General features: G+C 44.3%; 4 protein-coding genes and 1 long non-coding RNA gene across 6 annotated transcripts; all 5 read left to right on the plus strand.

The window, feature by feature from the left end:
- The first annotated feature begins 13586 nt into the window (after nucleotides 1-13586).
- LOC124683581 (pentatricopeptide repeat-containing protein At1g08070, chloroplastic-like) lies at nucleotides 13587-15926 on the plus strand. Its single transcript, XM_047218070.1, has one exon. The coding sequence runs from the start codon at nucleotides 13587-13589 to the stop codon at nucleotides 15492-15494; it is 1908 nt and encodes a 635-aa protein (XP_047074026.1). The 3' UTR covers nucleotides 15495-15926.
- A 5374-nt stretch (nucleotides 15927-21300) lies between these two features.
- Nucleotides 21301-21912, plus strand: LOC124693083. The gene is made up of 3 exons (XR_006999854.1): nucleotides 21301-21445; nucleotides 21687-21744; nucleotides 21856-21912. It is a non-coding gene; the product is annotated as an uncharacterized LOC124693083 (long non-coding RNA).
- Nucleotides 21913-22175: 263 nt separating this feature from the next.
- On the plus strand, nucleotides 22176-26631 carry LOC124693059 (wall-associated receptor kinase 5-like). 2 transcript variants are annotated; one of them, XM_047226511.1, is made up of 4 exons: nucleotides 22178-23614; nucleotides 23700-24173; nucleotides 24973-25119; nucleotides 25193-26631. In XM_047226511.1, exons 1-4 carry the CDS (start codon nucleotides 22729-22731, stop codon nucleotides 26446-26448), a joined length of 2763 nt encoding a protein of 920 aa, XP_047082467.1. In that variant the 5' UTR covers nucleotides 22178-22728; the 3' UTR covers nucleotides 26449-26631. The 2 variants fall into 2 exon arrangements, with proteins under 2 accessions (XP_047082475.1, XP_047082467.1); XM_047226519.1 differs by lacking the exon at nucleotides 24973-25119 and having other exon boundaries at nucleotides 22176-23614.
- A 235-nt stretch (nucleotides 26632-26866) lies between these two features.
- LOC124693073 (LEAF RUST 10 DISEASE-RESISTANCE LOCUS RECEPTOR-LIKE PROTEIN KINASE-like 2.4) lies at nucleotides 26867-30504 on the plus strand. Its single transcript, XM_047226528.1, has 2 exons — nucleotides 26867-27053; nucleotides 28338-30504. The coding sequence occupies exons 1-2, from the start codon at nucleotides 27043-27045 to the stop codon at nucleotides 30346-30348; spliced, it is 2022 nt and encodes a 673-aa protein (XP_047082484.1). The 5' UTR covers nucleotides 26867-27042; the 3' UTR covers nucleotides 30349-30504.
- Nucleotides 30505-65701: 35197 nt separating this feature from the next.
- On the plus strand, nucleotides 65702-69345 carry LOC124693091. Its single transcript, XM_047226545.1, has 4 exons — nucleotides 65702-65898; nucleotides 66034-66081; nucleotides 68063-68217; nucleotides 69019-69345. The coding sequence occupies exons 1-4, from the start codon at nucleotides 65838-65840 to the stop codon at nucleotides 69034-69036; spliced, it is 282 nt and encodes a 93-aa protein (XP_047082501.1). The 5' UTR covers nucleotides 65702-65837; the 3' UTR covers nucleotides 69037-69345.
- The last annotated feature ends 2503 nt before the right edge of the window (nucleotides 69346-71848 follow it).

A 71848-nucleotide genomic window follows, 5' to 3' on the forward strand; every position in this document is an offset into this window, starting at 1 on the left:
ATAATGTGTAAGTAGTGGTCTCTGTGTTGTTGACTTACGTCGCCTGGCAAGAATGCATCATCACGTGTAAGACATCTCAAGTCGTCATTAGATAATAAAGAATCACCGATGTCGACGAACTTAGTATTTTTAGGCGCAAACATGATTGATTCAATAATAACAAAATCTTCACTGGTGCAGACGTAGTCTGCCATGATATATAAGTTCGGTAAAAATAATCAAGCATAAGGGAAATGAGGACAACCAGAGCGGAACTAAGTACCTTCGGGTATAATATGTGCGTTTGCTTTCTTGGGCTTATTATGCCATGAATGCACCTCCTTTGACTGTGTAAAAGCCTGTGAAGTCTCTTCCAAAAACATCGTGTTTGGCTCTTTGATGGTACCTTGTTCTGGAACAATGATGACATCCATATCTATATTGTTCATGACCTATAAAAGTGGAACATTTTTATGTGCAAAATTTATGGAACAAAATAAAACTTAAAACATTGGCATATGGAAACATGCGTAGAAAATAAAGACAATCGCCTTATTCGGTTGTTTAATAGTCGATGGGTTTTCTATCTCTTCTACCAACATCACATCCATGCCTATGGCAGCGTGTTCTATCGGAGTATCGACAATATATGTTTTGGCCCCGGCCATGATCTACAAAGGTCAAACATATTATCAAATAAAAACTCTACCTATCGAAATATGAAAAAATGCATTTAAACACATTTATTTCATTGCACCTCTTCTGAATGTGTCAAATTCGGTGAGCTTTTGTTTCCGTCAAGCATCATCCCGTCGGGGTTTATTGTATCCATATGTTTATGTGATCTAAAAAAATATAACAGAGTTAGAAAATAGAAATAGCTGAAATAAATGACAAGTATACATGTAAAAATCTCTTGAAAAGAAGTAATAACCCTCTCACTCTCTCTATCCTATTCCCTCCCCATCCTCTCTTCTTCCTGCACGCCGGAGCGGCGCTCTCCTACCCAAATCCTCAGTCTGCCCGGTCGTCCTCTGCCTCCGCGCCACCATGCCTGAGCCCGCCCGCCCACCCGCCCGGCCGTCCTCCTCTTACTCTCTTCCTCTCTTTCCCTCAACCCCGCCGACCCAATCCTCGGGACCCTCGCCAGCGCACCCCCTGCACGTCGGAGCCCGCACGGCCGTCTCTCGCCTCGCGTGCGCGGCGCCTCCACACCAGACCCAGCGCGGCCCCTGCACGCCGGAGCCCGCGCGGCCGTCTCCTGCCTCGCGTGCGCGGCGCCTGCACACCGGTGGCAGCGCGGCCATCCTCGTCCTCAAATGCGCGGTGCCTGCACGCCGGAGCCTGCGCTGAACCCCGGACCACGGTATTCCTCTGCCTCCGCGCCACCACGCCTGAGCCCGCCCGCCCACCCGCCCGGCCGTCCTCCTCTTCCTCTCTTTCCCTCAACACCGCCGACCCAATCCTCGGGCCCCTCGCCAGCGCACCCCCTGCACAACGGAGCCAGAGCGACGCCTGCATGCCGGAGCCCCTGCGGCCGTCCTCCGCCTCGCCTGCGCGGCGCCTGCACACCGGTGGCAGTGCGGCCATCCTCGTCCTCAAATGCGCGGCGCCTGCACACCGGAGCCTGTGCTGAACCCCGGCCACCCTGGTATCGTGGTGCCAGACGCGCCCGCTCCCCATCGCTGCCGCAGTTCCCCCGTGTGGCATTATGCCGCAGCGGCAACTGTCGGTAACCTGGCCGAGAGGAAGGCCTAGGTGCGTGGCGTTGACGGACGAATTCGAGGGCGCGGCGTTGACGGACGAATTCGAGGGCGCGACGTTGATGGTAGAGGGATTTGGCGGCGCACCTCTCGTCCATGCTTGCCGATGAGGATTCGTGGTACCGATGATACGTCTCCGACGTATCGATAATTTCTTATGTTCCATGCTACATTATTGATGATATCTACATGTTTTATACACATTATATGTCGTATTTATGCATTTTCCGGCACTAACCTATTAACGAGATGCCGAAGAGCCAGTTGCTATTTTTGGTTTCAGAAATCCTACAAAGGAAATATTCTCGGAATTGGACGAAATCAACGCCCAGGGTCCTATTTTTGCACGAAGCTTCCAGAAGACCGAGGGGGGAAGGAAGTGGGGCCACGAGGCGCTGCCACACTAGGGCGGCGCGGCCCATGCCTTGGCCGCGCTGCCCTAGCGTGTGGGGCCCTCGTGTGCCCCCCCGCGTTGCCCTTCCGCCTACTTAAAGCCTTCGTCGCGAAACCCTCTGTACCGAGAGCCACGATACGGAAAACCTTACTGAGGCGCCGCCGCCGCCAATCCCATCTCGGGGAATTCAGGAGATCGCCTCCGGCACCCTGCCGGAGAGGGGAATCATCTCCCGGAGGACTCTTCACCGCCATGATCGCCTCCGGAGTGATGAGTGAGTAGTTCACCCCTGGACTATGGGTCCATAGCAGTAGCTAGATGGTCGTCTTCTCCTTATGTGCTTCATTGTCGGATCTTGTGAGCTGCCTAACATGATCAAGATCATCTATCCGTAATTCTATATGTTGTGTTTGTCGGGATCCGATGGATAGAGAATACTATGTTATGGTGATTATCAATCTATTACCTATGTGTTGTTTATGATCTTGCATGCTCTCCGTTATTAGTAGAGGCTCTGGCCAAGTTTTTGCTCTTAACTCCAAGAGGGAGTATTTATGCTCGATAGTGGGTTCATGCCTCCATCAAATCTGGGACAGTGACAGAAAGTTCTAAGGTTGTGGATGTGCTGTTGCCACTAGGGATAAAACATTGATGCTATGTCCAAGGATGTAGTTGTTGATTACATTACGCACCATACTTAATGCAATTGTCTGTTGTTTGCAACTTAATACCGGAAGGGGTTCGGATGATAACCTGAAGGTGGACTTTTAAGGCATAGATGCATGCTGGATAGCGGTCTATGTACTTTATCGTAATGCCCAATTAAATCTCACTATATTTATCATATCATGTATGTGCATTGTCATGCCCTCTCTATTTGTGAATTGCCCGACTGTAATTTGTTCACCCAACATGCTATTTATCTTATGGGAGAGACACCTCTAGTGAACTGTGGACCCCGGTCCTATTCTTTACATCGCATACAATCTACTGCAATTATTTTTTACTGTTTTCTGCAAACAATCATCTTCCACACAATACGGTTAATCCTTTGTTACAGCAAGCCGGTGAGATTGACAACCTCACCGTTTCGTTGGGGCAAAGTACTTTGGTTGTGTTGTGCAGGTTCCACGTTGGCGCCGGAATCCCTGGTGTTGCGCCGCACTACATCCCGCCGCCATCAACCTTCAACGTGCTTCTTGGCTCCTCCTGGTTCGATAAACCTTGGTTTCTTTCGAGGGAAAACTTGCTACTCGTCTGCATCACACCTTCCTCTTGGGGTTCCCAACGGACGTGTGTCAACCGCACGCATCAAGCTAATTTTTCCGGCGCCGTTGCCGGGGAGATCAAGACACGCTGCAAGGGGAGTCTCCACAATCCAATCTCTTTACTTTGTTTTTGTCTTGCTTTATTTTATTTACTTTCTTGTTTGCTGCATTATATCAAAACACAAAAAAATTAGTTGCTAGCTTTACTTTATTTACTGTCTTGCTCTCTATATCAAAAACACAAAAAAATTAGTTACTTGCATTTACTTTATTTTTCCTTTTGTTTATTTCATCATGTTTCCCCCTAATTACACTCTAAAAGACATACCGGTAGGACGTGGGTCTATCATTGGAAGAGATAATATAGAAGATTTTTTCACTCATGTTAGTAAAATTGAAGATTTTGAAGATAGACACTTGGTAGAACTTGCTCCTACTTATGAAATTGCTGCCGCTTCTTTAGTTCGCATGTTGGAAACTAAATTTGTTAATCTCAATCCTATAATCCAACACATGTTTCTCACACTTGGTGATATGGAAGAAGGGGAAAAGAAAGATTTTGTTTTAGAAACCCTTCTCAAAGAATTTGGTGGTGTAGCAAGAGAGGCTAGAAAGGTCTTTATTAAATACAATATGCTTGGTTCTTATACCAATTTTGTTAGTATCCTTGAAAAGATGGACATGGAGAGAGTAAGGTACACTAATAATGTTAATGATGGTGTGGAGATTAAGACAACAATAACTTGTAAGCTCCTAGGAATGAGCGATGCTCTAGAAAAGAATTATGATTGGATTGTTCCTGAAAATTTGTTTGATAAGAATAGTAAGCCTAAGAGTAATGAAAAGGGAGCCTCTGAAACTCACATAGATAAGATAAAATGCATAGTTGAGAAAACTCCCAACACCTATGTTGATGCTTCATCTCTTGATAACACTTGATTCACACTTTCTGCGCCTAGCTGAAAGGCGTTAAAGAAAAGCGCTTATGGGAGACAACCCATGTTTTTTTTACTACAGTACTTTGTTTTATATTTGAGTCTTGGAATTTGTTTACTACTGTAGCAACCTCTCCTTATCATGTTTTTGTGCCAAGTAAAGTCTCTATGGTAAAGTTGATGCTAGATTTGGATTGCTGCACAGAAACAGCATTGCTGTCTGTCACGAATTCGCGCAGAAGTCTCTGCAAAAAAATCAAAAAATCTGCAAATTTACGTGCGTGATCCTCAGATATGTACGCAACTTTCATTAGTTTTGAGTTTTTCCGTTTGAGCAAGTTAAGTGCCCCTTCCAGGTTCGTCTTTACGGACTGTTCTGTTTTTGACAGATTCTGCCTTTTATTTCGCATTGCCTCTTTTGCTATGTTGGATTAATTTCTTTGATCCATTAATGTCCAGTAGCTTTGTGCAATGTCCAGAAGTGTTAAAAATGATTGTGTCACCTCTGAACATGTGAATTTTTGATTGTGCACTAACCCTCTAATGAGTTTGCTTGAAGTTTGGTGTGAAGGAAGTTTTCAAGGGTCAAGAGAGGAGTATGATATACTATGATCAAGAGGAGTGAAAGCTCTAAGCTTGGGGATGCCCCGGTGGTTCAGCCCTGCATATTTTAAGAAGACTCAAGCGTCTAAGCTTGGGGATGCCCAAGGCATCCCCTTCTTCATCGACAACATCATCAGGTTCCTCCCCGAAACTATATTTTTATTCAGTCACATCTTATGTACTTTGCTTGGAGCGTCTATTTGTTTTTGTTTTTGTTTTTGTTTGAATAAAATGGATCCTAGCATTCATTGTGTGGGAGAGAGACACGCTCCGCTGTTGCATATGGACAAATATGTCCTTAGGCTTTACTCATAGTATTCATGGCGAAGGTTGAATCTTCTTCGTTAAATTGTTATATGGTTGGAATCGGGAAATGCTACATGTAGTAATTCTAAAATGTCTTGAATAATTTGATACTTGGCAATTGTTGTGCTCATGTTTAAGCTCTTGCATCATATACTTTGCACCTATTAATGAAGAAATACATAGAGCTTGCTAAAATTTGGTTTGCATGTTTGGTCTCTCTAAAGTCTAGATAATTTCTAGTATTGAGTTTTGAACAACAAGGAAGGCGGTGTAGAGTCTTATAATGTTTACAATATGTCTTTTATGTGAGTTTTGCTGCACTGGTTCATCCTTGTGTTTGTTTCAAATAACTTTGCTAGCCTAAACCTTGTATCGAGAGGGAATACTTCTCATGCATCCAAAATCCTTGAGCCAACCACTATGTCATTTGTGTCCACCATACCTACCTACTACATGGTATTTCTCCGCCATTCCAAAGTAAATTGCTTGAGTGCTACCTTTAAATAATTCAAAATTTATCACCTCTTATTTGTGTCAATGTTTTATAGCTCATGAGGAAGTATGTGGTGTTTATCTTTCGATCTTGTCATTTACTTCGGACAGACTTTCACCAATGGACTAGTGGCTCATCCACTTATCCAATAACTTTGCAAAAAGAGCTGGCAATGGGGTTCCCAGCCCCAATTAATTAACCTACATTAATAATTCTCTTCACATGTTTTGCTCTGATTCATCAGTAAGCAACTTAATTTTGCAAATAGACACTCCTCCATGGTATGTGATTGTTGGAAGGCACCCGAGGATTCGGTTAGCCATGGCTTGAGAAAGCAAAGGTTGGGAGGAGTGTCATCCATAAATAAAGAAAAACTAAACTAAAGTACATGTGTAAACAAAAGAGAAGAGGGATGATCTACCTTGCTGGTAGAGATAACGTCCTTCATGGGAGCCGCTCTTGAAAGTCCGCTTGATAAGGTAGTTAGAGTACCCACTACCATTCGTTGAAAACAGCAAACACCTCTCAAAATTTTACTTTTATGCTCTCTTTATGTTTTCAAAACCAAAGCTCTAGCACAAATATAGCAATCAATGCTTCCCTCTGCGAAGGGCCTTTCTTTTACTTTTATGTTGAGTCAGTTCACCTATTTCTCTCCACCTCAAGAAGCAAACACTTGTGTGAACTGTGCATTGATTCCTACATACTTGCATATTGCACTTGTTATATTACTCTATGTTGACAATTATCCATGAGATATACATGTTACAAGTTGAAAGCAACCGCTGAAACTTAATCTTCCTTTGTGTTGCTTCAATACCTTTACTTTGATTTATTGCTTTATGAGTTAACTCTTATGCAAGACTTATTGATGCTTGTCTTGAAGTACTATTCATGAAAAGTCTTTGCTTTATGATTCATTTGTTTACTCATGTCATTACCATTGTTTTGATCGCTGCATTCATTACATATGCTTACAATAGTATGATCAAGGTTATGATGGCATGTCACTCCAGAAATTATCTTTGTTATCGTTTACCTGCTCGGGACGAGCAGGAACTAAGCTTGGGGATGCTGATACGTCTCCGACGTATCAATAATTTCTTATGTTCCATGCCACATTATTGATGATATCTACATGTTTTATACACATTATATGTCGTATTTATGCATTTTCCGGCACTAACCTATTAACGAGATGCCGAAGAGCCGATTCGTTGTTTTCTCGCTGTTTTTGGTTTCGAAATCCTACAAAGGAAATATTCTCGGAATTGGACGAAATCAACGCCCAGGGTCTTATTTTTGCACGAAGCTTCCAGAAGACCGAGGGGATACGAAGTGGGGCCACGAGGCGACGCCACACTAGGGCAGCGCGGCCCAGGCCCTGGCCGCGCGGCCCTAGCGTGTGGGTCCCTCGTGTGGCCCCCGAGTTGCCCTTCCGCCTACTTAAAGCCTTCGTCGCGAAACCCTCCGTACCGAGAGCCACGATACGGAAAACCCACTGAGGCGCCGCCGCCGCCAATCCCATCTCGGGAATTCGGGAGATCGCCTCCGGCACCCTGCCGGAGAGGGGAATCATCTCCCGGAGGACTCTTCACCGCCATGATCGCCTCCGGAGTGATGAGTGAGTAGTTCACCCCTGGACTATGAGTCCATAGCAGTAGCTAGATGGTCGTCTTCTCCTTATGTGCTTCATTGTCGGATCTTGTGAGCTGCCTAACATGATGAAGATCATCTATCTGTAATTCTATATGTTGTGTTTGTCGGGATCCGATGGATAGAGAATACTATGTTATGGTGATTATCAATCTATTACCTATGTGTTGTTTATGATCTTGCATGCTCTCCGTTATTAGTAGAGGCTCTGGCCAAGTTTTTGCTCTTAACTCCAAGAGGGAGTATTTATGCTCGATAGTGGGTTCATGCCTCCATTAAATCTGTGACAGTGACAGAAAGTTCTAAGGTTGTGGATGTGCTGTTGCCACTAGGGATAAAACATTGATGCTATATCCAAGGATGTAGTTGTTGATTACATTACGCACCATACTTAATGCAATTGTCTGTTGTTTGCAACTTAATACCGGAAGGGGTTCGGATGATAACCTGAAGGTGGACTTTTTAGGCATAGATGCATGCTGGATAGCGGTCTATGTACTTTGTCGTAATGCCCAATTAAATCTCACTATATTTATCATATCATGTATGTGCATTGTCATGCCCTCTCTATTTGTCAATTGCCCGACTGTAATTTGTTCACCCAACATGCTATTTATCTTATGGGAGAGACACCTCTAGTAAACTGTGGACCCCGGTCCTATTCTTTACATCGCATACAATCTACTGCAATTGTTTTTTACTGTTTTCTGCAAACAATCATCTTCCACACAATACGGTTAATCCTTTGTTACAGCAAGCCGGTGAGATTGACAACCTCACTCGTTTCGTTGGGGCAAAGTACTTTGGTTGTGTTGTGCAGGTTCCACGTTGGCGCCGGAATCCCTGGTGTTGCGCCGCACTACATCCCGCCGCCATCAACCTTCAACGTGCTTCTTGGCTCCTCCTGGTTCGATAAACCTTGGTTTCTTTCTGAGGGAAAACTTGCTACTGTCTGCATCACACCTTCCTCTTGGGGTTCCCAACGGACGTGTGTCAACTGCACGCATCAACCGACGCCGGTGAAGGTTGATCAACGAGGAGAGTAATAGGTAATCTCTTTTGTTTTATATTGGTACATATGATCGATATTTGGTAGGTTTTGTAGCACAGAATATTTCCTGTTTATTTTGGTGTAGGATCATGTCTTTTAAGGTGATTGATCCTGAGTACTTCCTGTTTATTTTGGTAGTCTATAATGTATTTGTAGCTTCCATCTTTATTAAACTTTATAAAATAGAATAAAATCTCAAATTTGTTGAGACACCGATGTCTGCATATGTGGAGAACATTCAGATCAATCACCTGAATAAAGCAGATCGATCGGTCACCGTGGGACGGTTGCACCCTGGTAGACTTTGTCATGCCTTTTTAGATTTATTTAATTAGATTTTCTTAAAGTTCACCGCATCATGTATGTATGAGTATATGGTGTGATATTCAGATTTTTGGTTGTACATCATGCCAATACACAGGTCGAACATAAAAATTGAAACTAGTTTTATTGCAAGGAAGAAATGCATCTCTTATCTTACGCAAAAGGAAGCAAAGCAATGCACGAATTGATCTAGAGCGGCTTAGCTTTATAGGCGTTTGTTCATTAAATTTGAGATCTGATTGGCAGATCCAAATCTCTTCAAACGTGGAAGGTTGAGATATCATACTACAGTTACGTTATAAAATTTCCTTGCAAATCTTCTTGCAATAAAATCGTTTCTGCCAGCGTGCAAAACCGTAGGAGGCTACCCTTGATCTGTGGCTAATTGATTGACCATAGATTGACCAAGTCTGGAGCACGAGCACAATTGATGTTACCTTATTTTGATGTTACCATAATTTTTTGATGATACCAGAGATATCTTATACAGTACCATACTTAATCTGTGCATGGAGATATTTGGGATGTGACTTGATCGAACGAAGCTGAGATAGGGATAATAGATTAGAGTGTCCGAACTGTTTTAATGACGACCACCAAAATACGTTGAGTGTCAAACGACCAACTCCCATTTAATAGTAAAGATGCATGATATATACATCATCCATTTGTTTACTGCGCACGGTGACTACAGAGGCACATACGAGTGCTCAAACTAGGTCTCGATCCGTGATCTGCGAAAACAGCCTGCGACATGGTTTCGATCCGTATTCTTCATCTCCCTAAACTAGTTGATACCATACTCCTGGTAGCGTGGAGAGCATGGCATCAGCAGATTGAAGCCACCCATGACAAACCCCCTTCCCTCGACAGAGGGCTCGCCACAATTTTTGTGTGGTCACTTGAAGATCATCAAGAACGTTCAAAGTGCAGCATACCTGATTTTTTCTGTACATCCGAAAAGATCCAAACTATTCCATGAGCTCAAAAGAAGTACAAAGCACCCCAAACATAATAAAAATTGCATCGAGGTCCTTAGACCACCTAGAGATCGCTACTGCCGCCAGACCGAGCCGCCGGGCTGCCGCCGCGCCGCTGTCACTGCTCCCTTACCGGAGCCGGCCTAACGTTGTTGATGACAATCGGAAAGTTTTCGTGCACGTGCCCTAAGGACCAACCCCTGTCATCACCAATGAACCCTAGAATTGATCCAAATCTTCTAACACCAAACATATAACAACAGCTGTAGACTGGACAACGTCCACCACTCAAGTGAAGCGGCGACTAGACGAATCCCCGCCCTCCTTAACGCCACCGGCGAGATCGCCGCCGACGAGGTGGATGAGGAGGCGGGTATACCTTATTTTTGTCCCGCACAACATTGACATAGCCACCATAACGACGATGTCGGTTGACAAAATTCTAACTTTCAGGTTTATACTATAGTACCGGAGTTTGAAAATTCTTGATGATCTTCAAGAATTATTTTTGTCCCGCACAGCGTTGCCATAGCCACCATAACGATGACGGTTGACCAAAAAACATATTTTGCGAACGAGTTCGGAGTTTTAGAACAGTGGACCAAATGAGTTGCCAAATGTTCGATTTTTAAAGTGACAATGTATGACAACCGGCAGGATTTCATGTTGACACGTGGCAACTCATGGTTGGGTCTGTACCCTGCCACGTCATATTGAATTCCTAATTTTTTAGGTGATCTTGCTGAGACTAATACAATTTTATTGTGTACACAATGAAAATTGCTAGACTGGTCTTTTAAGTGATGTAACACTTGCATGATTCAAACATGTAGTGAGAAATATGTTAGGTAAATGCACAAACTAAAGAAACACGTGTGAATTTTGTGCCACAATGGTCAGACGGATTGGTTGTCGCAATGGTCAGATAGTACTCCCTCCTTGCTATAATAGTGGGCATTGATTTCGGCGAAAGTCAAACTTCACTAACTTCAACTAAGTTTATTGTTTAAATTATGTATATCTATAGTACCTAATTTATACCATGGTAAAATATACTACTTTATGATGAATCTGATGGTATTGATTTGAGATTTTAAATGTTAATTTTTTGATATAAACTATCAAAATTTATACACTTTAACTTTAAAAAAAATCTTATAAACACTATGCTTTTGGCATAGAGAAAGTACGAGTCTTCAGGTGAGATTTTTTTTGACCGTTCAAGTGAGATTGGACATTGGAAAGGCGACTGATCTGAATTTCAAAGTGAGATTGGACACTCGAAAGGTGTCCGCCCCTGCTAATTGTATACTGTCCTATGATTACAAATTTAGAATCCAAAAAACTTTTGGAAATCCTTCGATTCGAAGAGCTTTCGACCGGCCGTATAATTAGAAATTTAGAATCCTCCAAAATGGTTTAATTTTTTTTGAGCTGTGGTTTAAATAACTTTTGATTTCAAGAAGGAAAACGCTCCTATTCCCCCGGACGATGGATTGTGTTGCTTCCTCCGGATCGCCTGCACGCCACGCGTCCTTCCTGGTGGCAAAACATCAGCGATGGAGTGAGACCCACCGGAGCTTCTTCCTCCACCAACCGTCTCTCTCTCCCGCATCCTTCCCCACTCGCCCCTGCGCACGCATCGCCTGATCCCGGCGGGGAGCTCGGACCGGCTCCCAACCACGCGCCGCATCCGCCGTCCAACCAGGCGTTGCTGGCCCATACCTCGACATCTCCTTTTGCCAAGCTCCGCCTCTACGAGCTCGAGCTCGTCATCCTCTCCTAAAGCGACGCAGGCGAAGGAGTTGACATGCCCGATTCCGCGACGCCGACCGCAGGCGCTTGCTGGAGCTGCGAGGAATGGGAGCCGATGCTGCGAGTGGCGTCGGCCCTTACTACATAGGGCGTCGGCATCTGCTACATGTGGCAGTGGCGGTTGCTACTCAGGACGCCGGCATCGGCGTCTGCTACATGTGGCGGTGGCGGTTGCTACGCAGCGCGCCGGTGTCCGCTACAATAGGCGGCGGCGGTTGCTACGCAGCGCGCCGGCATCCGCTACAATAGGCGGCGGCGGCTGCTACAGAGGGCGCCGGTGTCCGCTAGCGCTGCTACAGAGGCCGGCGATTCGCTACAAGCGGCGCTGGCAATTGCTGCAAAAGCCGGCGGCGGTTGCTACAAACTGGGCGGCGTCATGCTGCAAGGATGCCGGCGAGACCGGCGGCGGTTGCTACAAACAGGGCGGCGGCGCCATGATGCAAGGGCACCGGCGAACCTGGCGGCGAAGCTACAAGTCCAGGACGGCTGTGCAGCATGCGAGCGGCCGTGGTGCTGCCGGCACGGACGGCGGTTTTGCCAGCGCCGGCGGCCGTTCTGACGACGCGGGCTGCGGTTCTGCTGGCGCCGGCGGGATGCAAGCAAGAGTCGACATTGCCGGCATCCTGACTTCGTTCGTGCGGTTCGTGCGGGTTCAGGAGAGGAGATGAAGTTTTCTTATGTGTTTTTCCTTTTTTTCGTGCGGGAATGTTGACCCTCATCTGATGATTGTAATCATGCGCATCGAACAGCGCAGAAATCCTCCGGATGGAGCGACCGACCCGTGCCCTTCCAAAAGCGAGCGATAGAGTGGGTCCCACCACGATCTTATCTTAACTCGTCTCTTCCATCGATAGGAATGGAGGCTACACCACACCCAGGCAGCGCCGCCGCCCACGCCCCATGGATGCGCCTCCGCTCCCGGCGCCGCCCACCTCGCGCCCGGCGGCCATCCGCCGCGGCCATCCCGGGCCCTCCTCCTCTCCCGCGCCGCCCGGAGCTCCATCCATGGCGGCCTCCCTCCTCCTCTCCTCCCGCGCCGGCAGCCGCCGCCGCCGCCCGAGTCCCTCCGCCGCCCACGGCTCTCCGCCTACCGAGCAGAGTGCCGCTCGACAGCGACCTCATGGCCGTCCTCCAAGCCACCGGCATCGCGGCCTCATCGACGTCCTCCGGGCCGCCGCCATGGAGGTGCTCCAAGCTGCGCGCCGCCGGTGTTGGCCGCGGCCCCACGCAGCGCTGCCGAACCTCCTCCATAGCGCGCCACTACTCCTCCTCCACTGCATCCCGAAAGACGGCGTTGTCCTGCACCTCCATCTGCATCCCGGCGACCGGCGGTGTCCCGCGCCTCGACTTGCATCCCCGCCGCACCTGATGTGATAGTGATGGTGTTTTTGCCCCTGTCGTGATGGTGTTTTTGTTACAATAGCTAGAAAACTTTGACTATAGTATACATTTTTTGCTATCAAGTTTGCGGCGAGATTTTCCGGCGTGCTCACCAGAGATGTCCGTTTTGCTACAATAATAAACCTTTTTTTATATGGTTTGCTACAATAGAAAAATAAATTTGCTACAATATTTGTGGTTTCTTGCTACCATAGCATATATTTTTTGCTACCAATTCTCCGGCGAGGTTTCCGGCGACGTCTCCGACGACATCTCCGGTGATGTCTCGAACTTTGCTACAATACCCGATTTTTTTTGCTACAATAGTACAACATTTTTGCTACATCGTCTCCGGCGAGGTCTCCGGCGAGTCTCCGACGAGATCTGTGTGTATTTTGGGTGAACCGTGTTTTGCTACAATTGTGTTGATTTTGCTACAAACGAACCGTTTTTTGCTACTTTGGTACATTACGGTAGCAAAAGTGGGACTGAGGTATACTGTGACACGTGTCATGATCTAGACGGTCCAATCAAGCTAATCCAACAGCTGTCTACCGGGAGATTAGAAATCTAATCCCCCGGGGACGCTCAGCGTGACACTTCCTAATCGCACCGGGCCTCCGCCTCCGCGGTCAGGCGATGCTTCCCTCCATCCTTTCAAAATCAAGAAACGTGCCGTCACACCGCCGGCGTCGCCGTCTCCGTCGTCTTCTCTCCTCTTCCCTCGGCAGAGCTACAGCTGTCGCACCCGCCACCACCATTACAGCATCACCACCTCCAAGCTCCAACTCGCACCTCGCTTCTTCTCCTCATTCCTACAACCAATACGCCTCTATCCTCCAATCCTGCGTCGCCGCTGGTTCCCTGCGCACCGGCAGGCAGCTCCACGGAAGGCTACTCGTCTCGGGCCTCGGCTCCGACACTGTCTTAGCCACCAAGCTGGTTGATCTGTACGCAGCCCGTGGCCATGTCGAGCACGCGCGCCGCCTGTTCGACGGAATGCCCAAGCGGAATGTGTTCCTCTGGAACGTGCTGATCAGGGCCTATGCACGAGAGGGGCCCCGAGAGGCTGCAGTGCAGCTTTACCGCGGGATGGCAGAGCATGGTGTGGAGCCAGATAACTTCACGTACCCGCTGGTGCTCAAGGCGTGCGCCGCACTCCTCGACCTGAAAACCGGGAGGGAGGTGCACGAGCGTGTCTCGGGCACGCGGTGGGGCGAGGATGTATTTGTTTGTGCCGGTCTTGTGGACATGTATGCCAAGTGTGGGTGCGTGGACGATGCTCGAGCCGTGTTTGATGGGATTGCGATGAGAGATGCTGTGGTGTGGAATTCCATGATTGCTGCTTATGGGCAGAATGGGCGGCCCATGGAGGCGCTTTTATTGTGCCGCGACATGGCTACAAATGGTGTAAGGCCGACGATTGCCACTCTGGTGAGTACAATATCAGCAGCAGCTGATGCGGCTGCTCTACCTAGAGGGAGAGAGCTGCATGGGTTTGGTTGGAGGAGGGGCTTTGGGCAGCAGGATAAGCTGAAGACTTCCCTTGTGGATATGTATGCCAAGAGCGGGTGGGTTCAGGTGGCCCGCGTTCTCTTTGATCAACTCACGAAGAGGGAACTTGTTTCCTGGAATGCCATGATATGTGGATACGGGATGCATGGCCATGCTGACGAAGCGCTCAAACTTTTTAACAAAATGAGGGTCGAGGCTCTAGTGACTCCTGACAACATCACTTTTGTTGGGGTTTTATCAGCCTGCAACCATGGAGGTATGGTAAAAGAAGCAAAATATTTTTTTAGTTTGATGGTGGATGTGTACTCCATCAAACCGACAGTGCAGCATTTCACTTGCCTTGTGGATGTTCTTGGCCATGCTGGTAGGTTTGAAGAAGCGTATGATCTCATAAAGGGCATGTCTATGGAACCAGATTCAGGGATATGGGGTGCACTTCTCAATGGTTGTAAGATTCACAAGAATGTTGAACTAGGTGAACTAGCCCTGCAGAAGTTGATTGAGCTTGAGCCTGAAGATGCTGGTAATTACGTGCTTCTATCAAATATCTATGCTCAGTCTGGGAAATGGGAAAAGGCTGCAATGGTTAGGAAGCTAATGACCAACCGAGGCCTGAAAAAGATCGTTGCTTGCAGTTGGATTGAGTTGAAAGGGAAAACACATGGATTTCTTGTTGGTGATGCATCTCATCCTCGATCAGATGAAATTTATGTAGAATTGGAGAGATTGGAAGGTCTCATGAGCGATGCTGGATATGTGCCTGACACCATGCCAGTTTTCCACGATGTGGGAGATGATGAAAAGAGGAACATGGTGAGGGGCCATAGCGAGAGACTGGCCATTGCATTTGGGCTTATTAGTACGCCTCCTGGGACAAAGCTTCTTGTGACTAAGAATCTTCGAGTTTGTGAGGACTGTCATGCTGTCATCAAGCTGATTTCGCAGATTGTGCAGCGTGAAATCATCATAAGAGATGTTAACCGCTACCATCATTTTGCAAATGGTGAATGCTCTTGTAAAGATTACTGGTGACCCATGATGACTAAACTAGTTGAATTTGGCAGCATGTGGCCGTAGTGCCAGTCTTGTACTCTTCTAGTTGTATGACAGAAGATAGTCCTGTCCAAAACAGTTTACTGCAATGCTGTTCTACCATACAAACTAAGATTCTGACTAGGCGAGCTGGAAGCTAAAAAATGCAAAGGTGATGAATTTGATATGGAGCCTCTCATGCATGTAAAATCATTCAGAAAAATAAATTACCATGTTGAATGTGGGATATCTGGTTCTCCACTGGTCTTGGTTTACTTGAATCCCTGTCAGGAGTGGTGTAGACAAAAACCATCGAGTATGAGGTGCAAAACGGCTCTCCTCTCTCCATCCCCATCGTACTTCGTCCGTCAATCCTCAATGGTGTTGAATCCTCCTTTAGTTCATGATGGAGGGCCTCCTCTGTTGGGATTTGTCGCCGTGGTTCGCCCTTGCGAGCGAGGTGCGTCGACGTTTTGGTTCCACAGTTCACTTCATGCCCTCTTCTTTATCCAAGGCGTTCTTTCTGGTGGGCTTATCCCGTTCATCATTCTTTCTCTCGGTGGCATAGGTGGATCTAGCACTCAATGCTGTCTTGGTGGTGATTTTTTGGGGGTTTTCAAGTTCTTAAGCTTTGTGACAAGAGATTTCGGTTCTCTGTTGCCTCAGGTAAAGTGAGCCACTTTGTTTATGATCTTTGGGATATAATTTTTCCAGATTTTCTATGTCAGTTTCATCTCTTTCGTGGTGATCCACTGGTACCAATCTTTTCTCATTTTGATGCTCCTGAAGGTGGTTGGTTATCTCCTTCAAAGGTTTCAAAAGTGATGTATCTCCGAAGTCTCATGTCCAAGGTCCTATGGTTATTCGTACTAATATGGAGGTTTTACCTAAAAGTGCTATTCATGATCTCGGGTCTTCTGGTGAATTGGCGAAATGTGGTTTTCATGTTGATAAAACAAACATTCAGATTAGCTGCCTGCATCAAGGTCCAAGGCATAGGCTTCTCCAGCACCTGTGGTCTCATCTTCAACGGCACCCCAGAGTTCTTCACATTCTAGAGATTTTCATGCAACGACAAGCTCTCATTTGAATTTTTGAAGTCTTATCTTTTCTGTCTCAACGGTTGACCCGAGTTCTCAATTGCATGGGCTTTATATTCGGGGAACTAATTTTCTGGCGACCTTTCTTGCATGCATATTAAGTCTCGAGAGTTATTTGTGCATATATATGATTCTGAGACAGGCTAAATATCCGGATTTCGAAGTTCAACTGGTTCCTGCCAGGGCCGATGTACATTGAGTGGGGACCTGACAACCGGCTGGGGAGGAACATGGTGTGGTTGGAGATCCTCCTCCCTCTCATGTCACATTGGTCCTGGTGAATTCTCCAGTCCCCTATCATTTCAGAGCTACTAGTGTACTACTTCGGCTAGCAACAGACATATTACCTGGGCTCTCATATTTTGGATTGGGAGATCTATCCTTTTGTGGCTGGCCTGCTTGGTTTCCCTACTGCTGTTATCAGCAATTATCTTTCTTATATTATCCCACGTGTACTAGGAGAGCATTATTCTATGTTCAGTTTAGTCAGGCACGATGATCGATGAAGGGCCAAATATGAGTGTCGGTTTTTGAGAAGGAACCCTGGGTTTTGTTTCTAGTTTTTCCTCTTGATTAAGAAACTGAACATTATGGCATTAAGGCTGTATCTTGTTTCAGGAAATTGTTAATTTGGCATCGTCCTGGTGTTAAGAAGTCTAGGGCCCTTGTTAGATTTTTTATCAACAAAATTCTGCTGGTCCCACATAGTTTGGTTTTTAAAAGATTTGCTGACATTGGTGGCCCAGGAAGATCCTGGTCTGTCCCTGTGCATATCTTGAACGGTAGGAACCCCACTCCTGGTCTGGCTGGCAATGAAAATCCAATGCGTCCTATGGGGGCATCACCTCACTCTGATCAGCCCCCCCTTTCTGGGCGAGATTATGGTGAACACCTGCTTTTGCACACTAGCTAGCTGCTATTTAATAATATTGGTCATGAGTTGCTACATGGTGTTAATTGTAACGCGGAGTTATCATTTCTCCTTTGTTTTTCTCTTCAGTTTTCCTAGTGCTTTTGCAGCTATGCAGAGCCATTTCCTTTGAAATACAATCGAAATTAAATCAAGTGAGCACAAATTTGAGCAACAGTGCAATGAAAATTGTGTAGTACTCCCTCTGTCCCATAATATAAGATGTCACTACAACGTACTAACTCCTTGGTTGTAATAACATCTTATATTACGGGATGGAGGGATTAGTTCCCATTACCTCCTTTTCGTGTGTTCACAAACCATGGAGCTACCGCACCACATCTCTGGTGCTTAGAATGATGATATATATTACTGTAGTGATAAATGTTGATGTAAATTAGCAGGAAACTGATATGACTAGGTCTAGACTCTAATGTTTAATTACATCAATGCTTTAAGTCAGAACTCACAACCGATATGAGCTTTCACATAGTAATATTGTATATCGAACAGAAAGAAGTTGAACTGAATCATTGTAATAACCTGACTTTCATACATAAGAATACCATACATCGGTGTTCTATAGCGATCAATGTTGATACGAATTAGCAGGAACCGTCAAGAATCTCTTAGTGGTTCAATTAATGGTTTCTTTTAGTCAGGACCCACTGCCGATATTAGCTTTGATTTTCTGCAGTGTGTTTGTCAAATTTATTTTATTAGCATTTTTTTTATCTCTATGTTATAAGTTTCTGTAGTCTAGTACTAGGTACAATTGGTACAATTACTCCGACACTTTATTGAATTTTTTTATGTGAGATATTGTTGATGCGCATCTTAATGTTTTCATTATTGGGGAAGTTTGTGAAGAATTGTCCATCATGGAAGTCCGTAGTTTTATTAGCTTAACCTTTTAAATTCATGGTTAATAGAAAGACCAATATACAAAGAATGTGATGCTTTCACATAGTATTTCAAATAGAAAGAAGTAGAACATAATCATTTGTAATAACCTGACATTCATACAGAAGGAGGATCATACATCTGTGTTGCAAATAACAGTACAGCATATTCACATCACTCTTATTCATATCGCATATAAGAAGACCATAGTAACATGACTTGGGGATATCCAGGGCCCCTCCAAGCAGCACCTCTTACTTAATACCATGACTAAGAAACGCTGGTGCTCTTAAGACGTGGGATACATGGTTGTGCTCTTCTGGAGTCCCCAAGACATGTGCTTACACTTGATAAAGTCAGAAGCCACCGTATCCACATCCTTATCCATGTCATCTTTCTTGATAACATTGGCATGGTTATCCTGAAACTTTTGGTTGGCTTGGCGAGGTATTGTTCCTGTTGCTGCTTCTTTCTTCATCGCACTAGCATCGTTGTCCTGAAATTTGGCATGGTTTTGGTGGGCTTGGAAATAGAACAGACGAGTGTGAGACATTGCTCTGTAGCTTCTTGCTTGAAGGTATGAGGAAATGATGAAAGGGTAAGAATTGTGTTGCAGCTCTGATGTTTTCTTCTCCTCTTTTATAGGCCAATAAAGATACTTATCTGAACGGCAAGTGGGCATCATATTCTCCACTTTTTACAATTTTGGGTTTTGGACTAATCTTTCGTGTTTTCTTTCTTGTCCGCTTTTTCAGTCAAATTTGTAAGGCGTTGAGTGACTACATCGTTATCTTTTAAGTAATTTGGCTAGCTAGGGTTCTATCCTAACATGGACATAAGGTTAGTTCCTTCGTCACATTTTCTCTTCCTATTAGTAGCAAGCATTGAGTAGTATTTTCTCTTCCGTTGATAAAGATAAGCAATATGATCTAGTTTTTGTTACTGCGCTAATTTCACTGTAACTTGAGTTGATTTCATCCTAATCTACAGGAACTCTGATAGAGTGATAGTTGTGCTGCACCATTATGTAATATATTCAGTCCACGGTTCTACCATGTTCTTGTGCCTGCTTCAAATCCTTTTTTTCTAGATGTGCACATGACACCAGAATCATGTTCTAGTGTATAGATGCTGCAATTATTACATTTATAAACATGTACGATGTTTCCTTTTGGAAAAAAGCTACCATCATTGTTTTCATGTGATTCTCAATGTATATCTTTCAGTTTCTCGAAAAGAACTGGATGCCTTTCCTGTTGCTCAGTCAACTTTTCAAGAGCCTGAATAATATCCTGCAACCACAAAGGGGCCTAACCGCTGCTTCCTGTTTAGTGAAGTGGATTTTCTGCACAATCAAATGAAAAAGCATGTGAAAGCTTCTGCCTGGTGGAGTGGTGGTGTTCTGCGGGTCAAGCCGGGCGCTTATTTTTTGACGAAGTTCGGCACGATATAGATTGGTAGCAGAAAGCAATCATATGTAGATATGCTCCTTGGAAGATGCTTCATTCATCCTATGGGCAGCATTATCTGCGGAACGTTTATCACATGGACATCTTGATACTTTTATATATCGTTTATACGACGGAAAACGTAGCAGCTTAGATTCTAGAAAGCGTGAGTGCTTGGTTGTCATAGTTGTATGATGCCTGGCTGAATCGCCAAACTTCACACATATCTTGTGCTGGTGGTATTATCATCTTACAGAATTCCAGGGCTAGATTATATAGCGCACAGCAGTTTGTTTTCTTTTTGGTTGTATGTATGTTTTCCTGACACGCATGATATGTTTTATGAGTTTTGTTACATGCAAGTTGCCAGATTTCTTTTTCTTGGGTGAAGGCATTATTCTGTGATGACTATGATCTGTATGGAGCAACTGTGATGTGTGTGCCCTATTATTGGATATACTGACATAAAATGTTCATCCTCTCGAGGCTGACTGGGAGCGCCTATTGTTCGCTTTAAGCGGAGCGTATCTCGCCTCCGCATACGGTTGTTCGAACGATCGGCTTAGATGGGCTCGGCCCGTTTAAGCGATTTGCTTTCGCGTGTACTGAACCGGTCGTGAGTTCCAGTGTATCTGCCCCTCGTGAGTTCAACTTTTCTTTTTATTCCGTTCAGTTTAGATTTTAAAATATGTACAAAGCTGAAAACTGAACAAATTCAAAACCGAAAAAATTTAAAAGCAAAAAAATTAAATCGAACAAAATTCAAATTTGAACAAATTTTTTATTTGAACAAATTTCATATTTGAACGAATTAGGATTTGAACAAAATTTCGAAATCTCAACAAAATTCAAAAACCAAACAATTTGAAATAAAAAAAATTAAAATCGAACAAAATTCAAATTTCAACAGATTTTAAATTTGAACAAATTCCAAATTTGAACAAATTCCAAATTTAAACAAATTCCAAATTTGAACAAATTCCAGATTAGAACAATTTTATAATATGAACATTTTTTAGATCAGAACAAAAAAATTGAACAAATTTTGAAATCAGCAAAACCAACAAAAACCAGCAAAAACCGACAAAAGAAACCAACAAATGCTGAAAAAAAAACCTGGAGAAACCCACAAAAACCGGACAGACTAGATGCTAATGGGCCAGCCCACCCTGTCCGCCGCTTCAGGCGGGAGCGAATCGCTCCCGCACTGAGCGGGGAATAGGAATTGCCAGGCTGGGGAGACTGGCCAGGAGAACTGGAGAGCGTAGATTGCAGACAAGATGGACCGAGCATCACAAAATGCTAAACGGCCCATGGTCATCATTCGCTCGGCCCAAAATGAACTATCTGATAGAGTACAGTGATGGGGGGCCCAAAATGGCCTCGGCGGCCGGCGCCTCCGTCCGCCGTCTCCCTGCCCTCACCGCCGCGCCCGTCTAGCCACCTCCATCGCCGTCCAGCCCTGGCAGACCTAGCATTCATTCGCCGCCCACCTCCACGGCGCGAGAGACAGGATCGAGCGAGAGCGCCATGACACCGCTAGGTGCGCAGCAGCTCGCCGCATCCTTCAGCTCACCGCACGGTGTACAGGTGCTCGTTTCCTGCTATTGTTCTACAGTACTTGGTTCTGTATCTGTAGTTTATCATAGAATTTCTACGTTCTGCACTTAGTTGCAGGCTTGCAGCAGCTTAACCAAACAACATATAAAATTGGGGGTGGAGTTCAATTGCTGTCAGCTAACTGAACTATTACTCTCACTCCGTACTTGATTTTTATCTGTATGTTTGCTATTAATTCTTACTAGATGTTGGTAATTCCTTTCCGGTGCAGATCGAACGTTTGGAAACTCACAAAATCCACATCGAAATATGTTCTGTGATTTATCTAGGTGTCGATTGACTTGCAACGTCTCCGTGGATCATGACAACATGACCGTTCTATGCAAAATGTCCTACAAACTAAAGAGGCATTTAGTAAACTTTTTTTTTCCTTTTTGCAGCACACACCATTGGAAGCCCAAAAAACCACAAAATGCAATATTACAGAGCTCAGCCAGCTTGCATCTGGTTCTCAGTGCTCCCTTTGATGGGTTGAAATCACCTGGACCAGAATGTGTTGACTGACTTGTGAGGTCTCCTAAGTCATCATGACCAACAAGAAAAGTAGCATTGCATTTTAATGTGGAAGTTGCGATCTCACTTCCACACCGCGTCAAGTGTAATCATGAATATGCAGCAGCAAGGCAATCTGAGATTCAGAGGTGTCGAAGCAATCTCTCTCAGGCATCTACAGGTGATGAATCTACTTTTCCCCAAGAAACCTTAACAACCATCTGTACCATCATTAATTATGGTGCCTTATCAGCACTTTTGCTTATGATACCGCGCTAAGAAACTACTATTGGAGAAGGCCTTAGAAATTCATTATCTGTTAGTCTTTTACATTACATGATTCTGTATCTGTAGCTTCTCTCCAGCTGTCAGAATTATTATCTTTTACTTTGTGATGCCCTCCGCTGCGGCACGACGACGGTCATGGTCATCTCCTTTCACATTGCATCAAATGCACCGTGGTCAACACTCATGGTCTTCTCGAGTACACCATGGTCAAGGTCATCTCCTTGACATCGCACCAAATGCAGCACTGCCACATCCACAGGACCATGTCCTTTCACATGGAATCAAATACGCGTCATAGCCACTCAGGTCCCGTTCCAGTTTTTTTCGGGTCAACTGTAAGTCTCTCTAGCCATAAATATATGCATTAGGGAGGCAGCCATGAAATTAAGTGTTACCTAGAATAGAAGGCATGCACTGCTGCCTGGCCTCAACTTCTATAGTGCAAGGTTGTAGTGTAGAACCGTCGATCGATCATGGGCATCTTGGTATTGGTTATCTCTGTGTTGGTACTCGGGTCACTAGGAAAGCTAACAGCTCTGTCATTCCTAGTTGTCACAAGCCAGCAGACTCCCAAGGGAAACTGGGCGCAACCATCACGTCTTGGTTTCACGCTTGATGGCTGCCCAACGAGCTGCGGCACTGTGATCTTCACCTATCCCTTTGGCATCGGGTCCAGATGCTCCCGCGGGCCTGACTTCAACCTCACCTGCAACGACGCCACTCAGCCCCCCAGGCTCTTCTTGCGCGACGGCATCACCGAGGTGACTGACTTTGGCGATCCTGTTTGGAACTCAAACTTTATATGGACCTCCTTCTCTCATACGATCCCCATGAAACCTGGTGTCAATGTCTACAACTTGTCTCTGAAACCGCCTGGGAGGTCCTTCCATCTTTATTCTGTTGATCTAAACATCACCGGCTGTGACCTGGAGGTGTACTCTGTTGAAGAGAACGCCATCCGGTCGATCTGCGCAACTGTGTGCCCAGATCCAGAAATCACAGAGATGGTAGCTATGCACAACTGTGATGGCTTTGGATGTTGTCGTGTACAAGTGGAAAACTATGCCAGCACTCATAAGTTCAAACTTGTCCACAACATAAAAAACACGAGCACAGGCTCCAACCAGACCTCTCAGTTGTGGGATAAAATCAGCATAACTACTGATGGCTTAAAGCTCTCATGGGATATAGGGAATCAATCTGCCTGTGTTGCCTGTATCAGTGACCATGCTGAGTGTGGCTACAACTACGCTGCAGATGACCCCTACATGACATCAAGAAGTGGCTACAACTGTTTCTGCAACGATGGATATACAGGCAACCCCTACATTCCACATGGCTGCTCCAACAATGACAAAGGTAACATTTTTTTTCCTAATTGAGTGGCGAAGCATTTTGGGCATTGGTAGTTTGGTACATGCTAACCTTTTACTGATCAATTTAGGGTATAATCCGATTCTGAGCAGGGCTGATTGCAACCGTTGGTGTGGTAACATTAGTGTGCAATTCCCATTTGGCTTCGAAGAGGGCTGCTTTGCCAGGGAAGAGTTTCACTTCAACTGCACAAATAGAACATCATCCGCTTTCTTGTTGCATGAGGATTTGGAGATAATCGGCATGGATGTTAATGAAGGGACCTTTAATGTCACCGTTGCGGACCAACGATTGGGGGATCCCATGTCTGATGGACCAGAACGAAGCGGTCTTTTTTCTGCATCGGGGTTATTTCTCTCTGTCAAATGGGTTGCTGCTCATCTAAGTTGCGCAGAGGCCCAACGGAATAGGTCGGGATATGCTTGTGTGAGTATCAACAGCAAGTGTGTGGAAGTAAGCGCTGATGAGAGGTTCTATGCTGGTTACCGTTGCAAATGCTCAGATGGCTTCCAAGGAAATCCATACATCCAAAGTGGTTGTCAAGGTACTCCCTACCTCTAGGATCACAAATGATACACCCCGTTCCACTGGAGAAAATTGTACTGCTAGCTATTTCTTATAACTCTCTAAAACAAAGTTTTGCCTATGCATTTAAAGGCATGTATTATTACAGTAACTGCATGTTACTATTAGCCAGTGATTACTTCTATGTTTATCAATGTTTTAAATAGCCGGCTATAGGCTATAGCCGCGGCCTCCCAAAACAGCTATAGCCCGGCTATAGCCGGCTATTGAAGGACTTTGGCACGTTTAGCCGGGCTATAGCAGTTAGACGCATCATGCGGGAAAGGCTATAGCCGGCTATTTTAAACAGAGATGTTTATCATTCATTTATGTTTCGCGTAATTGGCTGATGTGCTGTTTTACGTTAACTGGATGGTTTACTTTGGTCCATGTTAGTCCTATGACTCATGATATAAGAAGTTCTAAAAAATGTGCAATCCAAAAAAAACTCAGGTTTCATGATCAATGCACAGTAGATTTTTTTACCAACATGCACAATATCAGTTGCTCTTATAGGTAGTCGTGACATATATTTTCATAACATACAATTATTTCTATTCGAAACAAAATATTTATCAACTTGGACAATATCTAACTGATATTATAGATTGTCATGAAATATATTTTCATTGTGTATAATTATTTCTATTTGAACAATATATTTTTCTAAAATGTATATCAAAGTGTTAATATGAAGACCATGGCGGCGGCCTAAAAAATCCGAATCAGTGGAAGTTCATATTTTTCAACGCACCTTATCAAGACTTTGTTATTCTCAGATATTAATGAATGCCTTCAACCGAACAAATGTAAAGGGTTCTGCCATAATACCAAAGGAAGCTTCAGGTGTACTAGTTGTCCTAGCAAGACTAAGTATGATCCATTGAAAATGCAGTGTACTAAGCTAAATCAGCCTCTACTCTTAGGTAATACTAAATCGTTGTTACATTTATGATAGACACGATAGAACATAGAACTTAAAGATCTTAACGTCTGCAGGTATTATTATTGGGTTGTCCTCTGGTTTTGGTGTTCTACTTCTGAGCTTCAGTGCAGTACTTCTCACGCGTAGGTGGAAAAAGAATGTTCAGAAGCAACTACGGAAGAATTATTTCCGGAAGAACAAAGGTCTTCTCCTACAAAAGTTGGTGTCCTCTGATGAGACTGCAAATGACAAAACAACGATTTTCTCATTAGAAGAGCTTGAGAAGGCAACAAACAGCTTTGATCCTACACGTGTCATTGGCCGTGGGGGCCATGGCTTGGTTTACAAAGGCATGTTATCAGATCAACGTGTGGCTGCAATAAAAAAGTCTAAGGTCATAGAGGAGTGTGAGATCAGTCAATTCATCAATGAGGTCGCGGTCCTCACTCAGATAAATCACAGAAACATTGTGAAGCTCTTTGGATGTTGTCTCGAAACGGAGGTTCCATTGCTGGTGTATGATTATGTATCCAGTGGCTCACTTTCTGAAGTTCTCCATGCAGATCCAAATAATGGTGTTTCTTTGTCTTGGGGTGATTATTTAAGGATTGCCTTGGAAACAGCTGGTGCTCTGTCTTATCTCCACTCTTCAGCTTCAATATCTATCTTCCATCGGGATGTGAAGTCCTCAAATATACTCTTGGATGTGAACTACACAGCTAAAGTTTCAGATTTTGGCGCATCAAGATTGGTTCCTATTCATCAAACACACATTGTCACGAATGTGCAGGGTACATTTGGATACTTAGATCCAGAGTATTTCCACACTAGACAGCTAAACGAGAAGAGCGATGTGTACAGTTTTGGTGTGGTACTAGTGGAGTTGCTTCTTAGGCTGAAGCCCGTTTTTACAAGTGAATCAGGCACAATCCAGAACTTGTCAAATTATTTTCTCCAGGAGCTCAAGGAGGGGAGAATCACAAGTATTGTTGATTCTCAGGTCCTTGAGGAGGCAACTGAGGAAGAGATCAACGGTGTTTCCTCTCTTGCAGAGCTTTGTTTAAGACTGCATGGTGAAGAAAGACCCACCATGAAACAGGTGGAGATGGAATTGCAAAATCTGCTAACAAAACGGGTGAACTCATGTCAAGCTGATCCAAGTAATGAAGAGAAGATGCAACAAATTCCACTAACTCGAAGAAGAGCTAGAACTACTCGCCAATCTTCTGCAGCGGAATTGGGAGAGAGAGTTGACATGCGTTCAGGAGACAGCCAACGATGTTATAGCTTGGAGGGAGAGTTCATGTCATCTGCTAGCTTACCACGTTAGACGAGTCTGTTGAGATCACGTAATAGGTCAATTTATGGCTAGATAATTTAGGGCATAATGATTGTGTAACTTTCCAAGGTTGGAATTATGCCCGTTTATGTATGTAACCTGAATTTTATTACTTTGAGATGTGGAGTGAATCACTGGCATGTGTATGGTGTTAATGAGACTAGGGTCTTTGGATGAGAAGTTCCTACAGCTAAGTACAAAAATGCTAATTTATAATATTCATAGTCATACCTCCAGCATCGTGATTATTCATTCCTTATGTTCTTTAAATTGTCGTTGAACTACAACTGTTGTTTCTTGATCCTCCCATAATATGTTGCTCTTCTGTTTGATCAGTAATTTTTTTTAACTTTCTCCGCTTTCAGGTAAAGAACTTTATAGATATGTGGAACAAAGATGATGACTTCCGCAGTTGAAGCAGACAAGTTTAGCACTCTGAAAATCATTCAGAGAAAAATAAATTACCATGTTCATTGTGCGGCATCTGGTTCTCCACTGGTCTTGCTTTACTTTAATCCCTGTCAGGAGAGGTGTAGACAAACTCAACCTGGGGCTTCATGGCTTCATGCTTTGAGCAAAGATTTCATGCGGATCAGGTACAGTTCTAGTTCCTGTGTTGGCAAGATTTTATCGGGAGGGCTAAGTTTTGTGCCCTGATACCAATTGAAATTATGCTACTGGCATTGGCATTGCTTTCACTGAAACTACTGGTCTACACTACTATAGAAAAAATGGAAATAATGATGAAAATAACAATGAAAAGTTGATACAATTGCGCTCCTACAAAGTAAAGTAGCCGTTCACTTTAACTGTTTGTCTTATTTGATCTATTGTTTTCCATGTCTTCTCTCAATAGTGGAAAACTACCCGTCCTACTGGCTATAGAATCACACGAAATGTCCTTTATCAAGTCTGAAATTCCTTGGCCTTTTTTGTTCATGTTGTCATGGGCTGCGAATGGAAATCCTTTCACAATAGCACAATGAACGAGGCTAGTTACGTACAATGAGAATGGAACTTCAATTAGCATCCGTTTGTCCTGGCTTGTCAGCAGTGGTTTATCTCCATATGAAAAATCAAATCTAGCTTTGGTATGTGTTGCTCCTTCTGCATTCGTCCTTGAGGAGATCTTAGTCCTGCTGGTATTTCTGGGAATACGTAGATTTAGGTGTGATTTGCACATGTAAATGGCTTAACAATGCTTTTGCCAGATCAATGGTGTTATATAAAAGGGTGGAATCAGAAGTAGTCATTGAGTGCTATAATCTTATCTTTGATTTGTTTACCTTCTGTTGAATAGTAAGTTGGTTTTCTCATTTTTATTTCTTCTATGCATCTTGCCACATTTATTTGATCATGGAAGAGCTCAAAACTGAGAGTATGTTTCATCAAGGTATAGTTGCAGAACCTGTTTGCTGAACTTAAACGAATGGAACCGAAAATCTCCTAGGATTTAAGCTTTCATTCTTACTTGGTATCTGCAGAACAAGGGCTGGAACCACCATATATACAGCTCTTTTTTTTTCTCTTGACAACTTTATAGATATAGTATTAGTGGATCAAGATGGACACTAATAAAATGCCGTGTAGATTGGGATTGGTAGTGGAATAGTACTAGCAGATATGACTTCCGCTAGCTAGTCAGCCGTCTCTTCTGACCATGCTGCTGTAGAGACAGGCTGGATTTGTGTGGCGTCACAATCAGCACACTGTGCAGCTTGCTCCACATTTCCACAATGCAACATGCATTTCTTCTTCCCGGTGCCTGTCCTAGTCTTCGTGTAATGGGAAGACTTCGTCTTGGCTCCATGCTACTACAGTTAACGTCAATATATTTTCTTTGAAAAACCCTTGAATTGATAATCTGTACTGCATTACAGTCTTGAAGCAAGATTCATCAGCTCTGACATGGATGTCATCCTCTACAGTTGCAGTCCCATGGCTTTGCCTCGCCGGCGCCTCCTCCTCCTCGCTGTCATCGTTGTCGCAATCGTCTTCCTCCCACAGGTGTTCTCCCAGCTTCCCAACATATGTGGGACAAAGGCCAATGGCAGGTATGCCTGCCCCGATTGCTCTACCTCTGCTGCAGCCACCTCAAATCGCAGCGCCGGCTTCGAAGCCAACCTCCTCGAGCTCCAGGCCTCTCTCCAAAACATGGCCCCTGCCGACGCCAGCTTCCTGAACGCCACATTCGCCACCGCTGACGGCGACATGGCGGACACGGTTTATGGCCTTGCCATGTGCTTCGCCGATGCCGAGCAGTCCGACTGCTCCGCCTGCCTTGCTGGCGCGGCAGCTGAGCTGGCCGGGACCCGGTGTGCAGGCCACAAGGACATGGTCCTCTGGTACTCGCACTGCCTCGTGCGCTACAACGACACCGCCTTCTTTGGCACTGCAGACACGTCGCCGGCGCAGCGGTTTGACGTGCCCAACCCCAACAACTTCTCCAACCCGGTGAGCCTGGGTGTGGCACGGCAGAGGTTGGCCTCTCGGATGCTCCCCGCGGCGGCGGCCTCGGGGGTTCGGTTTACCTTCGACAGCGAGGAGGTCACCGCAAACACGACGCTGTATGGGCTGGCGCAATGCTCGAGGGACCTCCTGGCCGAGGAGTGCAGCCGGTGCTTGGCGTCGCACACGGCCTGGTTGGCTGGATGCTGCGCCGATATGGATGGTGTCCGTCTCAATGGACCCAGCTGCTACCTGCGCTATGAATTCATGGGCTTCATCCCGAGCATGCCACCGTCCATGACGCCACTACTACCTCTAGCTCCAGCTTCTGTGCCAGGTACTCCCTCTGGAAGGAAGAACGCCAGGATATACATACTAGTTGGTACCCTGAGCGCATTAGCGCTGCTGTCCTTCTTTCTTGGAGCACTCCTGTGCTACAAGAAGAAACGGTATTTCTCACTTCCTCCCATGCCCTGGAAGAGGGACACGCCAAAGATTGAATCTTTCCTGCAGCGGCAACATCCGAGGAGATACAGCTACTCGCAAGTGAAACAGATGACGAAATCTTTCGCGCACAGGCTCGGCCAAGGCGGAAATGGCGTGGTCTACAAAGGCAGCCTCCCGGATGGCCATGAGATTGCTGTGAAGATGCTCAAGGACAACAAAGACGTCGATGGTGAGGATTTCATGACCGAGGTCGCCAGCATCAGCCAAACCTCCCATGTCAACGTCGTCACGCTGCTGGGATTCTGCTTGCAAGGGAGATCGAAAAGGGGCCTCATCTACGAGTTCATGCCTAACGGCTCCCTCGAAAGGTACAGTTTTGGGCAAGCCACTGGGCACTCGCTCGGCTGGGAGACCCTTTTTGACATTGCTGTTGGCATCGCGAGAGGCTTCGAGTATCTGCACCGAGGTTGCAACGCGCACATTGTGCATTTCGACATCAAGCCTCACAATATCCTCCTGGACCGGGACTTCCGGCCTAAGATCTCCGATTTTGGACTTGCCAAGTTGTGCTCCCAGAAAGAGAGCACTATCGCAGTGTCCATCGTTGGAGCCCGGGGAACGATCGGGTACATCGCGCCCGAGGTGTTTTCGAGGGGAGTAGGGGCAGTCACTAGCAAGTCCGATGTCTACAGCTATGGCATGATGGTCCTTGAGATGTCTGGGGCTAGGAGAAGCATGGACGCTGACGAGGTTCCTGGTTCAGAGACCAGCAACAGCAGCAAGTATTTCCCCCAGTGTTTGTATGAAGGTCTAGATCAGTTCTGCACAAGGGCCTGTGAGATCGATAGCGAGGCTACCGAGCTGGTGAGGAAGATGGTGGTGGTTGGGCTGTGGTGTGTGCAAATCTCCCCCTCGGGTCGGCCTTCCATGAGCAGAGTGGTCGAGATGCTGGAGAAGAGCACTGAAGAGCTTCAGCTACCACCACATGGACCTTGAACACGCAGACGCTTTGTGTATCATTGTGAAGGAATAATGCAGTTAATTGTACAACTCATTGATCGATGGATGCTTCGTTCAGGTTACTGAACTCTTTGAAACTAAAGTGAATGGTTTCATTCGGTGATGTATGCACTAGCATTTCTTGTTGTGCCCTTACTCTGAATTCACATCTCAAGTCTTGAAATTATTGTGTACAGGACAAGCCCAACGGCCATTTACATTTTTCTATCCGCAAATAACCACAACAAAAAATATATGCGCTCAAATAATATTAAATTCGAGGGAAATAAGCTTTTGCATAGTTCAATTTTCCTTTAACCATTCTTTGACATTAAAGATGCAAGTCCACCTACTATTAGAACGATGTCTTTGATAATGAGTAGTTCCAAGTCTTTTGGCTCTCTCATTCCTCCTTATCTCTCTAGCAGGCTTTCTCAATTGCTTAGCCAGTCCTCGCCTGAGCTGTGCGTCTTCAGGTACTAGTTCATATACTCATTGTCATCATCATCTGGCAGTTGGACAGGTGGTGCATATTCAAAGTGTTCAATTGTCTGCTGCTCTGCAACTTTAGAGTTTACAAGTGCTAGCTGCAGTGCAGCTTCTCTTTCAGCAACATGCTGCTGCACTGCATCTTCAGAATCAACATTCGGCACTGCATCTTCAGAATCAACATTCGGCACTGCATCTTCAGAATCAACAACATGCTGCTGCATTGCTTCGTCAGGGTCAACAACACTCTTCCTCCTCACTTCAAGCTTACTAGGTGCTGCAAATGCAGGGACTTTTTTTAAAACGGGGACAAAAGCTTTGCCCCATTCGATTAATTAAGTATAGTGTTTTACAAAACCGTCAAGTTTTATTACACGAATTACTCTTCTAGCATCATTTCGCCCAAATGTTTCGCATCCGCTAGCATGCAAAGATGCGCCTCTTTCTTAATCTTATCGAACACTATATGTGTGGGAGCTTGCTTGTCGTGGAAGACCCTAGCATTGCGTTTGGAGTAGAGCCTCCCGACATCATGCTCCACCAATCTGAGATGCCAAAACCCACCCAAAGCCTTGTGTTGATGGCCGGAATACCCAACCAATCCTTGATGAGGTTCCAAAGACGAGTGGTGAAACCAAGGAATGAAGAGATGATCCACGGATTCCGCACGAGTGGTGAAACCGGTCCGCCATCTAAATCATATTTTGGTTTGCAATCCAAGCGAAGAACTTGACTTTCGAAGACGCCCATGGTTTCAAACCGATTTATTCATGGATGAGTGAATTGATCCCAAGAATTGCACCTCGTAAGTCATTTTGGTTTAATATTGGCCATTCGTTGTGAGTCTCCACGTGATGTCATCCTCAATATCTTGGCGTAGTTGAACATTGGCAATTAGGGACCAAAGCTCAACAAATTGGGAGAGGTGGTCTAAGGTAAAAAGGACGTGCAAGTAAATTTTCCCCACCCATGGGCCTTCGTACATCACTCGTGAGACCTTCCAATTGTTCCTTTTGGATGTGGCATAGATGAGCGGGGCTATGTTATTGGGCTTGCTTCCCTCAAGCTACGGGGCTTGCCAAAATGGGGTCTTCCTCCCATTGCCAAGGCTGATTACCTCTATGGCTGGAATAAGTTTTTGGAACTTATACTTGAACGAATCCAGCATGCTTTTCATTATCTGCCCCCAGATGGTTTTTTTAATGAAAATTCTCTTATTGGATTATCTCCTCACCATTTCATACTTCCCGGTTGATGTGGGCATTACCCTTCGGGTAACTAATATTGCGCTACCTCCTACAGGCCAACCAGGGGCCCATGAAGATCATCCACCAACCAAGGTGGGCCGCTATGTCGGTTCGCATGAAGGATTCTTGAAGGGCAAGGCAAGGAGACGAAGAATCAATGAAAGTTAGATATAGCACCCTTTATAATCTAGTCGTACCCGGACAGATCTCTCGAGACCCGGCTCCCAATATAAGGGCCAGGAGAGGGGCTGCCGAGGGACACACGATCAATCTAGCCTTAACCACCGTAAAGTCAAGACTTAGGTCATACACAAATCTAGCTTCCCGTCGAGTTCTTAGTCAAAGCCTTCAGCTACCCCGTTGTAACCTGATATTCTCAATAATCAAGACCAGACAAGCAGAAAGTAAGGGTTTTACCTCGTCGAGGGCCCCGAACCTGGGTAAATCTCTCTCCTCGTTTGTTTGGTATCCGATGTCTCCTGTTAGCTTGCAGGATTCCGTCAACCCTAAGCCCCTCAAGGTGGGCATTGCCGAGGAGTACCCTCGACAATTGGCGCCGTCTGTGGGAACCCTGCCGGCACAAGGCACGTCATCGGCAGTTCCGGTCACATCAGCAGCGTTTGTGTTGACTTCACCAACACCTTCAAGTCCAAGAAACTCTGTTCGCTGCGGATCCTTCGAATACGCAACGTATGTTGAGGCCTCGCATCCGATCTCTTCAGAATTACGCGGCGATATGGATACAACCTTCGGAGGAGTTCACTTCATCATCGACTCCAAGGATTTCTCCGACTTCCCAGTTCAAACACGTCAAGCCTAAGGACTTCGGCTCCGGAAATCATCGGTACACTAGCAACTTCAGTAGGATCATACAGAAACAGCGGCGAAAGCAAAAGTCGCTTTGGTAGCAGAGAGGAGCAAAGAAAGAGGCGAAGGAATCTACGCCATGAGGAAGAAGAACGAGCCGCAAGACGCCCTCGACAGTGCGAAAAGGGCTGCTGCAATACGCAATCCAGCAAAAACCGTCTCCGAACGCCTTATCTATCGGCTACGGAACAGCTCGACGCACCATGTTATATGCACTCTTATATCGACCCAAAGGATGGCGTCGAGAAGGCCACTCATTTACTCAGAGATTGTCGGCAGTTCATCGACATCCAGCAGTTCTGTGACGAGTTAAGAGCCAAGTCAGAAGCAAGAGCTTGTTCGGCAGAAAAAAGAACGGTAACCTACAGCTACCCGAAACAGTATACACCGGGCGAAGATATCTACGTACCAACCGAAGTTTACCCTGCATCTCGAGGTCAAGTAAACATGATCCATAAGACCAGCTTTTCGAAGAGAGAAGCCAAAAAAATTTCACGAGAAATAAAGATCGCAGAGGTAGCTATGGCAGAGGTACCCGAGTATATCGATTGGTCCGACCAGAGCATCCTGTTTAGCAAAGCAGACCACCCGATAGCCGTTCCTAGGGCCGGCCACGCTGCCCTAGTTCTTGAAGCACAGATCGGAGGATATAATATGAGCAAAGTGTTCATGGATGGATGAAGTGGTTTAAATCTCTTGTTTGCAAGCACGATGAAAGCAATGGGATTATCTGCCGATATGCTAAAAGAATCTGATACTGCCTTCCATGGAATCATCCCAACCCGGCTGACATAGGCATCCCCAATGGGCCTGCCGAAGATGGTACCTGGGGTTTGCTTAAGGCCCACGACTCGATGAATAAGAAGATACGGAAGCCCAAGTTGTAATCAAGGAAAGCTAGAGTTGTATTAGGAATACTACTTGTAATCTTGCGGGACGGGTTGGAAACCCTCCCGGACTCTGTAAACTTGTATGTTACGAATCCCTTGGCTCCGCCTCCTATATAAGGGGGAGTCGAGGGACAAAGAAAGGGATCGATTCATTGTTCATGCAACCCTAGTTTTCATAATCGTCGAGTACTTTTCGGCTGAAACCTTCGAGATCTACTTGCCCTCTACTTCCAACTAAACCCTAGTCTACAATACGTAGGCATTGATAAGTTAATCCCTTGTCAATTGGCGCCGTCTGTGGGAATTAGAGGTGTCAAGGAGCTGATCTCGATGGCACGTTCAAGATCGTCAACTTCATCAACTTCGAGCAACACAATGGACAGAGGTAAACAGATCGAAACTGGTCTAGTCGATTTTGTACCTCACCCGCCCTCCCGTTTGGATGCATATGCGTATCTGGAGGAGCACATGGAGATGACGTTCGGAAGGTTCCACTTTCGCGTCGAGAAAGAAGGAGCGTATCGTCTCGAAATTCCGATCTCGTCGGGATTATCGGCGATCGATCCCGATTTTTCGAGCTCGACATCATCAATCGAGTCAGGCGACGAGGAGACTTCATCGCCACGCTTCATCAGCACCAGGGAAAGTGAAAAACTCGCCAAGATTTTCAGCGACATGTCCTTCGAGTCGTCTGCGGACTCCAATATAAGCAGCGATTCTGACAGTGTCGACAGTTTCGACTTCATCGACAAATCCACCACTATCGGAAAGGTATTCACCAGTCTATACGACGGTATCACCAATCTCGACAAAATTCAAAAAATAAAGCATCATCAGATCTATGCAATCGGAGAAACAAGCCGACCTCAAGAGGCGACGTCAGAAAACTTCGACGAGGCGGGAAATCCGTTTGTCGACCCTGCAGATCTCACGCGGGGTCTAGGAACAAAATATATCGGCACAAGGACGCGGGAGATGGTGCAATATCCGCAGGAAGTATGGGATCGAGTCGACAGAGCTATCAATGGTATAGAGCCGATGACTGTAGCAGCGACAGCTGAGGAGCTACAAGCATATCAATATAGGCTCGCGCGAACCAGGCGAGAACTCGAGAAACAGAAAATCTCCTTAGATAAGAGGCAAGAAGCAGCATCAGCATCAAGTAGGCGCAGAGCGGAGCTAAGTCGCCAATCAGGTACTTCAGGAAGCAGTCACAGAGAAGCTCGAAACAGGGCAAGATCTCGACTAAACAATATACCTGAAGCTGAGAGAGAGAATCTAGTTCAAAACCTCGACATGTCCTTTCTGTCGATAGACACGAGAGGGAACATTATCCCTAGGACGCCAGAAGCTGGCTATATGGCGACACAAGCCTACATCCTCGCATCCAAACCACCTGCCGGAGATCCAAGAGAAGCACTGTACAACATGTCTATGGCAGGAGTAGGAGTCATGGGAGCGGCGTTCGTAAACTCACCTCCCGAAGGATTAGCAAGACAAAATAGTCCACGACCTACTGCAGCAGTACCAGGTCCCGAGAGAACCAGCGGAGCAAGAGACACAGAAATTCAAGCAAGGGTAGACAGAGCACGACAAAATAGAAGGGAACATCGGTAGTCTCCAGACATAGCCGAAGAAGATATGTGTGGGTTACCATGCTTCACAAGGAGGGTCCGAAAAACTCGGGTGCCTTCAGGGTTTAAGTTACCCGATAATTTCAAAAAATTCGATGGCCTGCAAGATCCCGAGGATTGGCTAGTCGATTATCTTGAGACAGTGAAACTGATAGGCGGAACCAGGGCAACAGCTATGCAAAGCATTCAAGTGCACCTAAGTGGAGCTGCGCGATCTTGGATAAAAAAGCTTCCTTCGGGTTCCATTGACAGTTGGGATGACTTTGAGGATATATTCGGCAAGAACTTCCGCTCCACTTGCAAGAAACCCGCATCGCTAGAGGAGCTGAGGTCATGTCGACAAAAGCATGATGAGTCAATGAGAAAGTACATCCAAAGATGGAACATCATCAAAAACTCAGCAGAAAACATATCTGACGAAAGAGCAATAGATGCATTCGTGGCAGGAATTCGACGGGGAGATTTCATTGAGGATTTGGGGAGAACCAACCCAAAGACAGTATCCGCGCTAATTGAGATAGCAAACAGGTGGGCAGATGGAGAGGATGCTGTCCACAATAAGCGACATAGGTCGCCAGAGGAAGACCGCAATCGCAATTTTCAAAATAGACGACGTTTCTCTCGACAGTTCTCGAGTTATGATGCTCCTGGCCAAATCTCGGCCGGCTTTCGAGGAAATAGTGGAGGAAGCAACAGAGACGACTACCAAAGAAGTAATGATTAGCGTGGCGACAATAGAGATGATCCCCGAAATAACAGACAAAATAGTGGACCAAGGTTTCAGAGACCTTTTGTGTCTCCCGAGGATATGATGAACGGGCCATGTCAGATGCATTTTTATGTCGACAATAATGGGAAGAGACATTCAGGACACCTGCAGAAGGATTGCCGAAATTTTCAGGCAATGCTAAGGTTTGCAGGGCAAGCCAATGCGCAGGCGATAAATAGAAATCCTCAAGGGCCTAGGAGCGAGATCCACTTGCCACCTCCTCCCGCGATTACGGAAGAAAACCGACATCAACTCAGAATAGCAGCAGCACCACAACCACCTCCATACATTGATCCTAACTCCAACGGATCGGTCTCGATGATTCAGAAGGGTAGGCCATCCAACAGAGCTCAGAAAGTGATTTCGCGGCAAGTGTTCATGGCAGAAAAGATGCCTCCACCAACGATTGAGTACCTAAATTGGTCAGGACAGGACATTGGCTTCACAATTGCGGATCATCCGCAGCAAGTTCCTCGACCAGGGCAGTCAGCACTTATCTTACCAGCAGTTATCGCAGGATTCGATGTTTCTCGAGTATTCATAGATGGAGGCAGCAGTCTAAACCTTATGTACGCAGATACGCTAAGGAAGATCAACATATCCCTAGCAAACCTGAAACCAACTGATACACGTTTTCATGGTATTACACCAGAAAAGCCAAGTTATCCGTTGGGGAAGATCAATCTCGACGTTCAGTTTGGGACCCGAGAAAACTACAGGATAGAAAGACTGGAGTTCGAAGTCGTGGATTTCCCGTCGCAGTATCACGCCTTGTTGGGACGACCAGCATATGCCAGGTTTATGGCGGTACCACATGATGTGTGTGGTTGACACGTCCGTTGGGAACCCCAAGAGGAAGGTGTGATGCGCACAGCGGCAAGTTTCCCTCAGTAAGAAACCAAGGTTTAATCGAACCAGTAGGAGTCAAGAAGCACGTTGAAGGTTGATGGCGGCGGGATGTAGTGCGGCGCAACACCGGAGATTCCGGCGCCAACGTGGAACCTGCACAACACAACCAAAGTACTTTGCCCCAACGAAACAGTGAGGTTGTCAATCTCACCGGCTTGCTGTAACAAAGGATTAACCGTATTGTGTGGAAGATGATTGTTTGCGAGAAAACGAGTAGAACAAGTATTGCAGTAGATTGTATTTCGGTATAGAGAATTGGACCGGGGTCCACAGTTCACTAGAGGTGTCTCTCCCATAAGATAAACGAGCATGTTGGGTGAACAAATTACGGTTGGGCAATTGACAAATAAAGAGGGCATGACCATGCACATACATATTATGATGAGTATAGTGAGATTTAATTGGGCATTACGACAAAGTACATAGACCGTCATCCAAGCTGCATCTATGCCTAAAAAGTCCACCTTCGGGTTATCATCCGAACCCCCTCCGGTATTAAGTTGCTAACAACGGACAATTGCATTAAGTATTGCGCGTAATGTAACTAGTAACTACATCCTTGAACATAGCACTAATGTTTTATCCCTAGTGGCAACAGCACATCCACAACCTTAGAACTTTCCGTCACCTGTCCCGAGATATCAATGGAGGCATGAACCCACTATCGAGCATAAATACTCCCTCTTGGAGTTACAAGCATCTACTTGGCCGGAGCATCTACTAGTAACGGAGAGCATGCAAGATCATAAACAACACATAGACATAACTTTGATAATCAACATAACAAGTATTCTCTATTCATCGGATCCCAACAAACGCAACATATAGAATTACGGATAGATGATCTTGATCATGTTAGGCAGCTCACAAGATCCGACAATGAAGCACAATGGGGAGAAGACAACCATCTAGCTACTGCTATGGACCCATAGTCCAGGGGTAGACTACTCACACATCACTCCGGAGGCGACCATGGCGGCGTAGAGTCCTCCGGGAGATGATTCCCCTCTCCGGCGGGGTGCCGGAGGCGATCTCCTGGATCCCCCGAGATGGGATCGGCGGCGGCGGCGTCTGCGGAAGGTTTTCCGTATCGTGGCTCTCGATGCGGGGGTTTCGCGACGGAGGCTTTAAGTAGGCGGAAGGGCAGGTCAAGAGGCGGCACGGGGGCCCCACACCACAGGGCCGCGCGGCCAAGGGGGGGCCGCGCCGCCCTAGGGTGTGGGCCCCTCGTGGCCCCTCTTCGTCTCCTCTTCGGACTTCTGGAAGCTTCGTGGCAAAATAGGACCCTGGGCGTTGATTTCGTCCAATTCCGAGAATATTTCGTTACTAGGATTTCTGAAACCAAAAACAGCAGAAAACAACGAATCGGCACTTCGGCATCTTGTTAATAGGTTAGTTCCGAGAAAATGCACGAATATGACATAAAGTGTGCATAAAACATGTAGATAACATCAATAATGTGGCATGGAACATAAGAAATTATCGATACGTCGGAGACGTATCAGCATCCCCAAGCTTAGTTCTGCTCGTCCCGAGCAGGTAAAACGATAACACAGATAATTTCTGGAGTGGCATGCCATCATAACCTTGATCATACTATTTGTAAAGCATATGTAGTGAATGCAGCGATCAAAACAATGTATATGACATGAGTAAACAAGTGAATCATATAGCAAAGACTTTTCATGAATAGCACTTCAAGACAAGCATCAATAAGTCTTGCATAAGAGTTAACTCATAAAGCAATAATTCAAAGTAAAGGTATTGAAGCAACACAAAGGAAGATTAAGTTTCAGCGGTTGCTTTCAACTTGTAACATGTATATCTCATGGATATTGTCAACATAGAGTAATATAATAAGTGCAATAAGCAAATATGTAGGAATCAATGCACAGTTCACACAAGTGTTTGCTTCTTGAGGTGGAGAGAAATATGTGAACCGACTCAACATTGAAAGTAAAAGAATGGTCCTCCATAGAGGAAAAGCATCGATTGCTATATTTGTGCTAGAGCTTTGATTTTGAAAACATGAAACAATTTTGTCAACGGTAGTAATAAAGCATATGTATCATGTAAATTATATCTTACAAGTTGCAAGCCTCATGCATAGTGTACTAATAGTGCCCGCACCTTGTCCTAATTAGCTTGGACTACCGGATCATCACAATGCACATGTTTTAACCAAGTGTCACAAAGGGGTACCTCTATGCCGCCTGTACAAAGGTCTAAGGAGAAAGCTCGCATTGGATTTCTCGCTATTGATTATTCTCAACTTAGACATCCATACCGGGACAACATAGACAACAGATAATGGACTCCTCTTTTATGCATAAGCATGTAACAACAATTAAAAAATTTCTCATATGAGATTGAGGATATATGTCCAAAACTGAAACTTCCACCATGGATCATGGCTTTAGTTAGCGGCCAATGTTCTTCTCTAACAATATGCATGCTTAACCATAAGGTGGTAGATCGCTCTTACTTCAGACAAGACGAACATGCATAGCAACTCACATGAAATTCAACAAAGAGTAGTTGATGGCATCCCCAGTGAACATGGTTATCGCACAACAAGCAACTTAATAAGAGATAAAGTGCATAATTACATATTCAATACCACAATAGTTTTTAAGCTATTTGTCCCATGAGCTATATATTGCAAAGGTGAATGATGGAATTTTAAAGGTAGCACTCAAGCAATTTACTTTGGAATGGCGGAAAATACCATGTAGTAGGTAGGTATGGTGGACACAAATGGCATAGTGGTTGGCTCAAGTATTTTGGATGCATGAGAAGTATTCCCTCTCGATACAAGGTTTAGGCTAGCAAGGCTTATTTGAAACAAACACAAGGATGAACCGGTGCAGCAAAACTCACATAAAAGACATATTGAAAACATTATAAGACTCTACACCGTCTTCCTTATTGTTCAAACTCAATACTAGAAATTATCTAGACCTTAGAGAAACCAAATATGCAAACCAAATTTTAGCATGCTCTATGTATTTCTTCATTAATGGGTGCAAAGTATATGATGCAAGAGCTTAAACATGAGCACAACAATTGCCAAGTATCACATTACCCAAGACATTAATAGCAATTACTACATGTATCATTTTCCAATTTGAACCATATAACAATTTAACGAAGGAGAAACTTCGCCATGAATACTATGAGTAGAAACTAAGGACATACTTGTCCATATGCTACAGCGGAGCGTGTCTCTCTCCCATAAAGTGAATGCTAGGATCCATTTTATTCAAACAAAACAAAAAACAAAAACAAACCGACGCTCCAAGAAAAGCACATAAGATGTGATGGAATAAAATATAGTTTCGGGGAGGAACTCGATAATGTTGTCGATGAAGAAGGGGATGCCTTGGGCATCCCCAAGCTTAGACGCTTGAGTCTTCTTAGAATATGCAGGGGTGAACCACCGGGGCATCCCCAAGCTTAGAGCTTTCACTCTCCTTGATCATGTTGCATCATACTCCTCTCTTGATCCTTGAAAACTTCCTCCACACCAAACTTAGAACAACTCATTAGAGGGTTAGCGACAATAAAAATTAACATGTTCAGAGGTGACACAATCATTCTTAACACTTCTGGACATTGCATAAAGCTACTGGACATTAATGGATCAAAGAAATTCATCCAACATAGCAAAAGAGGCAATGCGAAATAAAAGGCAGAATCTGTCAAAACAGAACAGTTCGTATTGACGAATTTTATCGAGGCACCAGACTTGCTCAAATGAAAATGCTCAAATTGAATGAAAGTTGCGTACATATCTGAGGATTACTCACGTAAATTGGCATAATTTTCTGAGTTACCTACAGGGAAAACAGCCCAGATTCGTGACAGCAAAGAAATCTGTTTCTGCGCAGTAATCCAAATCTAGTATGAACTTTTCTATCAACGACTTTACTTGGCACAACAAAACACTAAACTAAGATAAAGAGAGGTTGCTACAGTAGTAAACAACTTCCAAGACACAAAATAAAAACAAAGTGCTGTAGGTAAAAACATGGGTTGTCTCCCATAAGCGCTTTTCTTTAACGCCTTTCAGCTAGGCGCGAAAGTGTGTATCAAGTATTATCAAGAGATGGTGTGTCAACCTTACCTTGGGCTTTACCCTTACCTTTCTTATTGTTTTTCTTTCCCTTTGATTTAGGAAATATATGATTTCCTCCCGGTGTAGAGGTGAATTCCAGGGTGCCTTCTCCCACATCAATGACTTGCTCCCAATAATTTTAGCGAGGATCTTCCGAGTGTGATTTTTCCTGTCCCTACGCATTCAATAACAAGATAATCAATGGATATTGTTCTTCCAAGAATGGTTGTATGCACACCTGCAGCTATTCCCTTAGGAATTATAACAGAGTTATTAATGAGAGTTATTTCTTCTCCTCCTTCATCGATTCCCCAAAGTTTCAAAGATTTATAAATGCTCTCAGGTATAAGGCAAAATTCAGACATAATATCACAATTGGCACGAAGAGTTCGATCACCGATAACAATTTTAACAGTAGGATCCCACAATGAAAGTTTAGAGTTCACTAGAACTTGTTCAAGACGATTACGAACATGGCAATAGTTATCATCCAAGCGAGATGTACTTATCTCGAGATTGTTTAATCTATTATAAATGCTAGTGAGGGCTGAATCAAAGTTATTAGCTGAATCATGTGATGCAACCAACTTCTTTATGGAATTAAAAGCTTGATCCCCATTGCAATGAAGGAAATCTCCTCCCACTAAAGTATCCAAAGCATATCTATAGCGAACCATAAGACCAAAATAAAAATTACTAAGGAGCAAACTTAGAGTCATTTGAGGTTCAGTTTTACGATAAGAAGTAAAAATTCTAGACCAAGCATCCTTAAAACTCTCCTCGTCCCCTTGTTTAAAAGTAAAGACTAATTCTTCAGGCGAAGAAGTAACAGGTTCAGAGCTAGACATGGTAACAAAAGTAACTAATTTTTTTTGTATTTTTAATGTAGAGTGCAAGACAGTAAATAAAGCAAACTAGATAAAGTAAATGCAAGTAACTAATTTTTTTGTGTTTTTGATATAGCAAACAAGATAGTAAATAAAGTAAAACTAGCAACTAATTTTTTTTGTATTTTGATTTAGTGTAGCAAACAAAGTAGTAAATAAAACTAAGCAAGACAAAAACAAAGTAAAGAGATTGAGAAGTGGAGACTCCCCTTGCAGCGTGTCTTGATCTCCCCGGCAACGGCGCCAGAAATTTGCTGCTGGCGTGCAGTTGACGTGGGAGATAGAAATCTTTGTGGTGTAACTTTTCTTCAGTTCCCCGGCAACGGCGCCAGAAATTTGCTTGATGCGTGTGGTTGACACGTCCGTTGGGAACCCCAAGAGGAAGGTGTGATGCGCACAGCGGCAAGTTTCCCTCAGTAAGAAACCAAGGTTTAATCGAACCAAGTAGGAGTCAAGAAGCACGTTGAAGGTTGATGGCGGCGGGATGTAGTGCGGCGCAACACCGGAGATTCCGGCGCCAACGTGGAATCTGCACAACACAACCAAAGTACTTTGCCCCAACGAAACGGTGAGGTTGTCAATCTCACCGGCTTGCTTGTAACAAAGGATTAACCGTATTGTGTGGAAGATGATTGTTTGCGGAAAACGAGTAGAACAAGTATTGCGATAGATTGTATTTCAGTATAGAGAATTGGACCGGGGTCCACAGTTCACTAGAGGTGTCTCTCCCATAAGATAAACGAGCATGTTGGGTGAACAAATTACAGTTGGGCAATTGACAAATAAAGAGGGCATGACCATGCACATACATATTATGATGAGTATAGTGAGATTTAATTGGGCATTACGACAAAGTACATAGACCGTTATCCAACTGCATCTATGCCTAAAAAGTCCACCTTCAGGTTATCATCCGAACCCCCTCTAGTATTAAGTTGCTAACAACAGACAATTGCATTAAGTATTGCGCGTAATGTAACTAGTAACTACATCCTTGAACATAGCACTAATGTTTTATCCCTAGTGGCAACAAGACATCCACAACCTTAGAACTTTCCGTCACTCGTCCCGGATATCAATGGAGGCATGAACCCACTATCGAGCATAAATACTCCCTCTTGGAGTTACAAGCATCTACTTGGCCGGAGCATCTACTAGTAACGGAGAGCATGCAAGATCATAAACAACACATAGACATAACTTTGATAATCAACATAACAAGTATTCTCTATTCATCGGATCCCAACAAACGCAACATATAGAATTACGAGATAGATGATCTTGATCATGTTAGGCAGCTCACAAGATCCGACAATGAAGCACAATGGGGAGAAGACAACCATCTAGCTACTGCTATGGAACCATAGTCCGGGGGTAGACTACTCACACATCACTCCGGAGGCGACCATGGCGGCGTAGAGTCCTCCGGGAGATGATTCCCCTCTCCGGCAGGGTGCCGGAGGCGATCTCCTGGATCCCCCGAGATGGGATCGGCGGCGGCGGCGTCTCTGGAAGGTTTTCCGTATCGTGGCTCTCGGTACAGGGGGTTTCGCAACAGAGGCTTTAAGTAGGCGGAAGGGCAGGTCAAGAGGCGGCACGAGGGCCGCACACCACAGGGCCGCGCGGCCAAGCGGGGGGCCGCGCCGCCCTAGGGTGTGGCCCCCTCGTGGCCCCTCTTCGTCTCCTCTTCGGACTTCTGGAAGCTTCGTGGCAAAATAGGACCCTGGGCGTTGATTTCGTCCAATTCCGAGAATATTTCGTTACTAGGATTTACGAAACCAAAAACAGCAGAAAACAACAATCGGCACTTCGGCATCTTGTTAATAGGTTAGTTCCAGAAAATGCACGAATATGACATAAAGTGTGCATAAAACATGTAGATAACATCAATAATGTGGCATGGAACATAAGAAATTATCGATACGTCGGAGACGTATCACCACACTACACGTATCTGTTATGGAGGTTACCAGGACCTAAGGGACCAATCACAGTCAAAGGAAGTTTCGCGTTAGCTGATAAGTGCGACGGAGATTTTCATCGACTATCAGAAACTTTCGGGATATAAGCTGAGTACATGGCGTCAAGACTTATGACTGATTATGATGTGCTGCCAGATGTCGGGAGACCTAATAAAGAATCAACCTTTAACACTACGAAAGATTCCAAGGAGGTGCAGATCCACCCGACAGATCCGAAGAAAACGACGTCCATCGCAACAAACATGGACCTCGCATAGGAAAGCGCGCTCGTCGAGTTCCTCCGTGAGCACTGGAAAATCTTCGCATGGTGTCCAGCTGACATGCCAGGAGTACCCAGGGAACTTGCCGAGCACCACTTAAACTTGGATCCAATTGCGAGACCAATCAAACAACCTTTGCGGTGTTTTTCGGAACCAAACCGCAAAGGTATGCTGTCAGAGATAGATCGACTTAGAGAAGCTGGTTTTATCAAAGAACTACATACAGAGGCCACGTGGGTAGCTAACCCAGCGCTGGTGCCGAAGAAAAACACGAAAGTCCTTCGCATGTGCGTCGACTTCACGTGTCTTAATAAACACTGTCCAAAGGATCACTTTCCCCTCCCGAGAATCGATCAAATTATCGACTCCACGGCAGGATGCGAACGTCTTTCCTTCCTGGATGCATATTCTGGTTATAACCAGATTAGATTAAAAGAAAAAGATGAAGTAAAAACATCGTTCATAACACCTTACGGCGTGTTTTGTTACAGAACAATGCCTTTTGGTTTGAAAAACGCGGGAGCAACATATCAGCGGATGATGCAGAAATGCCTGGCAACACAGATTGGAAGAAATGTACAAGTATACATTGATGATGTCGTCATAACGTCAAAAAAGGGGACAACGTTGATCGAGGATCTAAAGGAAACTTTCGACAACCTTGACAAGTTCTGCCTCAAATTGAACCCGACGAAATGTTCTTTCGGCGTCCCTGCAGGAGAACTTCTCGGGTTCCTAGTTTCAGCAAGAGGGATTGAAGCTAATCCAGAAAAAATTCAAGCTATCGTAACAATGAGGAAGCCAACAAAGTTGAAAGAAATACATCAGTTAACTGGGCGAGTCGCAGCTTTAAGCTGGTTCGTCGCCAGGCTGGGAGAAAAGGCGTTACCGTTCTACACCTTGATTAAACAACGAGAGAAATTCCAATGGAACGAAGAGGCAGATAAAGCTTTCGAGGATCTCAAGCGCACAATTTCGACACCACCAATCTTGGTGGCGCCTAAAGAGAAGGAACCTCTCCTGTTATAAATCGCAGCCACACCTCAGGTGGTCAGCATGGCACTTGTTGTCGAAAGAGAAGAAGAAGGAAAACTCCATGGAGTACAGAGGCCGGTATACTTCATCAGCGAAGTTTTATCGCCTTCAAAACAGCGGTACCCGCAGTACCAGAAGCTAGCATATGGAGTATTCACAACAGCAAGAAAATTGCGCCACTATTTTTCGGCACACCGATCATAGTGGTCAATGAGGCGCCTCTATCCAACATACTAAACAACCCAGAAGCTACGGGTCGTGTCTCCCTTTGGGGAATAGAACTTTCCCCTCGGGACATCACGTATGAAAAAAGAAAGGCAATAAAGTCGCAAATTTTACCAGATTTCATTGCAGAGTGGATGGAGCTACAAAATACAGGACCCCCAGATTTATCGAGAACCTGGACTATGAACTTTGACGGGTCCAAGAGGCTAGAAGGAGCTGGAGCAGGCGTGATACTAATATCACCTGAAGGCGACAAATTAAAGTATGTCTTACGGATGACGTTTCCAAACGCGTCTAACAATGAGGCAGAATATGAAGCCCTCGTACATGGGATGAAGATGGCGAAGCCTTGCGGTGCTACTCGATTAAAAATATTTGGCGACTCTCAATTGGTGGCTCAGCAAGTCATGAACCAATGTGATGCAGTCAACGATAGTATGGTAGCATACAAAGAGGTATACAACGAGCTCGAGAAATTGTTCGATGGATGCGAGGTAAATCACATCAGCAGGCTAAGCAACGATGAAGCCGATGTTCTCGCAAATATCAGGTCGCAGTGTCTCGCAATTCCACCAGGCGTATTCTGGGAAGAGATAGCAGAAAGATCTACCAAGCCGAAGAAAGCAAAAAAGAAGGAGAAAGATGAAAAGCCCTCGGGGGCTGCAAAGGAAATATCAGAAGAAGAAGAGGAACGAGATCTCGTAATGATGATACAAATTCCATGGATGCAGGTGTACATATCATACATCCTAAGAAAAGAAATACTCAACGATCCAGTAGAAGCAAGGCGAGTTATCCGGCGATCCAAAGCTTTTACTGTGGTAAAAGGGGAGCTATATAAACGAAGTATTTCGGGGGTGTTACAAAGGTGCGTTGCACCCGAAGAAGGAAGGATGATCTTGAAGGATGTGCACAAAGGAATTTGTGGTCATCACGCAAGCAGTCGAGCTATTGCGGCCAAGGTTTTTCGAGCTGGGTTTTACTGGTTGACAGCAATCGAGGATGCAAAGGAGATAGTACGAACTTGCGATGCGTGCTAGAGATTTGCCGCGAAGCCTCACTCTCCGGCAGCAGAATTAATGCCAATACCATTGTCCTGGCCTTTTGCTCAGTGGGGCCTCGACATGGTGGAAAAACTACATAAGGCCTCGCCAGGAGGATACGAGTATATGCTCGTCGCTGTCGATAAATTCAGAAAGTGGATAGAAGCAAAACCGATAAATTCGCCGGACAGAGCGTCTATCGTTAAATTCGTGAAAAGCATCGTCTTCAGGTTTGGAGTACCTCATAGCATCGTCACGGACAATGGTAGCAACTTCACATCCAAGGAATTCAAGGCATATTGTGCAGAGGTAGGCATCAAACTACACTTTGCATCAGTTGCACACCCGCAAACCAATGGTCAAGTCGAAAAAGCCAATGGCATTATTTGCAATGGGATCAAGAAGCGTTTGCTAGCACCAGTGGAAAAAGCTCGACATACTTGGCCTGAAGAGTTACCAAGTGTGTTATGGAGTATTCGAACAACACCAAATACAGCGACATAGGAAACACCGTTTTTCCTGGTCCATGGAGCGGAAGCAGTGTTGCCAATAGAAATAGAGCATGATTCTCCAAGAGTTACAAAGTACAACGAAGAGGCCTCAAGAGAAGCACTGGAAGACGATGTCGACGCATTAGACGAAGCTCGAGACGAGGTGTTATCACGAGTTACTATGTACCAGCAAGACCTGAAAAACTATCATAGTCGACGTTTGCGCCCGAGATCTTTTCAGGTTGGCGACCTAGTTCTTCGGCTCACGCAAAAAAGTCATGAGAAACTCGAGTCATCGTGGCTTGGCCCTTACATCGTCACAGAAGTACTTGAAGGAGGAGCATACAGAATAAAGGACAAGAAGACAGGGGTTGCCGAGCAAAACCCCTGGAACGTGGCGCAACTCAGGCGTTTCTACGCCTAGAGTCGAAATATAGATCCTCCGCTGTAAAAATACAATGTACTGAAACGCCCGCGAGTTTTCAGACGCACTCTTTTCCTTTTCAGGGCACTGAGTGGGGCTGGAAAGGTTTTTAATGAGGCGGACTCGCGGTGCTGCAATATAGTAAAGATATTGATGATTTACATCCTCTTTTTCGACACACTCGGGGGCTCATGCCTAATGATTACAGTATAGCTCTTCATGGTAATTTTGTCTTGGTGCAAAGCACCTCACAAAGCAATTCAAAATAGTGATCAACAAAAAGCTCGGGGGCCCATAACCCGTGGCAACAAAGTATGTATACTCTCGCAAAATAGCAAAACCGTCTTGAACTCCAGCTAAAGGCTAGGGGGCTCGTACAAGATAGATTATACCTTACAATATAGATAACTTCGTCATCAAGAAGAATTCGACACAAAAAATATACATAGCTTACTGCAATATAGTACAGCTCATTTGATGCCTAATATACTATCTATGGATAGACCCTTGTTATTTGCAGGAGTTGTCGTATGCTCAGCATAGCTCCCTTTGACAAAAAACTCAGAGTCCATCCGAAGAAGTTCATCCATCATTTTTTCGGCTACAGGAGTTACAATATCATTGATTTCGTCGATGTTCCTCTTTCGCTTCGACTGCTTGGCCAGACACTTGGCGACAATATTAGTCAGGTCTAATTTTCGGTGGCAGATCTGTATCATAATCATGGCAAATCTTGCTCCGGCAGACAGTTGAGCTCGCACAAAGTTATGGATATGAGGGGCATCTCGAAATTTTTCCATCATACCAAGAAGAGTGTCCGGTACTTCGTTCCGAGGAAATAATGTACTATAAAGCAAGGACAAGGTTCTGGTACAGAACTCGAGAAACTCACGAACCTGACAGGCGCGGTCTTGAAACCTGACAATCTGTCGGGTGCGTTCTGGAGTGGCCCAGAACAAGGAACCATGGTCAAGCGAAAGGTTAACCAGAAGATTTGTCCTTTCGTCTACTCGTTGATCTTCAGCAGCAGCATTTAGAAAGGAACCTATGTGGTGACAGCGCAAGAATTTCAAAAGAGGAAACAGCGAAAAGCAGACGAAGCTTCGGTTTGCGAAAGCATACCTGACATGTCCAAGCTGGCTTCATTCATTCAAGCATTAAATTCTCTCGGGTGGTAGCTTCTGCAGCTTCGGAAATGGCGGTTTCCTTGGCAGCTATAGCTTCTTGAGCCTGCTGTAGTGCAACCTTCTCTCTTTCAGACGAGTTTCGAGCTTGCTCCATCATCACAAGTGTTTGCTTCTTCGCGTACTGAAGCTGCTGACGAAGTTCCTTCAAGTCCTGCGCTGAATCTTTACTCGAGGAATCTCCACCAAACTCGCTTTCAACAGGCATTTTCTTCGAGTGGGAGGCAGCAGGAAAAACATCGGATGGGCGAGGAGTTGGAGTGTAGTTATCAGACATTAACTGAAAATAAAAATTTCGACATCAATCATTGAGCAAAATAGATTTCCATTGATTCTTACAATATTTACAAGGCATTACAATGGAAGATACCCTAACAAACTAGTGGGGTAAGTGTCGCCAAAGCTACTTTAGCGACAGCTTCAGAAGGAAAAAAGAAGAAGGAAAAGTAAGAAAGACAGGGCGGTCTACTTGACCTCCGGCTTCGATGAACTAGGAGCAGAAGCTGGCTTGCAACCAAGAAGGGCAAGGATTGGTTTTGAGGGAGGCTTGGCAGCTTTAATCAAAGTTTGCCACTTCTTTGTCTCCATCTCCTTGATATCGTCAACCTTTGCCCAGTCGACGTTTTGTTGGCTGTCGGCAACTAGAGCAATAGTGCCTTCGACGCCAATCTTCAGGCCTTCTTGTCGAAGTTTGAGCCCGAGATCTTCCGTCAGGTTGAAGCATTTGGCGAGAGCAGTAAAAGTGTCGGGCTCTTCTTTCTTCGGGAAGAAATAGGGAAAAAGCTTCGATAGACCTGCTTCGGCGTCAGCAAGACCTTCACGTGCTTCATCTCCATGGATTTCCAGGAGCGAAAGCGTGTTGATAGCGTGTATACACACGTCCGTTGGGAACCCCAAGAGGAAGGTGTGATGCGTATAGAAGCAAGTTTTCCCTCAGTAAGAAACCAAGGTTATCGAACCAGTAGGAGCCAAGAAGCACGTTGAAGGTTGATGGCTGCGGAGTGTAGTGCGGCACAACACCAGGGATTCCGGCGCCAACGTGGAACCTGCACAACACAACCAAATTACTTTGCCCCAACGTAACAGTGAGGTTGTCAATCTCACCGGCTTGCTGTAACAAAGGATTAGATGTATAGTGTGGAAGATGATTGTTTGCAGAAAACAGTAAAACGAGTATTGCAGTAGATTGTATTCGATGTAAAAGAATGGACCGGGGTCCACAGTTCACTAGAGGTGTCTCTCCCATAAGAAATAGCATATTGGGTAAACAAATTACAGCTTGGGCAATTGACAAATAAAGAGAGCATAACAATGCACATACATGTTATGATGAGTAGTGTGAGATTTAATTGGGCATTACGACAAAGTACATAGACCGCTATCCAAGCATGCATCTATGCCTAAAAGTCTACCTTCAGGTTATCATCCGAACCCCCTCCAGTATTAAGTTGCAAACAACAGACAATTGCATTAAGTATGGTGCGTAATGTAATCAACAAATACATCCTTAGATATAGAATTGATGTTTTATCCCTAGTGGCAACATCACATCCACAACCTTAGAGGTTGTTGTCACTCCCCCGGATTTAATGGAGGCATGAACCCACTATTGAGCATAAATACTCCCTCTTGGAGTTACAAGCAATGACTTGGCCAGAGCCTCTACTAGCAACGGAGAGCATGCAAGATCATAAACAACACATAGATAGATTGATAATCAACATAGCATAGTATTCCTTATTCATCGGATCCCAACAAACGCACATGTAGCTTTACAGATAGATGATCTTGATCATGATAGGCAGCTCACAAGATCAGACAATGATAGCACAATGAGGAGAAGACGACCATCTAGCTACTGCTATGGACCCATAGTGCAGGGGTGAACTACTCACACATCAATCCGGAGGCGACCATGGCGGTGAAGAGTCCTCCGGGAGATGATTCCCCTCTCCGGCAGGGTGCCGGAGGCGATCTCCTCGAATCCCCCGAGATGGGATTGGCGGCGGCGGCGTCTCTGGAAGGTTTTCCGTATCGTGGCTCTCGGTACTGGGGCTATTATCGACGAAGGCTTAAGTAGGCGGAAGGGTAGGTCAGGGGGCCTCACGGGGGCCCCACACAACAGGGCGGCGCGGCCCCCCCTTGGCCGCGCGGCCCTGGTGTGGCGGCGCCTCGTGGCCCCACTTTGTCTTCTCTTCGGTCTTCTGGAAGCTTCGTGGAAAAATAGGACCCTGGGCGTTGATTTCGTCCAATTCCGAGAATATTTCCTTACTAGGATTTCTGAAACCGAAAACAGCAGAAAACAGCAACTGGCTCTTCGGCATCTCGTTAATAGGTTAGTGCCGGAAAATGCATAATAATGACATATAATGTGTATAAAACATGTGAGTATCATCATAAAAGTAGCATGGAATATAAAAAATTATAGATACGTTTGAGACGTATCAAGCATCCCCAAGCTTAGTTCCTACTCATCCCGAGTAGGTAAACGATAACAAAGATAATTTCTTAAGTGACATGCTATCATAATCTTGATCAATACTATTGTAAGCACATGTAATGAATGCAGCGATTCGAAGCAATGGTTAATGTAATGAGTAAACAACTGAATCATATGGCAAAGACTTTTCATGAATAGTACTTTCAAGACAAGCATCAATAAGTCTTGCATAAGAGTTAACTCATAAAGCAATAGATTCATAGTAAAAGCATTGAAGCAACACAAAGGAAGATTAAGTTTCAGCGGTTGCTTTCAACTTATAACATGTATATCTCATGGATAATTGTCAACATAAAGTAATATAATAAGTGGAATATGCAAGTATGTAGGAATCAATGCACAGTTAACACAAGTGTTTGCTTTTTAAGACAGAAGGAAATGGGTAAACTGACTCAACAATAAAAGTAGAAGAAAGGCCCTTCGCAGAGGGAAGCATGGATTGCTATATTTGTGCTAGAGTTTTTATTTTGAAAACAAGAAACAATTTTGTCAACGGTAGTAATAAAGCATATGTATCATGTAAATTATATCCTACAAGTTGCAAGCCTCATGCATAGTATACCAATAGTGCCCGCACCTTGTCCTAATTAGCTCGGATTACCCGGATTATCATCGCAATACATATGTTTTAACCAAGTGTCACAATGGGGTACCTCTATGCCGCCTGTACAAAGGTCTAAGGAGAAAGTTCGCATTGGATTTCTCGCTTTTGATTATTCTCAACTTAGACATCCATATCGGGACAACATAGACAACAGATAATGGACTCCTCTTTAATGCATAAGCATTTAGCAACAAATAAAATTCTCATATGAGGTTGAGGATATTTGTCCAAAACTGAAACTTCCACCATGAATCATGGCTTTAGTTAGCGGCCCAATGTTCTTCTCTAACAATATGCATACTCAAACCATTCAACTCATGGTAAATCGCCCTTACTTCAGACAAGACGAACATGCATAGCAACTCACATGATATTCAACAAAGTGATAGCTGATGGCGTCCCCAGGAACATGGTTATCGCACAACAAGCAACTTATAAGAGATAAGATGCATAAGTACATATTCAATACCACAATAGTTTTTAGGCTATTTGTCCCATGAGCTATATATTGCAAAGATAAAGAATGGAAATTTTAAAGGTAGCACTCAAGCAATTTACTTTGGAATGGCGGAGAAATACCATGTAGTAGGTAGGTATGGTGGACACAAGTGGCATAGTGTTTGGCTCAAGGATTTTGGATGCATGAGAAGTATTCCCTCTCGATACAAGGTTTAGGCTAGCAAGGTTGTTTAAAGCAAACACAAGTATGAACCGGTACAGCAAAACTCACATAAAAGACATATTGTAAGCATTATAAGACTCTATACCGTCTTCCTTGTTGTTCGACCTTTACTAGAAAATATCTAGACCTTAGAGAGACCAATTATGCAAACCAAATTTTAGCATGCTCTATGTATTTCTTCATTAATAGGTGCAAGGTATATGATGCAAGAGCTTAAACATGAGCACAACAATTTCCAAGTATCACATTATTCAAGATATTATACCAATTACCACATGTAGCATTTCCCGTTTCCAACCATATAACAAATTAACGAAGCAGTTCAACCTTCGCCATGAATATTATGAGTAAAGCCTAAGGACATATGTGTCCATATGCAACAGCGGAGCGTGTCTCTCTCCCACACAATGAATGCTAGGATCCAATTTATTCAATCAAAACAAAAACAAAAACAAACAGACGCTCCAAGTAAAGCATATAAGATGTGATGGAATAAAAATATAGTTTCACTAGAGGAACCTGATAATGTTGTCGATGAAGAAGGGGATGCCTTGGGCATCCCCAAGCTTAGACGCTTGAGTCTTCTTGAAATATGCAGGGATGAACCACCGGGGCATCCCCAAGCTTAGAGCTTTCACTCTCCTTGATCATATTGTATCATCCTCCTCTCTTGATCCTTGAAAACTTCCTCCACACCAAACTCGAAACAAACTCATTAGAGGGTTAGTGCATAACCAAAAATTTCACATGTTCAGAGGTGACACAATCATTTTTAACACTTCTGGACATTTCACAAAGCTACTGAAAGTTAATGGAACAAAGAAATCCATCTAACATAGCAAAACAGGCAATGCGAAATAAAAGGCAGAATCTGTCAAAACAGAACAGTCCGTAAAGACGTATTTTTCTGGGGCAACAGACTTGCTCAAATGAGAAAACTCAAAACTAATGAAAGTTGCGTACATATATGAGGATCACACACGTAAATTGCCATAATTTTCTGAGTTACCTACCGAGACTACTGTTCAAATTCGTGACAGCAAGAAATCTGTTTCTGCGCAGTAATCCAAATCTAGTATCAACTTTATCATTAAAGACTTTACTTGGCACAACAATGCAATAAAACTAAGATAAGGAGAGGTTGCTACAGTAGTAACAACTTCCAAGACTCAAATATAAAACAAAAGTACTGTAGTAAAATGATGGGTTGTCTCCCATAAGCGCTTTTCTTTAACGCCTTTCAGCTAGGCGCAGAAAGTGTGTATCAAGTGTTATCAAGAGATGAAGCATCAATAATGGGGTTTGGAGTTTTCTCCACTATGCATTGTACCTTATCTATGTAAGTTTCAGAGGCTCCCTTTTCATTAGTCCTAGGCTTGCTATTCTCATCAAACAAATTTTCGGGAACAAGCCAAGCATAGTTATTTTCTAGTGCCTCATGCATTCCTAGGAGCTTGCAAGTTATTGGTGCTTTAATCTCCCCACCATCATTAACATTATTAGTGTACCTTATTCTATCCATGTCTATCTTTTCAGGTGTTCTTTTAAAATCGGTGAACATACCAAGCCTCTTATGCTTAATGAAAACTTTTCTAGCTTCTTTAGCTATATCCTCAAATTCTCTAACAAGGACTTTTAAAACAAAATCTCTCTTTTCTCCCCTCACCATATCAGAAAGTGTAAGAAACATGCGTTGTATCATGGGATTGAGACTAATAAATCTAGTTTCCATCATGCGTACCAAACAGACAGAGGCATTTTCATAGGTAGGGACAGTTTTTGCCAGGGGTATATCTTCAAGATCTTCATGCATACTAACATGGGTGAAAAATTCTTCTATATTATCTCTTCCAATTATAGACCCTTGTCCCACCGGTATATCTTTAAGAGTAAACTTAGGAGGAAGCATGATGAAATAAGTAAAGTAAATGCAAGTAACTAACTTTTTTGTGTTTTTTTAATATAGCAGACAAGATAGTAAATAAAGTAAAACTAGCAACTAATTTTTTTTGTGTTTTGTTTTAGTGCAGCAAACAAAGTAGTAAATAAAAGTAAAGCAAGACAAAAACAAAGTAAAGAGATTGGAGGTGGAGACTCCCCTTGCAGCGTGTCTTGATCTCCCCGGCAACGGCGCCAGAAAAAGTTGCTTGATAGCGTGTATACACACGTCCGTTGGGAACCCCAAGAGGAAGGTGTGATGCGTATAGAAGCAAGTTTTCCCTCAGTAAGAAACCAAGGTTATCGAACCAGTAGGAGCCAAGAAGCACGTTGAAGGTTGATGGCGGCGGAGTGTAGTGCGGCGCAACACCAGTGGAATCCGGCGCCAACGTGGAACCTGCACAACACAACCAAATTACTTTGCCCCAACGTAACAGTGAGGTTTTCAATCTCACCGGCTTGCTGTAACAAAGGATTAGATGTATAGTGTGGAAGATGATTGTTTGCAGAAAACAGTAAAATGAGTATTGCAGTAGATTGTATTCGATGTAAAAGAATGGACCGGGGTCCACAGTTCACTAGAGGTGTCTCTCCCATAAGAAATAGCATATTCGGTAAACAAATTACAGTTGGGCATTGACAAATAAAGAGAGCATAACAATGCACATACATGTTATGATGAGTAGTGTGAGATTTAATTGGGCATTACGACAAAGTACATATATAGACCGCTATCCAGCATGCATCTATGCATAAAAAGTCCACCTTCAGGTTATCATCCGAACCCCCTCCAGTATTAAGTTGCAAACAACAGACAATTGCATTAAGTATGGTGCGTAATGTAATCAACAAATACATCCTTAGATATAGAATTGATGTTTTATCCCTAGTGGCAACAGCACATCCACAACCTTAGAGGTTGGTGTCACTCCCCCAGATTTAATGGAGGCATGAACCCACTATCGAGCATAAATACTCCCTCTTGGAGTTACAAGCAATGACTTGGCCAGAGCCTCTACTAGCAACGGAGAGCATGCAAGATCATAAACAACACATAGATAGATTGATAATCAACATAGCATAGTATTCCTTATTCATCGGATCCCAACAAACGCACATGTAGCTTTACAGATAGATGATCTTGATCATGATAGGCAGCTCACAAGATCATACAATGATAGCACAATGAGGAGAAGATGACCATCTAGCTACTGCTATGGACCCATAGTCCAGGGGTGAACTACTCACACATCAATCCGGAGGCGACCATGGCGGTGAAGAGTCCTCCGGGAGATGATTCCCCTCTCCGGCAGGGTGCCGGAGGCGATCTCCTGAATCCCCCGAGATGGGATTGGCGGAGGCGGCGTCTCTGGAAGGTTTTCCGTATCGTGGCTCTCGGTACTGGGGCTATTGTCGACGAAGGCTTAAGTAGGCGGAATGGTAGGGTCAGGGGGCCTCACGGGGGCCCCACATGATAGGGCGGCGCGGCCCCCCCTTGGCCGCGCGGCCCTGGTGTGGCGGCGCCTCGTGGCCCCACTTTGTCTTCTCTTCGGTCTTCTGGAAGCTTCGTGGAAAAATAGGACCCTGGGCGTTGATTTCGTCCAATTCCGAGAATATTTCCTTACTAGGATTTCTGAAACCAAAAACAGCAGAAAATGACAAGCGGCTCTTCGGCATCTCGTTAATAGGTTAGTGCCGGAAAATGCATAATAATGACATATAATGTGTATAAAACATGTGAGTATCATCATAAAAGTAGCATGGAACATAAGAAATTATAGATATGTTTGAGACGTATCACGCGTCGAGAAGCTCGTCGCCTTCAGGACTTTCCAGTTCATACTCTTGGTGTGTCCTCCCTGAAAACAAGCAAAAGGAAACCTCGTCGATGAATATGCTAGAGAAAGTGAAGCAACCCGAAGAAGTGCATAAGGATTTGAGTACTTACTAACAAAACGTCGACTCTGCGATTGCAAGCGACGAAGGATGTCTGTTTCTCGAACAGCTTGCTCGGTCACCTTATCGCTCAAAGCATTTTCTGCTTCATGAAGTCTTTTTCGCAGATCTTCAATGATAGCAGCATCAGATTCAGCCTTCTTGAGAGCCTTTTCTTGTTGCTCCAGCTTACGAGCAAGAGAATCAGCACACTTGTTGGCCTCCACAATGTTTTCTGACAACATAGTCGACAGCAATGAAAATCACGACAAGAAAAAAGGGAAAAATCATTTACTTGAAGATGAAGCAAAAATTACCTTCGACCTTTTTAGCATAGTCACGGTACCCGACGAACTGGGTACCGAGGCGGATGAATTCCTTCATCAAAGGCTGACAAAAAAGGAAAAAAAGGGGAGACGATTGTATCAATAAAAGAGAAAAAAGAGTCGACAGCATTAAAATACTCGGAATAGAAGGAAAAAAGGAAGCAACTCACATCATCGAGAGAAGGAGTCGCGGAGCTACCAGGTAGAAAGGTAGGCTCCTTGATCAGTTCAACCCTTGCCCTCTTGGGCGAAGGGGCACGGGGGCTTGCAGGAGGAGTAGGACGCTCGATGTTTTGCTAAGGAGGCGACGTTTCGTCCCCATCAGGTTGAGCTTCAGAAACAACTAAAGTACGCGACGTACTCGTTCGAGCAGTCGCGTCAATAGGTTGCTCTTCATTCTCATCGTCACTACAATATAAAGACGACAATATAAGAATCTACAGATAAAAACATCGAGAGGAAAACAAACAAAGCAATAGGGAACTTACGAGCTGACAAGGGCATCCTCGTAAAGATTGAAAGTCGCCTTCTTTTCGGAAGGACCAACTTCTTCGGCAGGAGGTGCGGTGGCCTTGGAGATGCCAGAATCGACACCTTCATCCCTTTTCCTTTTGTTCCTTGGAGAAACAGCGGGAGGAAGGGAGCGTGTCGAGGAAGTAGCCTCGGACTCGGCTTCTTTTTCAGAGGAAACCGCGGATTTTTGAGAAACCGCAACTTCACTCTCAGGGCGAGAAGTACCCTGGTTGTCATCATCGACAACGGTACGTTCTTCAACTTCTCCACCTTCAGGAAGAGAAGGAAGAGAAGCCAGAACGGGATGGTTCTGCGAAAAAATAAAGAGTGTCGACAAAAAAGTTGTGCAAAAGAAGCTAGCAAGATAGTAGTCGATGAATACTAACAAAAAACTCGACAAGATAATATAGCTACTAAGAGGAAAAATTACCTCGGGAAGGGGATTGGCGCCACTATATGGCGTAATGCGGCAAGAAGATGGAATGGCATCCTTCTTGCTGAGCGATGAGATTCTTCGGATAAGCTTCTCAAAATCCTTCAGAGGAAGGTCTTTTGAGAGCCTCGTCGACGTCTTTTTCACCGACGATACATCCAGAGGGGATTTTTGCGAGCCTGGAGAGGCTGCACTCTAATCCTAAGGAAATACGCGGTAATCTCAATACCCGACAGCTCCTTGCCGCGGGTGTTTTGTAGCTCGTGGAGGCGAGTCATCAGCGCTTCTGTCGCCAACTTCTCAGCTTTGGTAGCTTCAGCATCCCAGGAACGGCGGCGAAGGATTTTGGCTTCTCCGTCAAAAGGGGCGATGTTGTCCTCCACTGGATTGGAGCTTTCTTCATGTACATACAGCCACCTCTTCCGCCAACCTTGGACGGAGTCAGGGAATTTGACGTCGAAATATTCGACGTCAGAACGAACACAGATAACAACGTCGCCAATATTGTAGGCGACGTTGTGGGAGCCATTATGGCGGAGACAGAAGATACGCTTCCACATAGCCCAATTAGATTGGACCCCGAGGAAGCACTCACACAATGTGATAAAATCGACACGTGGAGGATGGAATTGGGCGTCAACTGATGCAGTTGAAGCCCATAGACAAACAGGAGGCCCCGAAGAAACTCATGGATTGGGGGAGAAAGACCTCGCATGAGGTGGTCAACGAAACTGACCCGATACTCGATTGGAGGCGTTGGGTAGCTCTCCTCCTTGGGAAAGCGGAGCGAGTTTTCCTTCTTGCTGAACCCCAGCTTCTTCAGCAAGTTGATGTCTTGGGCAGAGATCTTGGATCTTTCCCCACTCAGCACTCCCCAGATCTGCTGTCGTCATCTTCGATTCCGGAGTGCTATGCCTAGTCAAACGGATGTGAGGAGGCATCAATGAGTATGGCGGTGAAAGGTGTGCGTATGGTTGAGCGCTTGAAGAAAGGGGAGTAACAGAGGATTTTGCAGAGGAGAAGCAGAGGTGCGGCGCGAGCGAAAGGGCTGAAGGAGGAAGATGATGCCTTTATATAGAGGTACGGTGAATCGACGCGCCGTTGGATTGGAGAGATTACGGGACAGATGGTGTACACGTGGACAAGGGGTAAAAAGTAATTTCATATAGACGAGAAAGAACCTGAGCTACAGTACGTGCGCCAGGAAAAGCGGAGGATGTGTGTCCCCCACTTGCACGACATGTCAACTTGATGAGCAATTTGGGCCCGCATGGCAGTGAGAGAGCAGTTCTCATGTTTTCCTGATACAGCGGTCGTGGCTATCGTCATCAATGATGTCACTTAAGCAACGGAAAAATTCGTTAAGGAGATTCATAAATATTGGCTACAGCAGAACATAGTTGATTATTTCGGGAGCCTTTCGTCAAATATAAGTTTTTGCCCAAATGCTCGGGGGCTACTTTATAAAAAAAAGAGGGAAAGCTCCAGTATGACAAGATAGAAAATGGCGAGAGCCTATGATCAAACGCAAGCGTTTGTTCATAGCCTCGGGAGCTACTCCCATCGGGAGCGCTGGTCGCGCACCCGATATGTATAAAATCTCGAGAGAGGTTGACAATGTAGAGGCATAAGATGTTGAGCCTACAACCAAGCACAAGTCCTTGGCTGTAGCCTCGGGGGCTACTCCCATCGGGAGCGCTGTTCGCGCACCCGGGAGATTTGAAAACTTCAAGAGAGAAGAAAAATATAGCAACATAAGGCGTGGAGCCTACACACAAGCACAAGTCCTTGGCTGTAGCCTCGGGGGCTACTCCCATCGGGAACGCTGTTCGCGTGCCCGATGAAATTATAAAGAAAAGAAAGAAAGAAAGAAGAAGAAAAAGTGAGCATATTTCGAGTTATAAAAATAACTCTACATATACTCCCATCGGGAGAGTAATATAAGTCATCCGTTGACTCAATAAAATGTGCTATTCCAACAGCCGAAAAAGCACTCGACAATATATTCTCAGAGCGCCAAAGTTGCGATCAAATCTTTGAATGCCGCAAAACTTTGCGAAGGTAAGACCCCAGATCCGTTCTGTGTGGCGTGGCGCCGTCTCTGACGTCGGTTTGCTACCTTTTTCCGTATCAACAGATACGAAGAAAAATACTAACGAACGCGTTAGGTACCCAATAAATATGACTGGGACTCGACAGAATGGTAAGACCTTAAGCGGCACCTGTCGAAGTTTACACCAGTATCCCGAGATCATGTCCAGGGACGTGATCTTGAAGTAGGTTTTTGCGGATTGCCACTAGAGCGGCTTAACTAGTACCGATCCGTCAGATGAACTAGCCCCAACTACTATTATCCCTGTACAATATATAAATTCATATGCAAAGATATGTGATAAAGTTCAGAGTTATCGAATAAATATAAAGGTGGAGATTTTCCCTGACTCTGCGATTCAAGCAAAATCTCGGGGGCTACTGACGTAGGCATCCCCAATGGGCCTGCCGAAGATGGTACCCGGGGTTTGCTTAAGGCCCACGACTCTATGAATAAGAAGATACGGAAGCCCAAGTTGTAATCAAGGAAAGCTAGAGTTGTATTAGGAATACTACTTGTAATCTTGCGGGACGGGTTGGAAACCCTCCCGGACTCTGTAAACTTGTATGTTACGAATCCCTCGGCTCCGCCTCCTATATAAGGGGGAGTCGAGGGACAAAGAAAGGGATCGAGTCATTGTTCACGCAACCCTAGTTTTCATAATCGTCGAGTACTTTTCGGCTGAAACCTTCGAGATCTACTTGCCCTCTACTTCCAACTAAACCCTAGTCTACAATACGTAGGCATTGATAAGTTAATCCCTTGTCACCGGCCCGCTTACCCCCTTGGTAAAATTTCACTAGATGTCGTCTTCGGTACACCGAGCAATTTCAGAAAGGAGAAGCTTGAGTTCGAGGTAGTTGATTGGGAATAGCAGTACCACGCTATCCTTGGCAGGCCAGCATTTGCGAAGTTCATGGTGATTCCTCATTATGCATATTTGAAGCTAAAGATGACAGGAAACAATGGGACAACGTTAACCGTTCATGGAAGTTTTTCTTGTTCTGATAACTGCGACAGGGAATTTCAGAAGATCGCTTCCAAGTTTGGAATCAAGGAGGAGCTCAATGCAATCGATGCAGTCACTGATCATACATAGCCGCCTGCTGATAACCGAAACACTAGACCCGATGAGTTCGACGTCACGAAGGAAGCAAAGAAGCATCAAGTGCACCCCTCTGACCCGAAGAAAACGGTCAACATATCAGCAGATCTTATAACCGCATAGGAAAACACGCTCATCGAGTTCCTCCGTGAGCGCTGGAAAAAATTTGCATGGGAACCATCCGACATGCTAGGTATTCCCAGGGAACTCGCTGAGCACGCCTTTAATGTTGACCCCAAAGACAAACCGGTGCAGCAAACATTGCGTTGTTTTTCAGAACCAAAAAGAAAAGTCATCGGCGAAGAAGTCAATCAGATCCGAAAAGCTGGTTTTATTCGAGGGCTCAAGGAAGCCGAGTGTGTAGCCAAACCAGTCATGGTGCCAAACAAGGATACAACGAATCTTCGCATGTGTATCGACTACACAAGTCTCAACAAACATTGGCCGAAGGACCACTTTCCGTTGCCTCACATTGATTAAATAGTCGATTCTACGGCAGGCTACGATCGCCTCTCTTTCCTCGACGCGTATTTATGATACAATCAGATCAAGCTCAAGAAGGAAGATCAGGAATTAACTGAATTCATAACCCCACATGGTGCCTACTGCTACAACGTCATGACCTTTGGATTAAAGAATGCAGGTGCAACCTATCAGCGGTGCATGCAAGCTTTCCTCGGAGAGCAGATTGGTCGAAATATCGAGGTTTACATCGATGACATCGTCGTCAAACCAGAAACACGACCACACTCATTGACAATTTAAGGGAAACTTTCAACAATCTCGATAGATACAAAATCAAGCTGAATCCGAAGAAGTGTTCTTTCGGGGTGCTAGGAGGTCAAGTACTTGGGTACTTTATTTCAGCAAGAGGAATAGAAGCAAACCCCTTAAAGATTAAAGTATTTCTTGATATGGAGCCACCCAAAAGTCTGCAGCAAGTGCAGCAGTTGGCGGGACGATTGGCTGCTCTTAGTAGGTTCATTGCAAAACTAGGAGAGAAGGCCTTACCATTCTACCAACTGATGAAAAAATCTGAAAAATTCGAGTGGACGGCAGAAGCGCAAGATGCATTCAACAAACTGAAAAAGGTCCTATCGACCTCTTCAGTTCTTGTAACACCAAGGGATAAGGAGCCGATGCTACTGTATATAGCTTCAACTATTCAAGTCGTCAGCTCCGTCCTTGTTGTCGAACGAGAAGAAGACGGAAAAGTACATGACGTGCAATGCCCCATTTATTACCTCAGTGAGGTGCTCACACCTGCGAAGCAGCGATATCCTTAGCATCAGAAGATGAGCAGTATGGAGGCGTAAAAAGTGAAAACAGTAAAAAGACCCCTATTTATAACATGGAATGATTGGAGATCATGGCCGTTACTCTGGTGATCGTGGGAAGATGGGCGAGGATCCAGTAGTACACGTGTCCGGAAGGAGAGATAAAATCGGTGGCCCATTACTCCCACTATGCGCGGGAATCGAGGAGGCACCTTGGTCAATGCACAAGCACTAGTCAATTCTTAACTGACCGCGCAGAAGTAGGGTGGACCTGTTAGGTCATGTCATGTCAATCAAACCACCGCAGTGGTTACGTCATCAATGATGTCATCAAAAGTATCGACTCCTCATGAAGCATCCGAAGAAATCTACAACGTTCGAGTAGAACAACTTGAGTCTACGCGCGATTGCAGGAATCCGTGCCTAGACTCAGGGGCTACTCCTATCAGGAGCGCTTGTCGCGCACCCGATATAAATTATGAACCCGAAGGAATCAGAAGATCCAGGATCATGCCCAGGGACTTGATTCTGAGTAGAGTAGCGTTGTTTTGTCATCCGGCAGTTAACCGGCATCGATTAAAAGCTGGGCACGTTACTCAACATCCTTTGCGTACTATCAGCAAGCATGGCCTGACTCAAAGATATGGAAGACCCGATATACATAAGTTATCGGGTGACCGTGACAGTCCACATAAAATATCAACGGACGTAAAAACATTCGAGTAGTACAACTTGAGCCTACGCGCGGTTGCAAGCATCCGTGCCTAGACTCGGGGGCTACTCCCATTGGGAGCGCTTGTCGCGCACCCGATAAAAATAAGGCTTTCAAGATCAATGGACATTCAATAGAAGACAACTTTAGTCCCTGCCCGAAGCTACGCTTTGGCCAGTCACTCGGGGGCTACTGATGTGGGCATTACCCTTCGGGTAACTACTATTGCGCTACCTCCTATATCCCAACCAGGGGCCCATGAAGATCATCCACCAACCAAGGTGGACCGGTATGTCGGTTCGCATGAAGGATTCTTGAAGGGCAAGGCAAGGAGACGAAGAAACAAGGATTTGTAATCTAGTCGTACCCGGACAGACCTCTCGAGACCTAGCTCCCAATATAAGGGCCAGGAGAGGGGATGCCAAGGGACACACGATCAATCTAGCCATAACCACCGTAAAGTCGAGAGTTAGGTCATACACAAATCTAGCTTCCCGTCGAGTTCTTAGTGAAAGCCTTCGGCTACCCCATTGTAACCCGATATTCTCAATAATCGAGATCATACAAGCATGATGAAGGGTTTTACCTCGTCGAGCGCCCCGAACCTGGGTAAATCTCTCTTCTCGTTTGTTTGGTATCCGATGTCTCGTGTTACCTTGCAGGATCCCGTCAACCCTAAGCCCCTCAAGGTGGGCATTGCCGAGGAGTACCCTCGACACCGGTCTTTGTCTGATGTAGTTGCAATATCTTTAGTATCTTTCATTCTTTCTCAACTTTCACTTTTTACCCTCTAGTTATGCATTTGTGACCCCAATTACTCCGCGAGTGAAAATTCATGTAGATTACCCATTTTAAAAGCGTTGAACCCTTTTTTTTTTGATGTGTGTCCATTGTGTAAGGCCTTAGGTGATGATTGGGATTAAAAATATAAGACAATGGTGAGGAATGAAACATATGGAATTAATAAGGTTGGGCATAATCATCCACGAGGCCATCCGATATTTACACAATTTGTTGATCCACATTGATGTATCATGCCTATCCTATCTAACAACAAGCAAAATGCTAAATTGAGGCTAAGCCGTGTTATAGTCTCCTAATTGTGATATTTTTGTAGAAATTTCCCTGAATTGGGTAATATGTGTCATAAATGCACAACTACAAGGTAAAATGTGGAAATCAGTCATAAAAATATAATAAAACCACCATCAATGCAGCAATCTACTTTCTTTATCAAATCATCATTACTCAGAAATATCACACCACCAGTGAATGTTTTCCCTGGAAAAAGCAACTCCAAATTATGCGTCAATATATTTACCCTTTCCACAGGATACAAATCCCTATCAAATTCTCGCACTTTCTTGAAACAAAGATCAAACATCTTTGCCTCTGTATCATCAACATACTGAACTGAACCATTTGTCCTAGCAAATTGACAAAACTAGTGATAGCCCGATGGCAAAAAAAAAAAAAAATCAAGAGAGGTGAACCTTACCAAATGAAAATAAAAGACATTTTATTCAGTTCATTGCTACGGAATAGCTGAACCTTGCTCGAATGATTGACAACATGCATACAAGCCCACATCACAAGAAAAAAATTGGACGTTCAATTTCACCTCAAAACCTTCCTTTTGTCTAACAAATTCAACCAACGGAGATGAGAGGGGAGGCAAATAACAGCGATCCTCGCCATCATTCGTCATGGCTCTCCGATGGAAGAAGCGACAATGATGACGGGTGCCGATGCGTATGGCAACGACTCTCCGCCAAAACCCTTTCTTCCGACGATGGCGATGTTAAACAAAGAGGAGCACCAATCAAGCAGTCAAGACAAATGAGCGAACATAGATTGGCATCACGGTGACAACAACGGTGACTGCGGAGATGTCAATGACGAGAAGAACATAGTGGTGGACTGGTGGTGCGTCAAAGGAGGAACATTGTGGTGGTGGTGGGATGTGTGAGACGAAGGGTTTGGGTTGAGAGCGACCAATACAACAATATGCACTTATGTTTCCAATCCAACAAAAATATAGTTTCCCAAAATCACCCACAAACCGCCAAGTCTGCTATGAAATCCGGGTTAGAAGGAGATTTTCCTGTTTTAAAAAATGCACGGGAAGGATATGGAGCCAAACAACTAGATTTGAGGGTGAAAACTATAGTTTATCGAAATCAAAGTGTGTTCACCTTAAAAGTTCAAGAATTCTTCTTTATTCTCTCTGATGTAGAATCGAGAGATTGTTTTTCACTAAAACATGAGTAGAGAGTTTTACCACTGTGAACCAAATAGCTAGGTACCAAACATCTTTTAACATGGATGTGCAAGAATGATCTGTTGTCGCTGATCCTTTGTATTCAATAATAAGACAATCTAAGAGCTCATTTGATTCATAGGAATATGAAGAGTGTAGGAATAGGAAAAGATGTAAGATTGGAATGTCATGTCAAGTTAAGTCCTATATAAATATGGTATGTCTTTGATTGTAGCAAATGAATTTTTTCATGAGGTATAAGCTAATGTTTTTTCTATAGAATTTGCACTACAAGATTTCTATAGGAATAGTTCCTATAAGATATGTTCCTATCAATTAAATGGTTTGCATAGGATTTTTTTTATAAAATTTAAATCCTACATACCTTTGTCAAACCTATGAATCAAAGAAATGTGGGTTGCTAAATAAAAAGAACTTGCTATCGTTGGGAATTGTGCTAGTAGTAGTACGGAAATATACTCATTTCGCAGGACCTATACGCAAAACCTACCGCCGCCCCTCTTCCACCTGGCCTCCCACCGCAAGAAACGAACCGGAAAAAAAAGAAGGGAAAAACACGAAGAACAGGGGACGAACAGCAGGTTTACCATCGCGATTTCCCAGAAGCCCGCGGAGAAATCCTGCCGTGTTCCAAGATGCCGCGCATTCCCCTGATCAGATTCCCCAAGAGGCATCTCAAAGTCCCATCCCCGGCAGGTGCTCTCCTCCCCCCGCGATTCCTTTATCCCCCCTTTGATTCGTGTAGGGTCGAGGCTTGCTGGTCTAGGTCTACTTTGCCAGAGATCTAATTCCTTGTCTAATTGATTTTATGGTTGATTTTCCTTGGCGCAGCGGCTCAACCTGCTGCGGATCAGCACGCGACCCTCATGTCCCGACTGGGTAAGCCGCAGGATTCTCGAATCCGCTACTAAACTGTGCTTTTGTCCTCTCTTATTGAATTCGGTTCTTTATCAGTGGTAATTTGTTTTCCGGCACATGCTTAGATATGCCTTTTTAAAGTAGTTGATTGATCCCTGCAATATATTTTTCCTTGGGATGTTATTGTGCTGCATAAATTAGGAACATGAATGTGATTCTGTGGCTGATGGTTTCACGGAGCTTTTCAGAGTGTTCATTAAGTAGATGGAGTTGGGGTATTAGGATAAGTTTGCAAAGAACTTAAAGGTCTTCTGGGTTATCATGCAACAGCAGTGTGTTTTCTTGATACTTCTGTGCTTTATAGTTGTTTGTTCTACGGATGGTGCGATATCATTCAGATTTAGGGTTGCAGCTGGCTTACTAACCTGTGCAGATATTCTCAAGTAGTTCACATTGACATGCAATATGTATGGATGTGCTGAATGTGTTACAGAATAATCAACCCTCTTCTGGGGATTAGAAGAGATGATGTCTTCTCTGACATTCGCCACCCTTGTCTGTGCCATGTTATATAGCCTGTTACCACCAGTCCTTGTTACCACCAGTTATTTGATAGTTCTTAATTCTTATTCTTCTAATACATTTATCTATGTGTTGCAATAAGCTGATTTTTACATGTATTGATTGTTCGCTGGCCTAATACTAGCTGTACCTGTGTTGCAATGTGTTGCTTTTTTGCATGCTAGCTTTGGTTCTTTAGTGAACTGGTATGCAGGTGTTTTGTTTTGCTAAATAAAACAAACGAACCTGTCGGAAAATGGTTCACTGTTGGGAAAATTGTAGATTTGTTCCTGAGTTCGTTTACCTTTGTCAGTTTTCCCAGGTTGAGCAGTCTCCTTATGTTTGCCTGAATTTTTTTTCTCAATTGTATATTTACCCAATTACCTTACATGGGGGCGCTCCATCCTACAATTAAATGTATTTAATTAACTGTGATCAAATCTAATGACACAGCCAAATATTGGATACCTGGTAACTAGCCAAATCAGTTCTGCAGCTCTATCCTTTTCCTGCCATCTCGTCCTTGAGCAGGCCCCCACAAAAATAGTAGGCCAAATCCTCAATACTTTTGAGGCAGGCTGACCCAAGATTGCACATCTCGACGTGGTGCCTTAGTTCCACTGCCCTCTGGTAGTATCCCACCATGCCATCACGTACCTCCTTTCGGAGCAATAAGCCTGGCATCTACCAACACCCAGAGGACCCAGCCTTGCCACCTGCTGGAAGCCTGGAATAGCCACAGAGTGCCCTGCCTAACCACCTCGTGCATCTCACTGTCGTAGACGGTGCTCCTGCGTGTGCAGCACATAACTTCATGGAGCAGGTGACTTCTCTCAACTCGTGTCCGGCGGCAACAGTGTTGCTGGCGCTCAATGGATGAACTCCATTAGGAAACCAGAGAAGTTAGCGCTGCAATTGCAGAAGCATTCTTCAGCTTGTGGGGCGGTGGGCAAGTTTCGCCTCTATGCTGCAAGTCGTCGTTGCTGCCGCAAAGACCTGACACTCTTTGGTGCGGTGCCACGTCTGGATTTGGTGGTGCGAGAACATACAGCCAGCCGAGCAAGTGAGCGGAAAGAAGGTGTCTGGTCAGGTTGTAAAATTAGTTAGTTTAAAACTGTCAATCGAAGATAGAAGGTGGGGACAGCTGTTGTTTCTAGGAAAGCCACTTGGGGAAAATTTACATCAGGCCACTCAACTTGGGGAAATCAGCAAAGGTTGGACAACTTTGGGAAAATTGCAATTCCCCATTATATTTACTTAGGACATCAGCAGTTCAGCACTACTGCCCTCTAGACGCTATTTTGAACACTAATTTTATTCTGAACTGTGGTACATCTATATTTAATATTACAGAGTGCCTTTTTTTCCTGAATGTATTATAAAGTACTTCTCATAGTACATGGAAAGGTGTGTAACTAACAATCTACAATTTCATTTCCAGGAGCTAAAGTAGAGGCACCATCTTCTGGGGTGAAAAAGAATTATCGCTTTACATCAGATGTTCCTTCAGCACCTTCTCATAATGCTGTTGGAGGGCCAGCTTCACAACTTCCCAAACGCACACCACTCTCCGAGGAAGAGATTGAGGCTATCATGGTATGTTTGATGTTTACAGATGCTGAAATTCAATGTGTTGTATGGTTAGCAGTATGAAGAAAGGAATTTTGTCCAATGCTTGTGTTTAGTGTGGGCCCATGTTAAATTATAGATGAAATTTGCAATGATGCTGTTGTTGCTCACATAAATGTGTTTTCTTGGTTCAAGCCTCAGGATAATGGTGAAGGGCTAGTTAATCACCATTGCATAATCAATCATCATGGTTGTTCCTAATCTGTTGTCTGTCTTTGGGGGAGTGGATTGTACTTATTTGCACTTGCTACTTGGTAGATGGAAGTCACATATTGCACCTGCTACTTAGTAAACACAAGTGACAGGGCTAAGGTAGCCAGTTCCTCAAAAATAGTCTTTGTATGGACCCCATCATAAATCCATGTCATTTGGAATTTCTTTCACTTATATAAACTGTTGATATGAACTCATATACATGAACCAGAAAAAGGGACTTGGTCAGAGGATATAGCTATTTGCCATGCAATCTTTTACTCCTTCTGTCCTTGTGACTTCTAGGATTACCCCCAAATGAGATTTCTATCCTTTTGCCAACCTTCCTACCTACCTACCTATGTACATTCTGCTACTCTTATCCATCAATGTTAACTCAAATATCAATTTATACTGAAATTTTGTTAGTTCCAAATGCTACTTGAATTCCCTATGGTATTCTGCACCATGAACAAATTCAGTGTGTGTGTTGACAACTATTTTGTTTTTGTCTTGCATCATTATGAAGCATGTTAATCTCTCTAACATGAAAATACGTATTTATTTTTTGAGCAGCAAGGTGGTGTCTTCTGAAATCGCTTCTCATCGACGGTACCTTCCCCTAGCCGGAGCATCAATAAGACACCCTACACCATGCTTCATTCTCAACCTTCACCTTGGAAGTGTTGTTATTAGAGCCATGTTGATATGGAACTCTTCCTTTTTGGTCCCCAGAACTCACCAGCTGCCACGCTTGCTTTCTGAATGCTGTCCACATGTGACTAACCAAAATGGTCAACACTGAACATGTGATGCATGTGTGCCTTGAGAAATTGTGTGGATCCTGGAATGCTTTGATGAACCTCCATTTTTTAACCTCGTTTTTGTTGTGAGTTTCTCCCATATATTAGCATGTATTTTTCTTTTCTCATGCATTGTTTTGAGTTCTTGATGCCGTTGGTGACAATTTGATGAAGGCGTTTTCGTTTTTTTTTGCTTGATTAGTTGATTGTTATAATACGTGTTATGATGTCAACGGCAAGCTTCCAAGACAGTATTGTGCTTGTCGTTTCCCCTGTTTCAGTCGTTGGAGCTTTCGTTGTCTTGCTGCCGTGCAAGTATCATATGAGTGCTGCTTCATCGGAACTGTCCAAAATTTGCAACCTTCCTATGAAGTTTTTTCTTGTACAACGTGCTGGGAGTTTCATAAAATCCAGCACAATTGCATATCGTGGAAGTACCTTTGGAGACAATGCGTGTATGATGACACTGGACACATGAGACCGCTTTTAATTAATTGACTTAGATTTAGTACTCCCTCTCTCAACTAGTAAGCATGCACGTGCCATGCACGTTTAGACCGGCATACATTTTAAATTTTTGAATTTCAAGCAAAGCACAATTCCCTAATTCGTGACTCATCGTGACTCATTTTTTAAGTATTACTCCCTCCGTCCGCAAATAAGTGTACATCTAGGTTTTGTGTTTAGTCAAAATTTTTAAACTTTGACCAAATATATAGGGAAAAGTAGTAGCATTTATGACACTAATTTAGTATCCCGAGATTCGTTTTGAAATGTAGTTTCAAATTATACCAAAATCTCATTATATATGTTGCTACTTTTTTTTTCCACGGTTGGTCAAAACTTAAAATGTTTAACTTAGTACAAAAGTTAGAAGTACACTTATTTGTGAACAGAGAGAGTACTTTTCATGAATCAACATGCCCTCGTGTATCTTTCACAAGAAAATGCATATTGCATCATCGGTTTAATGTCTGATCCACATACACACTTTTCCAATATAAGATGGTGGCCCAAAGATTTACAATCTCATGTAACATTTGTAAGTGTTGATTACGCAATACGTCATATACTTGCAACTTATTTTGGGCACCAGACAGAAGTTTGCGTCCGCATGATTTCAACTGTTCAGGTTGCAGTATTTATTAGACACAGTTGTAGAAGACCAACAGGACAATGTAAGACGTCATCGCACAAGTTAAAATGAGCTTAACCAAACAACGTCAATGTAAGTCGTATCAAGTATAGTTAAAAAGATCACTTTGGTAATTAAGATATTTCATAGTATATTTAAGAAAGAAAGAGAACACAAGAAAAGATAGCTGCTAATATATGTTTAATGGAAAAAAGTTAATCCCTCCGTTTTTAGATATAAGGTGTATTGGTTTTCGAGGAAAAATCCAAAATATAGGGTGTATTGCATTGGTCCACTACTATGGACAACCTTTTTAGATATTTGATTATGTTTCCTTATCTAATGTAAACTCCTACTTTCTCACATCAATTAATCAGGGGTAATCCAACTCAAACCTGGTGTAATTTTCTGTGCACGTGTGTTCTTTACACCTATATCTAGGAATGAAGGGAGCATTGCTTTTTCCAAATCAGAAACTGAATGCGCAGACATTACTTCCCATCAGATGAAAATAAGAGCATGCATTAAGGAAACACTTTTCAAGTTTTTATTTTCCGATATTACAAGAAACTTGTGCTCTCACATCTAGAGATGAGTATATTATGAGATCACTTATCCGGACCATGTATTTGGAGACACAGGTTGAGATTAACACTAAAGGGTAGCACCAACTTGACACTTCACAGTAGCCATTTTTATAGAGAACTAATCCAGAGCATAAGGACATGGATATGGAGATCAAGTGAAAGACTATCAACTTACTTTTACTGCCTTTACCATGACTTGTGCAATAGCCAAAACCACTTTCCTACTTGAATCATCAAACCAACCACTCCTCTAAAGCCTCGATCCATATACCCTTCAGTGAAACAAATTGCATCGGAAGACTTAGATGTATCCAAAAGTCAGAATGCCATAGAAATTAGTTATCAACAATCAGGCTACTCGACACTACACTAATAATAACACATTAGAGTGTAGTCAATTAATTATGCTACAGGTGTTGTTCATCTGGAAGTCAGGCTAGTGTCAATAGTCAGGCTGAGCAATAATTGCCAGAAGCGCCGTTTGAATAAATTTCACACTGAACATTATCTAAGGTGAATCCTAAATAATCATTTAGTGAATATAGTGATCCACCGGAAACCTCGTGATTTGGAGTGGTTCAAGGAAAATTTAGACGCATCCTTTTATGAGTATTTGCATGCTAATGAATGTGAAATTGCCATTCGTGAGTATGTGAGAGTTTTGAACTTTTGATTGGCAAATTTGGTGAGCATTATCAGCTGAAGTGCAAGCCTTGCCGCAAGATTGGGGATTATATAAGTTCTTTGGTAATTACCTGGTGCAGTTTGTCCCTCGTCGTCCTGCTGCATCAACACACCAGGCCATCAGCCCTCGATCGATCACGGACATGGCGCCGAGGCCAAGAAGAAGGAGATATGTCGTCTCCAGGCTATCAAATTTA

The sequence above is a fragment of the Lolium rigidum genome, chromosome 1 (assembly GCF_022539505.1).
Source record: "Lolium rigidum isolate FL_2022 chromosome 1, APGP_CSIRO_Lrig_0.1, whole genome shotgun sequence".
Classification (NCBI taxonomy): domain Eukaryota; kingdom Viridiplantae; phylum Streptophyta; class Magnoliopsida; order Poales; family Poaceae; genus Lolium; species Lolium rigidum.

Bases quoted from the DNA above. Each gene is read 5' to 3' on its own strand.
- LOC124683581 (XM_047218070.1), top strand. From the start codon at position 13,587: ATGCTTCCCTCCATCCTTTCAAAATCAAGAAACGTGCCGTCACACCGC.
- LOC124693059 (XM_047226511.1), top strand. From the start codon at position 22,729: ATGGGCATCTTGGTATTGGTTATCTCTGTGTTGGTACTCGGGTCACTA. The intron at 24,174-24,972 runs GTACTCCCTACC...TGTTATTCTCAG, and splicing joins CATCCAAAGTGGTTGTCAAG to ATATTAATGAATGCCTTCAA. The intron at 25,120-25,192 runs GTAATACTAAAT...TAACGTCTGCAG, and splicing joins AAATCAGCCTCTACTCTTAG to GTATTATTATTGGGTTGTCC.
- LOC124693091 (XM_047226545.1), top strand. From the start codon at position 65,838: ATGCCGCGCATTCCCCTGATCAGATTCCCCAAGAGGCATCTCAAAGTC. The intron at 65,899-66,033 runs GTGCTCTCCTCC...TCCTTGGCGCAG, and splicing joins CAAAGTCCCATCCCCGGCAG to CGGCTCAACCTGCTGCGGAT. The intron at 66,082-68,062 runs GTAAGCCGCAGG...TTTCATTTCCAG, and splicing joins GACCCTCATGTCCCGACTGG to GAGCTAAAGTAGAGGCACCA.